This window comes from Larimichthys crocea, chromosome XI (genome assembly GCF_000972845.2).
Source record: "Larimichthys crocea isolate SSNF chromosome XI, L_crocea_2.0, whole genome shotgun sequence".
NCBI classification, from domain to species: Eukaryota; Metazoa; Chordata; class Actinopteri; family Sciaenidae; genus Larimichthys; species Larimichthys crocea.
The window spans coordinates 402851-468249 of NC_040021.1; the positions used below are offsets into that span (position 1 = coordinate 402851).

The window sequence follows — 65399 nt, forward strand, 5'->3', positions numbered from 1 at the left end:
TGATATTTATCTCTCAGACGATCACTGACTGCATCAAAGCAATGCATGGATCCGTTAATATACAACAGGACTGCAGACTGCAGCGTGACGCATGCAAACAGGCTGCTGAATGCAGACTGATGACTTATACGACCATGCAATAAATCATGCAACACTCCATCCTTTACCATGAATATTTATTTATTTAACAGCATTTAACAATCTTCTCTCTGCCTCTAACTGATATCACTAATTAGTTAGATTGGCTGTTGTAAACTCCACATGTTTTCTGTCTCGCATACGGCTAATAGTGAGTTTTATGTTTCCGACAGCAGCACTTGGATTAAACAGCCTCTGCAGATGCTGCAGACTCAGCCGTTTGGGGGAACTCTGTTCGGCTTGGATCGCCTGAGGTTGCCCTGACAGAGAGAGAGAGAGAGACGTCGTCTTTTCTTCTTGTATGAACAGAGGATCAAAGATTAAACTTCACTGTGTCGAAAGATCCATTCTAGTCTTGCTTGTGATGTGAAGACTTCTTCAGTGGCCCCAGATTTAACCTAATTCTTGAAGAGAGATGACCTGGACATCGGAGAACCTTCGCGTCTGGACTGAGCACTAACAGATCTCTGTGCTATGGATGATAAACACCCTTAATCAGACTCTACATTCCTAATTTTTAGGACCATATACTGTACAATTGAACAGGACTGAATGGAGGAAAAGGAGTGCCACCTCCAGAAATTTAAACTTCACAAGCAGATCTCTTGGTAAAAAGTGGCCCAGATCCCAGAGAGCGTTTGTCAAACTCAAAGTGAAAGAAATAACAGTGACAGCTAAAATGCTTTCCAAAAACTGTTTACTCAGAAATGGAACAGCCCCGTCATGAAGAGCTTTTAGATGAAAATTGATTTTTTTTGTACCTGGCAGTGATTTCTGATTCAGCATGCAGAGGATGGCTGAGAGTGAGAAGACTCTCGCTTTGCTGTGCTATCAGTCAGACTGTGGCCTTTGCTATCAGGACAGCTGGAGCACTGCAAACACAATCTGTGTAACTGTCACTTCCCTGATAAACTGAACACACACCACGCAAACACACACACACACACACACACACACATCAATATGACTCTAGATCCACACTGAGCGTGTGCAATGCAGCGTTCAATGTGTGCCGAGTCTACTGAGCTGAATTTGTTTCAGTTTATTTGTTCAATAGGTTTGAATGTGTTGTGATATAGCAGCGTCTGATTTGAATTCATACTGATTGTCAGTTTGTCAATACTGTTGCCATGGCGGCGCATGGGTGGCAGCCAGTTACAGTAGCTCTGAACACGTCTGTGTTTTTGGCACTTTTTTTTTGTGTGATTTTTCAACACCAACCTCCGTCAGCTGTGTGCAAACATGGACTTGGAACTATGGAGATCACATTCGGTGACCCATTTACATGAAGCCACAGATAACGGCACTAACCAGGCTAACAGAGGGAGTATGGAGAGCGTAACGTCACAGAGAGGTGGCTGAATGAACTTACTGGACTCTGGACGACTTTAAACTTGTGAGAGCGGACAGCTGAAGACAGACAGAAAAGCAGGGAGAGAGGGAACCACATACAGCAAAGGAAACGTCCGTGGACCACAGGTCAGAGTCAGAACCGGGTCGCTGCAGGAGGGACTCGGCCTTCATATTTAGACTATTTTCTTATGTGTGTCACTGTAACAAGTGAATCAAATAAAAGGTGGATTATGGGTACGTTTCTGTGGACATTTTAAAACCCATCATCAGGATCTGTGTGTTGTTGAATTTACAACACGTGTGTGTGTGTGTGTGTCAGTGAGCTCTTCTGGCATACACTGATTCTGAGTCAGTCAAGTGTGTATGTGGCAACCAAGAGCTGGGTCAATGACACAGAGTTAACGCTGAAAGCGCTAAAGCCAGACTCAAGTGTCTGGAGTGAAAGCTAATCAGCTCGCTTCGTGTGTGTGTGTACTTTATGTTTACAGCTGCAGCTGAACGAGCTGTGAAATGTTAATTTACAGGATTCAACTAAAATATTAGGACTGTGGATGAAGTGTGTGAACATGTGAAACATTTATATTGTCACACTGACACTGAACATCCTTTACGAGGCTTAACATCTATGAATCTTTCGAAAGATTACAGATTTTTCTGGATTCAAACACTTTGCCGAGCACCAACACCGGGATGAGATGACGCCGCTCACCGCACAGCTGGATTCAGCTGCATCATCTATTGTTAACATCAACACAATATCTGATCGAGAGCTACATGGTCAGGTGTGAACTGGGGCTGCGCGATATTTTTCCAGACATTTCATTATTCCCACAGCGGTCTGGAGACATGAAGCGTGAAGAGCAGGTGTTATTTTAGAGAAATTTAAAAATGTGTTGCACAGAGACACTCAGAGCTGAACTGGAGGTCAGGTGCGGACAATTATGGATCTGCCGTGGCCGAGGAGAGAGACTCGGTAAGTTACAAAACAACAAAGCAGGTAGCCTGGATGGAGAGGAAGATGAGAAGCTCCACCTGCCCTGAGGGATGGAGGTCAGATAACTCTTAGCCCCTGAAAAAGCCTAAAGAGAGCAGAGAATAGGGAACTGTCAGAAGAAGAGGACTCTAAGTGGTGATGACTGACAGTCAGGAGAAGAAGATGAAGTGTCTGGGTGAACAGTAAACGTCTTTCTGCAGAGAGATTCTGGGAGATTCAGTTGTGAAAAGGGTGGCAACTCTGGAAGGATATCCAACAAAACAACCAAACATGCAGCACGATTTGATCTCATGTGGGCCAGACTAGTAAAACCCAATGTATAATAACCTATAACTAACAACACCTCGGAGTTTCTCGCTTTGATTTAATGAAGAACCTTCTGACAACTAATGAGCCATCCATTTACAAAACAAACAGATGATGAACAGCCTGAGAGTCTTAAGAGTTTTTCCACATTTAGACCGCATTCACACACAATACAGGGCTGGTTTTGCCATTCATTTGAGTGGAGGTAGTCCATTTTACAGGGTGCCTGGAAAAAATAAGGCAGTGACCTGCGGTGAGGAGTTGAGCCAGATCAAACTTTTGCAAAATAGAGACACAAAGAAGTTTAATTTGTTCTGTGTCTGATGAATAAAAAGTTATTTCCTGATTGTTTCACAGCGGTTACGTTCAGCACAAATAAACACACGGCCAGCAGCCACCGCTCACCTGCTCGCACAGTGAGTCACCGCTGTGCCTGATTTGGTCTGCATGCGGTCTTAGTCACTCTACTGCTAATACAAATTTTATAAGGTCTAGATCTGCTCTATGTGATCTTCTGTTATGATTTGGTGGCACAAAAGCAATTTAGTATTTCATGTCTTCCTGTATCGAGTGGATAAATCATCAACAGCTGTGCGCTTTATTGAAAAATTCAAATGACTGACTTTGGCAGGCCGGTTCTGGCCCGCGGGCCTCATGTTTGACACCCCTGGTCTGCAGATTGTGACAGAAATGACTGATAGACCCCACAACAGTCCATCTGTTAGATGCTACAAGCAAAGTGTACACACTGGGAATGGTATGCATCTTTTCGTCTGCGCACTCTCATTCCTCTCTTATCACTACATTTCCACGGCGGCGGGGGAGTCCACATTAACTGCACTGCTCAAAGCGATGCATTTTCTATGCAAACTAACTGAGTCTTTGGACTTGAGAGAAACAGGGCGCATAAACACGAGTGAAACGTCTTCTTCTGAACAGACAGACAAAAACAACGCGGTGATGGGTGATGAATATCCACCAGAATCAAGTGTGGAGACGATGATGAAGGAGTCGGCTGAATGCATCAATGTAAGAACAAAAAGTACTAACAGTAGTCAACATACACCTTACTTCCACACAACAGGACAGCACATTGAAAGCCTCGGGGAGACATTAAGCGCAGGAGGAGTCATGTGTTTGGAAGCATCTCCAAGATAAAGAGGGGAATGACAGGAAGCTGCCTGCTCATAAAGATCTGCCCTCTCTGTACCAGCTTGGCCCTGAGGGAGCGACTGACACAGCAGGAATCACAGACATCATGTGCTGTAAGAGCACCGACAGCAGAGGAACAAGGAGGCCTGGTGAGAACGACAACATCATGCCTTAAGGTGCTGGTACATGAGCAGTCAGGCGACCAGCAGTGATGTTAGAAACATTTCAAATTATTTTGCATTCAAAGCTGATTCTGGCTGGTGGTAATCTGCACAGCTGTACTCGAGTATTTGTTCTGATTAAAACCAGCGACTCTCTCCTTTTCTCTTCTTAGCTTCTTCCGTCAACGTCCTCTTCACTGACTTCTCCTCTGCCATAGAGGCTGCTGACCCTGGGTACACTGCCCACTTTGGCCGGCTCTGAACCTGAAAACATTCCCCTGGAGTGGGGAGCGAGCTAACAGCAGCTACAGTTCACTGTCCATCAGACCACAAATGATCAACGAGGAGCCCCTAACATTTCCAAAGGGCAGGTACGATAAAGAGAGGTCTGCAGAGAGCACGGAGGAGGAAACGTTTTCATTACTGGAGAGGGAAACTACATGTTGTTGCTGCAGCGTGCTGTACAAGTTTCACCTGCACCAACTATATTTTTTAAGAACTGTGTTTCCAAAAATGTAACAGCAGTACACTTGTGACTTACGGTGTTTTTTTGGACACACATACAGTGCAGCATTTATGAGCCTGCAGATGCTACAGCAGCACTGCTCTGCAGGCTGATTAATGATGAGCAGTCTCCGGGGAATGCCATGTGCTTCTCCGCCTGACAGACACACCAGCAGAGTTTTCATCACTTTTAACACCCCATTGACTTCTTCACTGCTCTGCAATGTTTCATGCCTCATGGTGTGTGTGTGTGTGTGTGTGTAGGGGGTGTAAATGCCTGTTTGTGTCCATAATTGCAGCACAGAACGACTACACACTTGGGTGGATTCCTCTGCAAAGGCGTTACAGGCACATTATCGGAAAGAGGCAAAGAAGTGAGGGGAGTATCGAAGGAAACGAGGAGATAGGAGTGGTATGCAGAAAGAGGAGCATTAATGATAGTGTGAGTGCTGCCCAAAATGACAGCAAGAAAACAATCGCAGCATCAGGAGGAGGTTAGATTCAGAGCTGCGAGCTGTACGGAGAGGACAAAACAATCGGTGGAGTTAAATCAACTCTGTAATTAAGGAAGCAATAAGCAAGCGCACAAATTAGAACAACTCAAGTATCAACTATGAAAACACTTGTTTGTGTTCACAGCGCTCTTGGCATTTTATTGGCACCGGCTCTGAGAAACCAAAGAAGACGCGAACAATTAAATTACTGAACCCAGAGGAAGAGGGTTATTTTCTCCAAAAACCTCCAGGCAGTGATAACCCAAAGTGTGTGTGTGTGTGTGCTTGTGTGGTTTCATCCAGAATTTCTGCACAACGGCAGCGTACTATCACCTGGCAGTGAAAGCGTCTCCCGGTGCCAAACTTATACTGTGTCAAGGCCTTTCGGATTTGAATAGAATGGAGAAGCCACGTCAGGCGAGCTGGCAGGAAGAAGTCTCTCTGGCAGAGACGCGATGAGCGCTTGCCATAACGCACACATGTTCAGCAGGAGACTGCATGTCACAGCCTGACACACACCGGTCACTTCGACTGAAAATGCTGAGCCATGCCCTGTGCTCAACAGGCTGAGTGAACGAGGCAGCGCTGGAGAGGAACAAGAGCTCAATGCAGCATGAAGGCAGCAGTGAGGAGGTTCATATGTTATCTGTCTGTGTAAAAACAATGCACCCACATTTTACTCATTAACGAGCAGTCATTTAGGGAGGTCGCTGCTGCTCTTGAAGGCTCTGTATTAACATTACTGCAAACTACGTTGCTGCCCCTACAAGAGACCGTCGACTGGAATAAGGAGCAAAGCGACTGTTTTCTCTCCATAAGGTGAATCGGCCCACAGACATCTCCTCAGCAAGTGCCACCCTCTACAACTCTGACTCTGAGACCACGCCGTGGTGGACGAGCGTTCCTCAAAGTCGTCTTTACCAAGAGGAGAGAGCACTGGACGCGGTTCTAGAGGACGGTGCTCTCTGATGTCACCCGGCACCTCTTGGCACACCAAGATATGAAGACGGTGCACAGAGCCTGTCACTCGTCATACAACCTGCTATCAAACTGCTGAGGAAGTTCTGCATCTGCTGTGTTTGATCGACAAACCCTGTGGTTTCCAGGACTGATGTTCATTCACACACTTTTGGTATTTGATGACACTTGTAACACAGTTATCTGTTCTATTTGTATTTGGAGCTCCAGCTAGCCATTTCTAGTGCCAGTGCCAAAACTGTGGGGGAATAACTTGGGCTGATGCTGCACGACACATGTCAAGTGGTGATGTGAATTCACTGGTTAAATGCAGAATATAAAGCTGTTTCTAAATCCTGATGGTGTGTGTCGGTGTGTGTGGGTGTGTGTGCCTTCAGGGCTTCTGCACAGTTCCTGATTGCTGTAAAGACTTCTTCCACAGAACTCTTCCCTGTCTTGTCATGTGGCAGTGAAGGGAGCAGTCCTGATTAGCCGTGCTCATATGTAGCCAGATACAGTTACCGTGTAATCAATAGCGCCTCTGTGTTGTTTCCAGAGTATAACTCGCAGATCCTCGCCACACGTGTCAACACGTCTGTCAGCGGCGGTGACACTCTTGGCTTTCAAACTATACTTTACCAGACAGGTCGACTAAAAACACATTCTTGCTCAGAAGCACCAGCCTCAGGCAGATAGAGCGAGCGAGGGTCACATTCATGCTTAAGTTCACATCGAGTTGCTTCACTTACTGCCGTCTTCCTTGCTGTGTATCCGAGGGTTTGAAGCTTATATTTCTATACAGCAGCAGCATGTGCATCAAAATGATGTGAAGCCAGAAAAGGTTTCATACAGGATACAATCCTTTCTGAGGGAGGTGTGATCTGCGGGGCTTGACACCAACGCTGCCAACCAGTGACAAGCAAACGTTGCAGCTTTACTCATGAACCTTCACGTAACCAACATGGCAAGTAAATATCATGCCAAGCTTCGAGCTACAAGAAGAAGACTGTACGCTGTAGCCGTCTCATAATAATCTGAGCAAGAAATGTGGAGTCGAGCTGCAAGCAGCTGCGTGCCGTGCATTCAAGAGCTGGTGAAAACCTCTGAGAATTAGATGCTTTACATAATGTGTCGACGTCTGTGAGACAAACAAGAGCAACAACAAACACGGGAAGACAAGTCAAGTAACAAATGAGCTAAATGTGCTAAAAGATAAAAAGGCTCCTCAGACGCCGGCGTGAGAGATAATGAGAAGGAGAATAAACTGCTCGCTCTGTAACGGAGTGCTTCGCAGCAGCACAAGGAGTGAGATGTTAAACAATTAAAGCAAACGGACCTTGCACTGCTCCATCACTCCAGTACGTCTAATATTTGTGTAAGCCTTAATGAAAAGGAAATGTGTTTCTGTGAGCCTGGACATCGGTTACGACTGGAAACAAACAAGATAACAGTCACAGATGTGTGTTCTGGTTTTGTCCACTCTCCTATGTCGATGATAAAACAGACTAAATACACGTGAGGACAGTGCAGCTACATAAACACAGCACAGACAATCTGAATGGCAAGTGGAGGGATCAGAATTACGTGTTACAGATGAGAAGCAACAGAAAATACTTTTCATTTTTCATCAATGATGATAAATATCAGGTTTCAAAGGGGGAGTGGTGCAACACTGTGTGAGTGGTGCTTCATTTCACTGGCAAACACAAACACTCAACTCATTAATGTTTTAATAGTTAGTCTGAATCGATTCTGGAGCCTGAAATGGGCGTGTGAGAGGAATGCTAACTAAATTTACTTTACAAACAGAAAGTATGACAGGAAACTCCCCCAATCCGAGGCTGCTCGTCTGTCACCACTTCTTCTATCTCAGGGAGAGAAAAATGTCTTTGAATTTCCATCTTCTAGAGGGGAGGAAGAAGCTTGAACCTCTCTGGGGTGAAACTATTACTAATGCTGTCGATGCTATCTCAAAAAGTAGGAGCAGCAGTCAGCTGTGTGTGAGCTTAATGATGAGCCAACAAGTGACAGTGTGTCAGGACCGAGCGGCAACTTCTGTGACTGTGATGACAAAGCCAAAGACTGCAGTTCCTCTAACGTCCACTTGAGGCTGGCTCCAGAAGTGAGTCAGTCTCCATAAGTCCCCATGTTCAAATGTCCAACTTCACAGCAGAAATAAACATGTTTACAGCCTGGTACAAAAAACAGTTTTAGTCTCTGTAGCTAATTTCCCCGTTCATGACAACTGTACTGAGGGTGAATTGATATACAACTCACCTGTTCACATTATATTAAGGCTTAAAGTTATGCAGGATTAAGAGCATGGACGCTTTGACTGACAGGTGGGTGACGTTACAGATGGCTTGTTTGAGCAACCAGGCGTCATTCAGGCAATGATCCACGTCTTTATTGATTTTTAGATTAGCCAGGAGGTTGAAGGGGCAGGACTACCAACATGGCAGCTCTTCAGAAAGCTACGATCAGAGCAGTGGTGTTACATTTCCATCATCTTCCATCTGTTGGTGATATTGCCAGATGCTCCGACCTTAAAAACACTATCTGCGTATGTCCTTCAGGAGAGGCTGCAAAGCGAAGTCAGCAGCACAGACGCTTGAACTTGTTACCTACAGATTGTTTGAACCGTCTGAGATTATTCTCATGAGGCTTTGAGCGTCAGCCAACTTTTACATTTCACACAATGTCCATTCAAAGCACCCACATCTTTACGTATGGGCAACACAAAACAAGTGTTGGGCCTTTCTTCCTGTTACTGATTGCAGAAATGAAAAGGGGCTGTTAGGTTTTCGCTTGGGAAGGCTTCAGGATTTGAGATCCATCTGAGCTCCGGGGACTGTTTTCAGTCTGCGTAGATGGAAAGTTTCCACTGCAACAATAACATACCGTACTGATGAAGTCCGAGGAAGGCAGAAAACCTGCGCCAACGCTTTCTCGCACACTTTGAGCCAGGCGTGCACACAAACATCTAGTCGAAGACAAGCAGATACCCCAAGGCAACACACACACACACACACACACACACACACAGGATGTAAGATGACAAACTTTTTACATGAAGCCGTCTACAGGCCGAACAAAATCTGAGCACTCTAATGTATCACCAAAGAAGTTTATCGTATTATCTAGATAAGAGCTAAGTTATCTACATGTATACATATTTCATCCAGTGACTAACAGAAAAGAGCCCTGCTCAGATTGCAAAACAAAGCGTCGCACCGACTGTGCGCTCTGAGCCCACCCACCCTTTGCTCTGAGCAGAGATGTACATTTTTCTCATTCCATTCTCCAACACGTTAACATCTGTCCCAGGTCTGAGCCCTGCAGGGCTGGGTTAGTCACGCCTACGGCAAGCCGCTCGGGAGTCCGTGTCTGCAGGCTACATCTTTGTTTTACAAGTGTCCGCATTGTACTGTTACAGCACAACTACCTGCAGGGCTCGAGTTTTGCATGCGTGCAGCCATCTCACATCAGATGGCTCCTGCACTTCCGTGCAGTGTGTATCATTGATTCATTAGTATGGAAATATCTTTGGGGTTGGGAGGCCATGGGAGAGGCTGCTGCACTATGTACGATTTAAAGCAGCGCTTCTCAAGCTTTTTACACCACGTACCACCTCAGAAAACACTGGGCTCTCAAAGTACCAGCACTATGACCGCGATGTCAAAATACAGTATTTTAACTGTGGACAGTTCACACAGGCAGCAGGTTTATTTCTAAGAAGACTATTTGTCAGACATATTGCACAAAGCAGTCTCTCTCTCTCATCATATCTTCTTACTGTTGGCGCCATTTGTTGCTAAAAAGTGCGGTGGAGACGCTACGTTCAGCATCATCCCCCTTCAGCTTCAACAGGGCTTCTCTCCTCTCAAACCGTCGGGTCTCAAACCTCTGTGTCACTATTTTGCAGCGTAAACTGCGAGCCAGACACAGATTTAGAAGCTGATTATAATCACAGGACAGACTGAACGGATTGTAAATGACATTTCAGAAGTATTAGAGTTATTTCCATTTAAATTTCAATCGAACTTTCACAGTATTATAGGATTTTAAATTAATTTATTTCATAGCAGTAAAGAGGGAGCTATGAGAACCACTGATTTAAACGCACAATGTTATTATTGTAGAATACGGCTCTAGGAGTGAAAGGACGAGGTCAGGGCCTTTGTCTTAGTGCCAGTAAAATACCTTCAACTGTTATTACTTTGGACAAACAAGACGTGAATATTCTGTACGTAGCAACAACAGGAGATGAAGTGGAAGTGATCTTTCTCTGCCGGCTCATATTTTCAGTGGAATAATTACACAATTAAACTTGTGTAATTTAAAGCAATCACTAACCAAACTTCTCTCATAGTTTCCAGTGAGGTCAGAGGTCAGATCAGATTCCCAACAGCATCCCTGGAGCCGGTTGGCGTTTAGCGGTTTACTCAAGGACATTTCAGGAGAGCGAGGGCGGCTTGAGCCCAGCCCTTTCAAGGTTTGAAGGGAAATCTTTTCTGCCTGCCTACTCAAGAGTCAAACCAAACAAATCCAACATTGGTGCACACGGAAAGAAGAAAAAAAAAAAAAAGGAAACATAGCAACTTAACAAGGCAGCCGGCCCCTCCCAGCATGCAGACATGCCTGCACACCAAAGAGACTGAGTGTGTAAGTGCCTGAGTAAATTATGGCCACCAGGAACGAGCTCAGCATTCCAGCACACAGACAGAGACGCACAGTTTTCATGGGGCTTAAATGACAGCACTGTGGTCCACCCCAAAAAAAAAAAAAAAACTCACCATTTCTTAGTGCACTCCACCATCAGCTCCTGATAGGAAGCCACGAACTGGAATTTGGAGGCATGCTTCCCCACACGTTGCAGTCTCTTCCAAACCGAGGCCATGTTTCTTTGGAAACGGGCAGTTTCTGTGCCCCGGACTTCCTTCTTTGGGCTTTCCCTTTGCACGAATTCACGCTTAATGTTTGGAAAAAAGGGTTTATCTGAGCATATCCAACCCGAGTAGATACATGGTTAATGTTCTTTTTTCTTAAGACAAGACTGCACAGGCACACAGTCGTGGCTTGTTTAAAAGCTGCCTGATGAATCCAAATGTAAGGACAGGGAATCTCTGCAGCAGTGGTGGTGGTGGTGGTGGAGATTTGATGTGACGGGGGAGCGCATGATGAAAGTTATTCCATAATTTCAGAAGGCTTGATGAGTAATCCACTGGGTTTGTAAGCATTATATTTCCATCTGGTGTTTGTCCTGCAACAGAGGAAGAAAAAGAGACAGTCAGCGGGGTTCCCACACCTTTTTCATGAACAAATTCAAGCACCTTCAAGCACCAGTTTTTCCATTTTTCCAGCACCTTTAAATAGGTAGCCTACTGTGTTTGCCATGATGGTCATGGGAAGCGCAGCGGTGCCACTGTATGGCATAATAATATGGGTCTAATTAGCATTATTTCATATGGTGGTAGATTGACTGTTTTGATTTTTTTAACTAATTGTGAATTGGCTTGTATTTGTCAGCTTGTGAGCGGTGTATTGTGTAACTACCATAGTAGCAATAACAGTGACAAATAGACATCACACAAATTTCAAGCATTTTCAAGCACTTCACACAAAAAAATTCAAGCATTTTCACAACCTTGAAAACACTGAATTGAAATTCAAGCATTTTCAAGGAATTCAAGCACCCGTGGGAACCCTGAGTCAGGAGTGAAAACAGCGGAGCTCCAGCAAAGCGACCCCGACACAGGGATGCTTTGTCCGGGTAACAGTCCCCCCTCGTCACGGTGATGTGTGATCCAGTTTATCGGCAACACTACGGAGAGCAGCACTCACAGCTGCCAGCACGGCGTGCCGGGGCTGGATATTTACTGGCAAGCTAACTAGAAATGTTTTGATAATAATAAAAAAAATGTGAATTTATGTGTTTTTGGGGGCAACAGCAAGAGAAGAAGCGGTGACATTACGGTAAAAAACAAGAAGGCACTAACAGAGAAAGAGAGAGAGAAAGAAAGAGGCAGAGAAAGCGGAAAGTGAGAGTGAAATAAAACATAAATATTTAGAGGAATGTGTCCGGATCCGGGGAATAGTCCGAGCCAGCCGCCGCTAACCGGAATGATTCAGCTGCTAGGCTAACGACTTTAACGTGTGAAACTGGGTTTAACTGACACTCACCGTGTCCAGCGAGGTGTCCGTCAAGAGAGATGTCCAACTAACTAACCAGCCGACTAACTAACTGTCTGACTAACTGTCTGTCTCACAAACTAACCAGCTAATTAAACCAGCCTCCTTCTTCTTCTTCTTCTGCTTCTTTTACGCGGCTAGCCGTTAGCCCCGCTAGCCATCACAACACGGCGCGAGCGGAAACCGTTGGTCCACAGGTAAAAAAAAAAAAAAAAAAAAAAGCGCGAGCGAGCTCCGGTGGACTCAGAACCGAGTCAGAACCGACATTTATTTTAAGTTCGTCGTCCCCCCTTCTTACCAAAAAAAAAAAAAAAAAAGTTGAATTAAAGTATCCAAAGCCTCGCGCACACACACACACGGCGCGTGCTGAAGCGGCGGCGGTTAGTTTGACGCTCCGGTTCGCTCGCGAGCGTGTGAAGCTAACTGACGTTTTTAAGAGTTTCCGGTTTGAGGTGTTTTAAAAAATAAAAGGCGATATAGATAGAAATGTGTTTGTTTTTAAAAACATGAATGTATTGCAAGTTTAAAAAAAGAGTCAGATTTAAAGCATAGACGTGGACGCTGCTTTAGAGATTAACTATAAATTGGTTTTATTTTGAAGGCCACTCGTCGTAGCTCCGCTTTGTGCTGGAGCTCACCTGGGCAGCTTCACGCAGCTCCGCTCGCTCTCCATCACTTCTCCTCCTGCCGCCTGCCGGCTGACTGCAGCCCGCAGAAACGCCCCCGGGCTGCGGTCATTGGTGGGATGTCTGTGCCATTCACAGGTTGTTTACAGATTCATGAGGCATTTGGAGCGATGCAGAAAATCAGACAAACTCATCTGCCTCTGTCAGAGCAACTAAATCTACCTGTCACCTTCTGCACTCTGGAACACATGCTTCATATCATATGTGATATGTGTTAATATAAACCATATTTATACAATATTCTTATCTCCTCTATTCTATTTACCTATTTGTATTCATAGTATATTATTCACAATATGTATATCTTGTATAGTCAAGTATTTATTATGCATATGTATGCACATGTCTGTCTGTCTATCTATCTATCTATCTATCTATCTATCTATCTATCTATCTATCTATTTATCACCTTTTGCACTCTGTACCCCAACACTCTGGAACATATGCTTCGTATCATATGTGATAATATAAATTTAATATAATAAAGTTAATATAAACCATGTTGATATTATATTCAATCCAATCCACTTTATTTATATAGCACGATTTTATTTTTTAGCAAACACAGGGTTTCCAAAGTGCTGCACAACAAGATAAAACACAATAAATAACACAATAGAAACAAAATAAAAACATGAAGCAGATAATAGAAAGATAAAAAACAATAAAATAAATAAAAAGCACTACCCGCACAAGATTAAAAAATATAAAATAAAATAAAAATAAATACATAAAAATATGCATTATACACATAAAATCATATATATATATATATCAAATTTATACAATATTCTTAACTCCTGCACATTCTATTTACCTATTTATATCCATAGTATATTATTTATGTTATTATGCATATGCACATGTCTATCTATCTATCTATCTATCTCTCTCTCTCATTCTCTCTCCCTATATATATATATATATATACATGCATTTCTGGGTTGTTGTTGTCAAATACAAGACCTTTAATCCTTCACTGTGACTGTAGGCTCCATAGCTTCAAGTAAATATTGGCTGTTTCTGAAGTCCTCGTGACGTTTGGTTCACCCAGGACACTACAGTATCAAAGCTCATCCCCTCAGGTCAGTGCTAATGAGGATGAGACTTCCATTTCCTGCTCCTGTCACATTAATAAGTGAGTGTTAACCTTGTAGCCCTGCATGCCAGGGGGTCTTCTTCACATGTTGAGAGGAAATAAAACACCTAGCATCCATCAGAAATCAATACCCCACCCACCCCACCTCCTCTACACACACACACACACACACACACACACACATCCCTTATTGCAGGGATTGTAAATGCATAGCAGGGGATGCAAGAGGAAGGAGGAAGGAGGAGGCCAGCTCCGCAGAGGGAAAGACAATATGAATTAATTTAATCTAAAAAAGAAAAAACAACAGGAAATTGATAACTTATCCTTTGCTGCAGTCGAAATAGTGGATTTATTGTTCTTTTCTTGACCTGATATTGTAAAAACCCCAGTAAAACTGAAATCTTAAGAGAGATCCAGCAGGATTTAAAATAACAATAGCACTTTTTTTGATAGTTAGAAACATTCACCCGAGAGCTATATCTGTTCTTTCAGTGAATACACAATTTTCAACTCGATGTAACTGCCCCTAAAATGAAAATATGGAACACTGAACAATGAAAAATCAGCCATGGGGTTTGGATTTGTTCTGAATTTGGGTCAGCCTAAAAATCAGAGGAAAGGTATCAGAACTTTACCTCTGAAAACTGGGCAATTTCACAAACTTTGGCAATATATGCACCTCAAAGTCAGCCCACAGAGTCACACACTCCTTCCCAACATGAGGCTGTATTTCAGATCAGCTTTCGGGCTTTAAGGGGTCAGAGCTGATTTGACAGCAGGGGGTCCGGCTGGTCCTGGCGCTCTGCGTCGTCGCCTGTTTACATTGTACTCTGACACTTTACAGGGAGCCTCCCTTTATGCGTCAAGGAATGCTTTGATGTGTCAAATGACCCGGTGCTAAATGATGCTTTGTCTGTCTGCCCACATGTTAGCAAAAAAAGGACTCAATTCATACATAACACAGGAGGAGGACGGGGCCTGCCGGTGTGAAAGAGTGTATTATTGAAGGACGGTGAAAAAGGTCAAGTGGATTCCTGTATGCACCACCTTCCCCGTTCCTTTCTTTCCTTCTTTGCTTGTCTGAAAACAAAGAAATGATCATTTGCACACCCCGTTGCTACATGATGAGCTTTATTTTCCATCTTAATGCCGCTTTAATGGCTTAATAACAGCAGAGGAGGCAGATAATCTCACAGCAAAAAAGCCATTTCATCCCTTAATCACTATAACATCATTAATGCTCCACCAGGGAATGATGTGAGAATACGTTCTTCACAGCCTGAAACACAAAGCAGTGAAATGCAACAAAGAAGAGCGCCACACCTCCGACTGAGATTTGACCTATTTTGTCCAAAATATATTCTGTTTCTCGATACAGCCACTTCTCCAGTCGGTGTTGTAGTGCTCGAGATTGATCTCAAGACCACTTTTTTTAAAGGCCTCGGCCTCAGACAAAGAGGACTTTAGGATTTTAGTTCAAGACCGGTCAGGACCACAACTTCGGGTAGTGCCTGTGCATTTGGTCTTGGTCTTGACTTGGTCTCAACCCTTCAAAGTCTCGGTCTTGATAGGTCATGACTTGGTCTCGGTTTAGTTGGTCTTGACTACAAGACTGTTTCCAAAAGCTAAAGCAAGATGTAGATCAGTCAAGTAGTGACTGAACACTCTGTCCCAGATCATGGTTAATGATTAAAAGCAGGTCATCTGTGCTCCTCACGCAGATCTCTGGTAAATTTTTGATTTGGATTTAGTTTTGTCTACTTCACCAGACGTCCTGTTCCATAAGATGAGAGCCTCTGCTCCTGCTCCTACACTCCTACACTCCTGCTTTTTTACTTCCACACAGTGCAGCTTTGCCTTTGCAGGCCCATTGCACAGATGGAATACATTAGCAGAAACACAGTGCTTCTTTCTTTTCGTGGGCTTTTATATCGATTGTGATATTGTCTCCAACTGACTGCGCAGGCAAGAGTGGAAGTTTCACACCTAACTTCCCTCTCTGTTTCCCCTCTGCAGAGAGCCAACAAAAACACGTCCTCCAGGATCTAAGCCAAGCTCTTCAAGCGCAGAGATTCTGGCGTTTGGTGTTAGACCACTTGAAAAGACCTGTTAACAAAGCAGAGTCCTTTAGATATAAGCCAAGTGAGTCTGTACCACTTCAGTGCAGCACAGATAGCAGAAGTATTACTGCTGACAGTGTTGTGGGACGAACAGAAAAATACTTTACTGCCTCCAATTTTCTTGGAATGTGTTGTGATCAACTCTCTCCCAAAGACTGGCTCATGCATAGTATTTATCATGCTGTTTAAAGGGTCATGCAAAGCTATTCATGACGTCTGTTAAAAGAATTTAATCAGTGTAATAATCCAAATAAAACTTCCTGCTTAGATGATAAAGACCCACGCTGACAAAAGGTTGATACTGGACTATCTCCATGGTCAAAGCCTGATAAAACTATTGAAATTATTTAATTTATTCCTGTTTGAGTTTACTAAAAAACTGTCCAAATGTTTTTTTGAAATTATTTTGAAGTGGGTTTTTCTAAAATGGAAATCATAAAACATTGAGAGATGGACTAAGTGTAGCACTAAAACTATTGGAAAGAGCTATTTCTTTTATAAGAACAAACAACAATACAGGTACATGAGCAAAAAATCATTATATGATGACATTTCTACCAAGCCACATTGTTTTAACAAAGAGAAGTAGTGTGGTAGTGGGTAACATATATGAGAAATGTCCCCAGAAAACAGCCTCCGTCTCTGGCAGCAAAAGCCGGTTAAGTCCCTCTGTTTACTGGAGGTGATGATGTGATGTGATGTGAACAAAAAACCTGAACTCAAATTAAATTTTTATTCATTTTAATAGACTACTGGAAGACAGTGATAGCTGCAAGTGATGCCAAATGGGTTTTGTTTTTTGGAATTATGATGAGTCGGAAATACTACAGAAAGTTATATTCCCATCAATCAACAAAGCAAACCCAAAAAAACAAACATGAGGGTAACTGATTGTATCTTCATCTTGGCAGCTTGAGTCATCATATCATGTTTTTCCTCCTTCCACAGATTTCCTTTTAGCGCTCGTCTCCCTGTGGAAATGTGAGTGCCATGCCTTGCAGTGTCAGATAAACATCTTCTGCTTTGAACTGCACCATCCTGACTCATGGCGGAGTGTCTGCTGGTATCTGTTGCTCGCTGCTCAGTTACCGGAAGCCTCTGAGATTCCCGGTGGGCGACTGGATTTACAGTTGGATGAAGGGCGTGGTAATTTGCTCTTGGATCGCTGCCATCGAAGCCACAACTGGGTTAAAAATGGATTTGATCTGGTTCCAAATTTCACCACTTCCTCCATTATCCGGTTGTCACGCTATATATATATTTAACAAAACATAGTAGGATGTTCAATAAAAGGTAAAAGATGGTGTTTATGTAACAAATAGAGTCAGCAGACTTACAATGTTTCAGTGGTAGACCATCAGACATTCTAAATAAGGAGCAGCTGTCAGTCTGCAACCAGTTACAATGTTCAATAGGAAGGCATAAATATCAAATACAAATCTACTATATGATAATCTTCAGTACATACACAGAGATCTGAAAGTAAAACTCTCTGTATCATGACTGAATAGTGAGCCCAAAAATCTTACATTAAGTGGGTGGTTAAACAAGAAATAAAGATACATAGCCAGATATAGAGCCTTTCATAACAAATAAGTAACAATGATCACATTTAGTTCTGCTATATTAATAGTGTATCCATTAAATTAATTAATGGTTGGCTCGTATACACGGAATTAGAAGGTTACTTTTGTGTTATTTCTGTGGTGAAACTTTATTTGGATAGTCTGCCCACATTGGTGTAATACCAGAAAACTTTTATTTTGGAAACAGCTGAATTGTTGAAATGTTACAAATACTCAACATAAACTGTCTGAGATCCAAAACAAATGATGGACTTCATTTTCGGTGTCAGTTTCTCGGAATCAAAGAGGCAAAGGGTTTCTTTCTAGGCGAGCCAGCTCACATGACAACCTCGCTGATAAATGGAGAGATCCATCAAAGACGAGGCAGAGGGAGATCAGTTTCTCCATCAACAAATCAACAGCAGGCCAGAATGCAACGCAGCCACAAGACATGTTAGATTGGAGTAAAAGGGACACAGGTGCAATCATAAAAATATTCCGATACGCCCCGCACGACAAGCTCACACCTGCTCTCCGGGCGCTGCCAAAATTCATTCCGGGAAATAAAAGTAGAGTTAGACAAGTCAGGTGAAGGGAAACGCTAAGTAACTCCTGAACCAAAGACCTCAAATTTTAAAAGCGTAAAACTGGATGAGATGGTGCAACATTGTGTAAAAATTGGTATTTGTTGTGATCTGTCTCCCCTCAGTTTCAGACTGTGATCTCCTGCAGTCAAACCACCTCCATTTGCTCCATCACTCTGAAATTAGAGTTAAATTAATCTGTCTTGCCTGTGCTGAGGAATGGCTTTTCAAGAAGAGCGAATTACCCATTTACACTCATCTGGGCGGTTATCAGATCCATGTCTGTGTGAAATTAAACCCACAATCAACCAGGGAGAGTCGGGACTGTGCAGAAACTGTGCAATGATCCCTGATTTGAAGAATCACTTCTCCTCAGGAGAAACATGGCGCTGATTATATATGGCCTGCTAGCTGCTGATAGTGAAAACCAATACATCACATTCCCATTTTATGCTGACTGTGAGAGCAGTACAGATATGCCGTGGCCAGTATTGCTTCACAATGAGTACAAAATAAATGTTTACTCAAGCTGTCATGGTTTGAAATCCCATCATCTGCTCAGTGCACTGGGTCTGAATTATTTGAATGACCCACAGTGAGGAGTTCAAGGCGCTTATTTTTCTTCAAAACTGGCAAAAAAAATCCATCAAGGGGCAACACATTTTGTGCAACGAGCCTTCAAAGAAAGTTTAAAGCATCATCCATCCATTTTCTTCCTCTTATCTGGGGTCGGGTTGCGGTAGCAGACGTCACTCTCCCCAGCAACACATTCCAGCTCCTCCTGGGGGATCCCGAGGGGTTTCCAGGCCAGATGGGCCATGTGGTTTCTCCAGTTGGTTCTGGGTCTGTCCTGGGGTCTCCTCCAAGTTGGATGTGCCTAGAACACCTCCAAAGAAAAGTGCCCAGGAGGTAACCTAATCAGATATTGAACCCTCAACTGCCGGCCTGGTGGAGGAAGCACATGGTCACTACTCAAAGCTCATCATCGACTATAGGTGAAGGTTGGAATGTAGATGGCTGGAAAATCGAGAGCTTTGCCTTCCAGCTCAGCACCCTCTTCTCCACAACAGTCTGGTTTAACGTTGCGACACCGCAACAAACCTCCGCTCCATTTTCCCATCACTCATGAACAAGAACCAGATACACTTGAACTGCTTCGCTTGGGGCAGCAACTCGTTCCCAACCCAGAGGGAGCATTCCACCATTTTCCCAGCAGAGAACAATGGCCCCATGGCCTGCATGTGCTCACAGTCATGCATTTGTTTAATTTAAATGAATCAGGATATTTAATGCGATGTTTCTGGAAGCTGTCCACATTGTCCTGTGGGAATTATGGAAGTAAAAGGAGGAAGGGTCAGAGAAATTCCTGAAATATAGACATAAATGTGTGGCTGCACGGCAGTACGATGGTGGACAAGAACATGCAATGCTCCGTTAACCTCCCCCGGTTAGAGAGACAGAAAGAGAACAGCCCAGAGAGATGTCAGTAGATCAGCACACTGCTGCGAGATCATTAGTGTACAAGCGTCAGCCAGTATCAGCTCACTGAATGAACAGTGACAGTCCAGCAGACAAGTCATTCTCCGGTTACTCTCCCCAAGAGACAGCTCTCCACTTCCATTCACACAACCTGAACAAAGGCTAAATTAGTCCCTGGATGGCTGTCTTGGGGCTTTTTTTTTTGGGAACCCAGTCAGGCGGGTTGAGTGCAGAATGACTTCCTTGTGAGCTCTACCACCACCAGCTAAGATTAGACACCTCCACTCGCCTCTTTAAATAGCTTGTTAATTAGCAGCGGGGGTGGCTGGTTGAAGTCATTAAGGGGTTCACTGTGGGAAGTAATTAATCAACGACGCAGGGCTTCTTTCAGTATTCTGAAATCAATATAGCCTTTGCTTCTCTTTTGTGTTCCTTGTTGGTTTTGCTTCTTGGAGAGCAGGAGCTGATCTGCTGCAGTGTTGGAGACGCGGTTGGACGTCACTGTGATGGTTAATGGGATCATTTTCAATGAAGAGTCTTTCAAAGAGTCTGGTCCAGGCTGAAATATCTCAACAACAACTGGATGAATTGCCATTAAATGCCACCAGGACGTTCACATTTTGTCCACTGGAAGAACTGTTTGTATGGATCTTCGTGGTCCCCAGAGGATGAATCCTAATGACTTTGTTGATCCCTGACCTACCTGCTGCTCCCATGGCACCACCATGAGGTTAATATTTGTAAATGATTTGCGGACTATTGGATGAATTGTTATTAAATTTGGTGCACACATAACCAAGAACACGAGGAGTAGGACCCAAATACAGTCTCAGTGGCTGAACTGGTGCAGATCAATGGTAAATGTACAAAAGCTTATAGACTGCCAGGCAGGCTCAGTTCAAAACCAGAAAAGGCAGTCCAAACAAGCAGACAAATCCGTGAAGGAGCAGGCAAAATCCAAAGTCCAAGAAACCAAGTAACAGTCCAAACAAAAGACAAGGCAGAAACACTCGAACACAGGACGAAGACGAACTGACGCTGACACCAACAAACGACAAGACAGGTGAAAACTGATCAGTCGGTGACTACAACAAGGGCAGGAAGTAAAGCTACAGACACGAGGAGAGAGGAAAATTACAAAATAAAACAGGAAACACTAAACAAGAAACCCAACAGCATGACAGATCCCTTGAGTTTTTAATCTACTGCCATCATCTGGTCAAAATTTCAGTTTGTCTTCAACACTTCAAATTATGCAGAACTAATAACATTTCTTTCACCCTGAGCTGTACTTGGCGTTCAGTACTGTATAGTTAATTTTTAGCATACTAACATGACTTCTGCTAAACCTCGGCATGTTGGCTTTCTCACGGAGCTGCAAGCAATCTTGTCATGCATTGATATAAAGCTTTCCTGTAAGCCTACATGGATTTCATGAAAGCTGTCGGAGCTGGTACCACGATGGGAAAAGTCTCTAACACTGAGAATGTTGATCAGAAGATTTCTGGAAACTACAATTCAAAAACAGAATAACAACAAGTTCTTTGTACTTAATATGTCACCAAAGAATGATTTCCAAAGCAAACACAAGAGATATTTAAAGAAGACAGTTTGTTTATAGTCTTCTTCCACTGTTCCGGCAGAAAATAAAACAACATTTTTGGGGCGGAAAGACTTGACACTTTGACAAATATCTTGCATTAACATCAGCTCTTATGAGGTAATCTGAAAATGCATCCAGATGTGAAGCCTTTGGTTGACACTACAAGGCTTTCAGAGCTTGTTAATGGACTTTTGAGGCCTAGCTGTCAAATGTCCCCGTATACCAGCACCTGGGGACCTTTGATAGGACTTGTTTGGAGAGGGGAGAGTGTGTTACATGTTAGTTTCTTAGGGATTGATCACTGATTTGAGCTGGCCTCTTTTCCTTTCCAATGTAAACTCTACAGCGTACAAACCATTAAAGCCTCAACACGAGTCAGCAGTATTCATGCAATTAGCCTCTTGTGTCCATTCATCACTTAGCTCTGAGTTGCAGAGTTTGCAGTAGCAGCCAACATAGAAGTCAAATACTGGAGGTGAGACAGAGTTTTTGTTAAATACCCCACGAGAGACTCAAATCAGTGCAACAGAGGTGAGAAACACAAGAAACAGATGTCGGCTGTGTTTATGTATTGCTTGGATGTCAAGCTCGGCGCAGGTGGCTGTGAGTTCACCTTTCTTCTTGTCGAATCAAGCTGACTCTTGTGTAACATTTCCTCTCTACCGGGATGGTTTGTCAGGAGATGAAGAGCAGTTGCTGTCTGTATAGTCTTAGCTGTAAAGCATAATTCCAGGAGACAGAAGGCAGATGGTGATTTATAACGTTTATCTGGGAGAGAGGGAAAACAAAATCGTGTTTGAGCTGCAAATACAAATCAAATCAGAGCAAAAAGATACGAACCGAGAGGCCTGTGAAAGTCCCCTGTTCTCTCGTTTCACAACAGTTGTGAAATATGTAGCTCGTGTTGCCGCAGCATCTTTGTAAGGTGGAAAGTTCACGATGAAAAATGTGCCTGGCAGTTTCGTTTCATACTTCACTTCGGATATATAAAACACTGTGTTCACATTTTTCCACGACACCTCTCACTGATACTGAACATGTTTTACAAATTAAGTTATCGTAGATGAGTACAATCTGAAGAACCCTCTGCCTCTACGGACGAGCTGTGATGAAACTATGCTCCTTTACTGTGGCAACTCTAATGGTGTCAAAGTTCATTAGTTTTTAGTCTTGTCTTTATTATTGTTAGATTGTTAAATTAGACGAGGCGGTCAACAGAAAATATTCCACGTTTTTAGTCACTCTACATGAAGTGGTTGTCGTTGTATAAAAGATATAATCACTGACAGATTTGAACCTGTAAGCTTGGATTGGCCCGGGTTCATAGAAATGATGACTCAGCAGTCACGGTGATGATCGCTTAGAATAAACAAACGTGGAGAAGATATTTCACAACACCTGGCTGACTTGCATCGTGCTTCGTTCTTGTTGTGCACAGTTGACGATGATGCTGATGTAATCACGATGCAATGAGGAAGAGAAACTTGATGATTTATTTAAATATTAATAACTTACAGCGTCATAAAGAGAGATCCAAACTTAAATCTCCTAAACCTGGTCCATTATCGACCTGATGCTCGGTTCACACAGTCAAGAGCTCTGACATCTCCACATCTTATAGCACCATGCACACCTTTTTATTATGTGCTCATGTGCAGCCAGAAAACTGACTCACAGCATCAACAAAGCTGAAGTGCAACCTTATCTTCATTCACTGTTCAGCACATACAGTCTGCACATGCTCTGGCTGAATCTAACAATGAGCTGAACTTTCCAAAGGAAAACAGGAAACACTTCTTCTTCTTCTTAGTGGTCTGCAGAGCCCTTTATCTGTTCTGGACTATGCACGATAAGATGTATAAGGTGACCCGCTCCATCTGTAGATATAAAGGCTCATTCTAATGTCATAAAGATGCAACAATTTGTTTTATAAGGTGATTATATATGACTGAAAACATAGTTATGCATGTTATATTCCATTTGTGCCAAAAGGACGCCCTAAAAGTTTCACACTGAACCTTTGAGTGGCGCTTACAGCGTTTCCACAAGGACTAAATACAAAGTGAAGAAAAAGAGATTCAGAAGGAGAACAAATATCAAGTCTGAGTTGACATGATTGAGGCAAAAAGCAGCAACCCTTTACTGAGAAACAGAGAATCTGCAGCACGTTCATCAAACCTCCTCTGATGAGCTTTTATCTAAAAGAAGAGTGACGAGTGAAACCAGCAGGAGGAAAAGTAGCTGCATGACAAAAAACAAGAGAGCAGGGTATAAAGACAGAAGGTGCAGCAGTGGGAAGCCTAATATGCTCCTTGGTTGATCTCCAGTGTGCAGCAGATCTCGCTGGCCCACTCATTGCTTGCAGGTGCAATAACATGGACTGATCCAGCGCCGGGGTTGGGGGGGTTCAGCGGCTCACAGAGAAGATATTTCTACATCGCTCTCCTCCCTCTCTTCTGGGAAACAAGCAGCTCAGCTGTGGTCTGCATTGAAATGTCTCATATCTCTGTTTCTCTCTGCCACTATAAAGACAGACATCAGCCGTTAGGAGCTGAGATACAGCCTCCGTTCCAGTCCTGTTTTTATTATCGCTTTTATGGCTTCTCTGCTGGATTCAATCACGTTCAGTGGACAGAGCTGCACGTACGCAATCTTCTAAACACTGAATCTAATATTAGTTAAGTGGATGGTTTCAAAATCCGCAGTTCTTGTGGCTCAAGCAGCAGATATGAGGAGATTTCAGATCTCTGGAGGGAAATTCTGTTCTCCAAAGCAGGCCAGAGGTCAGAGGTCAGATCTAGGGGTTCAGTTGTTGAGGCCAGATTTGTGAATCTGGACCTCTTATCCAACACGTAACAACAGCAAAACAGAAAATCTACTGAAGCTACAGTGATGACGAAGAGTTACAGAAGTTTTGAAAGGTCAGGAGCAGGAACAGAGTTTAGACGAGGTTTCGTCTCGTTGTGATCGGCTATGCCAAGTTAAGTTTGTTGTTATTCAATGTACATAAAACGTAAACACGATTTACTGGATAATGGTCACTACAGACGCCATAACTTATAATCTCAGTCTCCACCCTCCCTGATGGGGATTTAGCTCCACCTCTATACCGTGATCAGCGCCATGGTGGCCTGATTCAGGACTTCTTATGATCCTGCAACACTCCTAAGGCTCAGGTTCAAAGTCTTTTTCAGTGCTGTGAGCCTCTGCCTGTTTCAGACTACATTTATTGTTCCCAAGCTACATGCTACAGTGCATGCTTGATTAAAAATGATCTTACAAACAAAGAGTGAACATTAAGTTTGTAAAAGGAGCTTTGATAAAGCACATTATATTGTCCTGTGTCACCCTTGATGTAATTTGTAACGCAGAGTATCTTTCTGGGGTATTTTCCACAACACGGTGTCTTATTTTGAAAGGTTTCAGCTGCGTAAATGCTTCCTCCTTTGGATCCCAGTTTGCAGAATAACATGTCTGGTAATGAATTGTGGCTGCAGTGTTTTTTATCTGCATGTGAGGTCCTGTACTCCGTGCACCTTCTCCTGACAGTCATGACAGTATTTCTCTGCACTAACGAGACAAACATGTAGCATTTAAATACGGCGCAGTCGAAGTTACTCATGAGGAATTAAAGAAAATCAGATAAGCGAAGAATTGAGGGAAATTTAACCCAGATGGTGGCTGACTCTCGGTCACCGTGGCAGTCACCTCACATCTGGGTTCATCGGGCCAAAGAGAGACAGATGTTAGGAGTTAATATGATTCTACTATAGTGATGTTTTTTGGTAAATAAGCTCCACAATCAGCCAACGTATGTACGATAAGGCGTGCAGGTCTAAGAGTTTGTATTGTGAGGTGAGTTTTACTATCTGGCAAACGTATTTTCTTGACTGTCGATGCATAATCACAGTATAATTCACGCTCTCTACAAGATGGTTGCACGTGATGGAAGCTAAGAACAAGTTCCACAGAGTTTAAGGGACTTAAACAGATTCAGAGCCAAAAATACCAGAGAAATGATGATCGCTCTGTTATGGATCATTAGTTCAGGGTGGCTGAATCGCTCCGGGCTCCAGCTATGACTCAGTGCTCCTCTTCTTCTTCTTCCCCTATGTGTGTGTGTGTGTGTGTGGGTAGTGTTATTAACGTCTCATTGAGACACACGACCCCACCTTGTGTTTCCTTCCTGCATTCGAAGTGCCGCGTGTAACAAATCAGCACAATTATGCTCAGCAAACAGAGGCCTCCTGGGTAACTCAGTCAGAATAATTCAATTCATTACTTCTGCAAACAGACCGCTCGGCTCTTAAGTGAATTTATGCAACATAAGTAACAAACGGCTGACACAGAAGTTGGACAGAGCTGCCTCAGTGTCGCTCGTAATATTATTAATATATTATTTTCATTTTGTTTCTACCATAAACAGCTGATGCTACGCTGACTTCTTGTGCATCTGTTCTCACACAATTTGACGTTTTGGTGGAGCTGCATCATATTTACTGATTTTCTGGGTCTGGGTCAGTTCTCTGAATGACAGTAAGGAAAGTATCAATATCTTTAAGAGCTGCATTTCTCACAGATCACCTGTCAGCCAGACAAATTATGCTTTTTCTGTGAGTTTTATATCGACGAAGTTTGGGTTTCTATATGTTGTATCCTTTTGTATCCAGATTTCTACTCATATGTCTATTTTAGAAGGTCAACACTGACCAGTACTTGTGATAAGGTAAAAAGTCAGTTTAGACTCTTTATGTTCAGAATCATAAATGTAAAATCTTTGTGGACCGGATGTAGCTTGGTCTCTCTACGTTAAAACCACAATACAGAGTGGCAGTCATGTACACTTACATTTATGTACGCCCACTCAAAGCCAACCATGGTTCCCCACAAAACTCCATCCATTATCTGTAACCGCTTATCCTCCTCAGGGTCACACGGTGGGGCTGGAGCCTATCCCAGCTGACCATGAGCGAGAGGTGGGGTACACCCTGGAAAAGTCGCCAGTTTACCGCGTAGAGGCAAACAACTATTCACACCATTAGAGTCACCAATTAACCTGTTAACTGTCTTTGGACTGTGGGAGGAAGAGCTTTGAACCAGCAACTTGCTGCAAGGCGACAGTGCTAACACAATATAATTTATATAGCAGCAAATCATAACAGAAGTTATCTTTTCCTATGGAGCAGGTCTGGACTGTGCGCTTTGTAATGATATTTACAGAGACCCGACAATTCCCACCATGAGCAAACACTTTGCAACCTAACTATACAAAGTAAAGAACAATATTTTAAGAAGAAAAAAGATTATTGTGATGTAGTACGACGCACGATGGGCTACAGTAACATCTTAAACGTGTGATCACAGATAGGTACAGGTGACATAAGGTGGACTTTCCACAAGCTGTCTGCATGAAACAATTTAAGTTTTATAGAGATGGAGTCAGAGCTGGAGTTTAAGTGAGAGCAGCTGCAGCCCAGATCACTCACAGTACCAGACAGATTTACACCTGATACGGTGTATCTGATCTGAGCGAGCAGGCCAAACTCTCCACTCAGAGAGATTCATCAAACATTTCTTCTGTTAGAGGAGGAGGCGCTCGGAGGAGCAGTTTGGAAACGAAACACCACAGGTAGTGCTGAACGTGATCCTCTGAGGATCAAGATGAGCAGGGAGAGGATGGAGGGGAGGCGCAGCGGTGGAGGTTCAGGTTGAAGTCAGATTTTCCATTTGGGAAACTGTGGCACGGTTTTCCTTCAGTGACAGCGCAAAAAGCACATCTGTTTCTCACTGAGGGGGTTTAAGACGGAGCTCGCTGTACTGCGTTCGTTCGGTTTGATACGGTGAGTGATGAGAGAGCGATGGTATGACAAACAGTCCTCAGAGCCTGCAGGTCAGTGCCAAACGAAAGGCAAGGCGGCAGAAACACAGAGTGAAAATGGACGGTGAAGTAAAGAGGGAATGCTGATAGGGAGTAGAGCAGGTGTCGTGCCAGAACAGGAGCTGGGGCCTCTATGGAGATAATGGCAGAGGAGAAGAGAGCGAAGAGGAAGCTGACGGAGGAAGCTAAGAAGAAGCAGCAAAAGGAAATCAGCAAAAAACAAAATAAGCCCGTATATTGATAAAAGAATTGATCAGTGTCGATCAGCTGATCAACCACAGATTGAGCGGGAATTTGGACTTGGAGCAAAAACTCCCAACGAATTGTAAAAAAATCTCACGAGAGTCTCATCAGTCTGAGATTTTCAGCTGCCGACTGGTGAAAGATGGTGAAAGAAATGATACTGTGCTTACATAATAGTAATTTATGGGCAGAGAAGTGACAAAACATTGCTGACGTGCTCGTAAATATTGACACTGAATGCATCACCCATCCCTTGCGATACAATGTCTGCTCACAGCAGCAACACCAGGACAGATTTCTGCAGGTTTTATCTGTGAGAGTTTGGTTTGAGAAACAACCTGAGAATCAAAAATGAGCCGAACAGGAGAGGAAAACTGGACTCCACACCTCTAATGTATCCGGTAGGTAGTTCAGGAGGAATAAAAACGCCCACTCAGCTTCACCAGGGAAAACAGGAACAAAGCAGAATGTGTGAAACAATGAAACAAACTCAGATGTTTCTGTTTGACGAAGCTCTTTATTATTGGAGTCTGTTTAAAGCCACAGATGGAGCGAGGGCAGCTGCAGCCGGCCACTGCATCAGCATCAGTGTTTGAGGTCCGTTAGAGGTTACAGACGCTTTGACGTTTCACCTGTGTGAGGACATGCAGCAGTGCTCTGCAGCGTCTGAATGTAGGTGAAGCTTCTCTCCTCCCGTGTGCAGCAGCAGGGTGGAGTCAGTTTGTCAGAGCACATGCTGCAGCGACACTCTGAATTGCAATCTCTGCGTTTATCGCTCTCCAGGGTCACTCTCATTTCCCTCCTCACACTTCCTCTCCTTGCTTCCTTCCTTCCTTCCTCCATCGTTCTCATGCCACATCCCTCCCCCTTTTTTTGATTCCCTCCTCTCCCCAAAGGACGCAGAGAATTAGAGCACGGCTTCCTCCCTCTGAAGCAGCGACGGGAGGAGCTGTGAGCTACGTTCATTAAAACCAGGAGGTGGATCATCCATCACAACTCCCCTCCACCTTCAGGACACTGTTTCAACACAGCGCTGCAGTAAACTGCCCTTCTTTCCCTCCTGTGAGCCCAATGTGCCTCGCGTTGTTCAGAGCCTGGTGCCGCTTGCTGGGTTTGTGTTTAACTAGGATCATTATTTTTATCACTGTAATGAGTGGATGTTTTAGTAAATATTGAAGGAATACAACAGATTCATAATGTTTGTTGTACACCATGAATATTTCCACTGTGGATTTACACAAACTGCTGATTGCAACATTGCTGCTATCTCTTTACACGTTATGCACAAGCTTCTCTCTTCTCCTGCAAGCGTAGTATATGCAGATTTACTATTAAATATGTATTTGTATCAGTGTTGTAGCACTCAGGTCCTACACCTGCTCCGCCTCAATTCTGCTGTGAACCGCAGCTGCTGTTAGATAATGTTAGCTCAGTTTGTTCACCATGCTCGGCCTGTGAGCTCAGAGCAAACGGGCGTAATTGGACCTAATGACAAAGGAGGAAGAGGCTGAAGAGGACGCTGATGGATGAAGCCAAGAAGAGAAAAGGAGAGAGTGAGCGAGCAAGAAGCCGCCGGACAAGAGTAAATGTGGGACTGACTTTTAGTGGTTGGTGAGAGCTTGGTGAAATAAAAGGCTGAAAGACAGACGCCGAGCTGTAACAGCTCATATTCAGTGTTTGATATCTCAGTGAGGTCTTCAGAGGTGAGAACTCGCTTCGTCTCTTGGCTGAACATGGCGGCATTCAAAGAACAACAAACAGACATTTCCTGCATTTTGGTGATTTAGCTGCAAAGTGGAGATCTGGGTCAGACCGCTGACTCACTCCCTCCATGTCACGTCCTTCACCGGGGAAACCTCGGCGCTCGCTGTGACCGACTGTTTCCTCCAAACGGCCTGGTCTGGTTTTGCTGCCACGTGGCACACAGTACATGACATATGCAGGTATATGAAGACATGAGGCGTGTTTCCATGCTTTTCTTCTTCCTTTATTTCCTCTAAGTGCTGCTGGAGTCTGTCCAGAGTGCAGCAGGATGCTGAAGCATTCAGCTGCAGGATTCACTGAAAACTTTTCATCATCTTTCTGCAGCTTTAAAAACGCATGCTGTGTTTGCATGTGTGTGTGTGTGTGTGGTCGACAATAGGTGCTGCTTCTTTAGTCCAGGAGAGAGATTAGATTCATTTCGATGACAGATGGAAGTGAAGCCTCTCGGGAGCCTGAGGTTCAGATCAGCTCATCAGTGTGTGTGTGTGTGTGTGTGTGTGTGTGTGTGTGTGTGTGTGTGTGTGTGTGTGTGTGTGTGTGAGGGAGAATCACTGCCATCCATTTCCGAGAAGTTAAACTCCAGTTTATCATCTCTGCTTCCTGGCAGCGTGCTGATGTCATCAGTGAGTCAGGATGTGGTCAGCTCTTCTCCACTTAGATTCGATTGTAATCCAAAGTCAGGATTATATTTTATTTATCTCTAAGTATCAGGTATATCTAAACAAGGAAGCTTGGCGTTGTCATTCGTTATTTAAAGAGTTTAGAAGTTATTCTTCTTCTCACTCCTTTTCGAATATGTATTTCTATGTTTAAATGTTTTGTCTTATTTTTATTTTTACTTTGGTTTGCATGTTCGAAATAAACACTTCAATCAATCACCATCGTCACCTTTAGCAGTGTCTGAGTTTGAGTCGAAGATTAAATGTATTTCATATAGTATGTACGCACATATTTCTTTATTTTTTTCTTAATATCAGTCACTCTCTTCTTTATTCAGCTTCTTCCACCAGCGTCCCCTTTGTCCCCTTCTGGTAGAGGCTACGATGCATGCTCACCTAGCTCCAGTTCTGGCATGACACCGGCTCCACCTCTTCTTCTTCTTCCCGGTGGTCCAGAACACCTGTGGCACAGACGCCAACTCTCCCCGAGTGCTCTGAGCCCACAGTCCGAGTATCCCGGCTAACAAACTGAGCTGACAGCAGCTACAGTTTACTTCACTGTCCATCATAAACTCTGTAAATCACAGAGAGTTGAGGCGGAGCAGCCGGAGGACATCAGAGGGAAAACCAGAAAACATTTCCTCCATAAAATATGATCCAGTTTCACCAGAATCAGTGAAATAGTTGCTGCTGTGTGACTTAGTGCCGTAAAGCGTTACGTACTTCTCCCGACCCGGAGCCCAAAGTTACATAGTGTGAGAACAGACGTACGAATGACAGAGACACCGTTCACCTGATCACAGGTCAGTGTGGATCAGCAGGAGTTAGGATAGACAGACAGAGGAAGAGAGAACACAGAGGGAAGTGTTTCAGGGTCTTAACAAAGTCTAACTGGACTGAGCTCAACACTAAATTTGAGGCTTTTGGTAAAAAGTGCCGAATGGAACAGAACGTGGAAAAGAGCTCGGCGGGCAGAATGACTCAGCCGACGCTCCCTGATTCAGAACGCCAGTTACAAAATGGTTCCAGCGGGTGGGTGGGGTTTGTTCTGCATCCGGAAGCTTCAGGTACTATCAGAGGTGGAGGAGAAACACTCCACAACGTCTGCTGGTTTCTGGCAGAGCCTGTGTTTTCCACCCAGTTCTGGCCTTCATGTGGAACATCCTTCATATTCCTGAATGAATGGCTCTTTTTGTTCCTGACCAAACAACTGAAACTTAATGAATGTTTAACTGGAACAGCATGGGTTTAATGCAGTCACATGGCATAGACTGTATAAGAACTGGGCGCTGTATCCGTGATGTCACCTGCAGGTTTCTGGTGCCGGTCACGAGATGCACACTGGCCCTAAAAACGCTTTCCCCATCAGCTCACACTGTGAAAGAAGCGGCTGTAAAATAAGTTTTGTTGAGCGTCACAACTTCACCCCCCAAAAAAGACTTTTAACTTCAAGAGTTAGATCTGTCTGCTCCAGTAAAGTCTACAAGAGCCAGAGTTAGTAGAGGACTAAACTGGAAACAGTTCAGCCATGCTCGGTCGATGGAGGTTTCTCGTCTGCTCGCTCTATGAGCCACACAATGTGGAAAGGTCTTTGCACGTGGAGATCCAATGCCCGGGTTTCCAGACTGGGGCAGGGCTGGACGTGGCAGGTGAGCAGCAGGAAGGAGAACAAGAACAAAAATACTTCCCCTGAATGAAAGTTGGCCTTAGTGCTGTTACCACTAGAGAGACTGAACGACCTGGCAGCGTCCAGAAAGGTTGAACTGGTCTTTTATGCAGTGGAGGCTGATTGGTGGAAGAGGCACAGGTGATTAGAGCAGGTGAGAGGGAAACTGGAGGCCACACCCATCGACACACAGAGACAGAAAAGACCGAGCAGCTGCAGTAATCCACATTCATGGTTCCTTTAAGTTACTTTTACAGACATAATCTGAGGAACAACGTCTTAATTATCACCTGCTACAAACTACTTTAAATCTCACAGGTATCGTGACAGTGTCTTTGCAGCAGGACGTGACACAGGCAGGGACTGTCCAAAAGGTTTCAGAGGTGAGATTCTCCGTGTGCTGGATAAATCGCTGCCAACAGGATGCAAACGGTGGAGCTGAAAGGAAAGAGGAAGCCGTGTCCAAGGGTGGAGGCATAAAAATACACAAAAAACACCACGATGATAGCTGAGAGGACTCGGGTCATATAATTGGTTGTAGAACATGGACCGGCACGTTAAGAAGATGAAGACAGATGTTTGACGGCCCAGCATGAAATAATCAGTGAAATATGCATTTTATGATCTCTCGTTAAATAGTTCGACACAGTTAATAAGTCGACTTGGCTCAGTGTTATCCTTCAGTCAGCCCAGCTCGGCGTCTGTCTTTCAGCCTTTTATTTCACCAAGCTCTCACCAACCACTAAAAGTCAGTCCCACATTTACTCTTGTCCGGCGGCTTCTTGCTCGCTCACTCTCTCCTTTTCTCTTCTTAGCTTCCTCCGTCAGCGTCCTCTTCACTCTCTTCTCCTCTGCCATCATGTCCATAGAAGCTGCTGAGCCTGGTTACCTCCTCTTCTTCTTCCTGGTAGTCCATAACGCCTGTTGGTACAAACACTCAGTTCGTCAGCTTGGCGGTGAGCTCAGAGCGACGGGTACCCGTCGCTCTGAGCTCACCGCCAAGCTGACGAACTGAGCTAACAGCAGCTACAGCTGTCAGCAGTTTACTTCACTGTCCATCATAAACTCTGTAAATCACAGAGAGTTGAGGCGGAGCAGCCGGAGGACATCAGAGGGAAAACCAGAAAACATTTCCTCCATAAAATATGATCCAGTTTCACCAGAATCAGTGAAATAGTTGCTGCTGTGTGACTTAGTGCCGTAAAGCGTTACGTACTTCTCCCGACCCGGAGCCCAAAGTTACATAGTTGGTACACACAAATAAACCGGAGACCGATCACACCGTGCTGTTTATGAATTATTACAGATTATTCCATTTCTTCCAGCTGTGTCTTTATTTCTTTCATGTCTGCATTTTCACATGTCAATCACACTCGGGCTGTTTGTTCTCTCTGCAGGTGTGTCTGTCCTCAGGTAGTTTATACTCTGCCTCCCTCTGCTGTTCAGTTACACTCGCTGCATGAAGAAGCTTACATGTGACTTTCATTAAATCTTTTTCTTTCTCCTTTAGAATCTGACGTGAGGTCGCGAGTAGCCACATGTTGGAAATCATTTAATTCAAAGTGAAAGAAAAACAAAATAAATCCTCAAACTATTAAATATTTAATTTTATTTTTACTCAGTGATGCAAATTGACTTTATACTTACTTGACATAAGTTATTCATATTACAACAATAATAATAATAATAATAATGCATAGAACAGATATACAAAAACAGCAAAATATAACTTTATTCAAATCATCAAGTCTCGGTATTCTCTGTATTTAAAAAAAGAAAGCGATCACGTGGTTCGAAGGATAATCTTGAAAAACAACATTACATACAAACATCAGGCACACGTCTAGTAATCGTCTCTGACTAGTGCAGGTGTTTTAACGACAGGTGTGTGAAATACATGTTGACAACGTGCAGTGAAGACAAAAAGAAAAAAGGGGGATTCATGTGAAGATTATTAGAATTTAGTCTGACGGATAATTGATCGAACACACGAGACAGGACGATGAAACACTGAGCTGTCTGTGCGCTCATCACGTGATTCATTTTTACTGGATTATTTCGAGCACGCTGAGGCTGCGTATCGCACTCGTTTCACTGCACGTGGATGGAAATATGACGTCTGTATGAACCCTAAAAATAAAACAACACCACCAGCATCTACAGAAGCAACACTGACTGTCAGAACACACCGAGGCTGAAGTTGTGCGTCCGAAGGAGACCGAGTACAAAAACAAAGCGCAGTGACGGATAAAGGTTGAAGGAGAGGGAGAGGAAGGTCGGACAGTCAAACATAAAGACAAAGCTGCTGAAGAAACGAGTATAAAAACGATGCTGACTTATTATTAAAGCATGTAAACATTTCAAGTAGCCACAAACTGTGTGTGCGTGCAGCAGAGATCTGTTATCGGTGAGTGAGTGCCGGGAAACCACCACAGTGAAGACGGTGACCGAAACGATACTCTGACCTAAATATCTGTGAGGATGAAATAACTCGGCCTTTGGCTCCTCTCTTATTCTTTAGTGTTTGCTTTATCCTGCATGGAGACAAACACCTTCACCAACCTCGCCGTGATTGTCTTGTTTTTTCATGCGAGGCAAACTCCTACACCGGCGTAGGCTGAAAGTAAGCAGAGAGTTTCACGTTACAGTGACAAAAACAAGAGAAATAAGTCGCTACAAGTGAAGATGTGGAGCAGGTGAGGAGTCAGAGACGGAGAGAAGGAAATGAACGACAGTTCTGGGTCGTGTCAGAGTACTAAAGGATCCTGACCAGCAGGTGGAGCTCTAACATCACTCATCAAGTGTAACAACCAGGTTCTGGGTCAAACTCTCTTTCAGTGTTGACTTTGTGGACCGGTTCTGTGTGTGAATACTGAAAAAAAAAAAAGACCAAAGTGGATCGACCCTGAACCCGGGTACAGACATACATTCATGCGCTCTTCTGACCTTTTCTATCCTTCCCGTGTCGTCGTTTAACTCTCCCAAAGAAAAAAGGTGAAAGCTCTCCATGTGTTTCAAGTGTCTGACTTTGTCTCGCTGCACCGCTGAAATGAAACGTCGCGTAACAAACAGTAGTGAGCCGAGCTCTGAGCGGTTCTTCCGTCGTCCCCTCCGTCGTCCCCGCACGAAGAAGAAATCATCTCAAAGATATGTAACATTTTAAAACTGATCAGCGAGAACCAGTGCCGACGTCAAGTAGTGAAAGCTCAGGCGGACGCGATGTTCCACCCGTGTTTCTGAAGCATGTTCGACTCCGATTCGGTCAACGGCACAAGCGACACTTAACAGCACGCGCTCACGAGGGCGAGGCGGCGGCGTTTTCTACTCCGGCAGCTTGAAATAACAGACATCTCGTGGAAAAACACCTGAAGCAGAACTTTAGCCAGCATTTTGGATTTCTCCACGCCCAGACCCGCTGAGCTGCGACAAGTCTCAAAACTCCGTCAATGATTTTTAAAGCTTCGAGTAAAAACCGATGGAAGTTAACACTCCCGTTTCAAGTTTGAATGAACGCTCTAAACTGGCTGAGCTCGCGTTGGAACGAGTCACCAGTGAAATACTTTTTATGGAGTGTGGGTGGGAATAGCAGCACAAACTAAAGCCTCCAGCAACAATCACTAGGAAGTGCTCACCAGGAAGCACTTTTAAAGCCGGCGACGCTCGTCGTTTCACTCTTTGTTTGAAATGTTTAGACACCTGAGAGTCGAAAGCATTCTCTGTCATCAGTGTCAAAAACAACCCGAGGCGGAGAGAGTCCCCGGCGGACACGTCCCAGTTCTTTAGTCTCCTTAATTTCTAATAATACAGCATTGAGACGCTCCGTCAGAGCTGACATACAGTGTTAAAGCGTTAGAAAGGCCGTATAAATAGTCGTGATATAAATATGTGCACGCAAAAGAAAAGACGCGGTCACTTTGGGTTGAAGCTCGTTCGACAGTGAAGCGGGGTTAACTCGTCTACGGAAGTCCGACGTCAAGTCAAAATACTATGGTGGCCATTCATTCCAAGCTGAGGCTCAAAGTGACCTTTTTAATAACATCTTAACTTAAAGCTGCCTTTTTAAAGTCATTCGCCCTGTTCAAATTTAAATATTTGTCACTTTGACCTCAGTATATCGTCTTCCGCCTGCTGCGGCGTCGTCACTGGCAGTTCAAAGCAGGACTACTGAGCCAAGTCCAGATCTGGATCATCTCCTGCGGGGTCCTCGGGTGAACGAGCATTAAGCTCTTGTAGGCGCACGGGTTCGACCTGTACTTCTCCTCTATGTTGAAAGTTCTGAAGCCCTTGTGCTTCTCGGGGGCCAGCCCTAGTTTCCTAAGACACATTCCTGTGTAGACGTCGTCTATCGGGTAGAGCGCCACATGCTGGGACACGTTGTGCAGGCGGGCGGCTATGTCGCCGGAGTAAAGGTACCCGCCTCCCCCCGCGTACGGAGGGTACGTCCCGATGTACATGCTCTCCGGGATAAAGTATTTGACCTTCTTGTCCCGGTGCGGCCCCGCGTTGGTGATCACGTCACCCACAAACAGGTCCCTGGCTTTGGGCTCCGAGAGGCCCTTGAGGAAGTCCAGGATGCGGTAGGTGTTGACGAAGACGTCGTCGTCGCCTTTGAAGATGAAGCGAGCGCCGGGGCAGCGAGTCTGGATCCACTCCAGGAACAGAACCTCTTTGACGGTGAGGTTGAAGAAGGAGTCCCGGTAATCCCACTGGATGAGGTCTTTGTGGCGGATGCTCTCGTAGCGCAGCATCTCGGACAAATCCGGGTGGTGGTCCCCAGCTGTGGCGTTGCCGAGAAGGAAGATAGTCACAACTGTCTGGTTGGCTATGACGCCCGCCCGTCCCCACGACTGACGGATGGCCTGGCGGCGGTCGAAGTGCGGCGCCAGGGATTTGACAGCCAGGAGAAGGAACGGCGGCTCCTTACAGACATCCGGCTGGTCCGTCATGATCGGGTAGGAGCGACAGTGCATGTAAAGCAGGAAGTCTTTGAAGCGCTGCGGTAGGGAGTTGTAGTCTTTCACCTGAGTGGTAACTCTGATGTTGGGCTGGCAGGGGTCAGAGGTCAAACTGGTCTCGTTGAGCCAATCGGGCAGCTCGGCGGCGCTGTAGTTCGCCGCCAGGACGGGATTGTTCTGAAGATCCAGAATCTGCTGCTGGCGGTTCCAGTAGGCCAAGCTGGGAGCCAGTTTGGTCCAGAAGGATTTGGAGGGGATGCGAATCTTGCGTTGCCCAATCTTGTCTTGGCTGTTGTTTCGGGAGATGAGGATGAAGATGAAGAGGTTGACCATCATCACTGTCACCACGAGCTTCAGCCTCCTCCGCAGCAGCGCCATGACAGTGTCCTGCACCCCGTCACACCTGAGCGGACACAAAGAAACAATGTCAGGGACAGGAAAACACACCTGATGTCACTGATGACCTGGAAATAAATGCTGACTTTAATGTGGAACTTCAGGTAGTCAAAGGTTTCAAATTAAAAGCCCTCAGCAGACACAAACCATTTCCTAACAAGGCTTTTATTGTGAAACATTTGCAGGAGCATGTCAAGTGACACCTAGTGGTGAAGTCTGGGATTCCCCGTCTGGTCTGTGTGAAGCTGATTCAAGCATCAACAGGTACTCTTCACTTTAATCTCTGTAACTTTTCAGTCAGTCACGAGGATGAAAAACAATCAGATGAACGTCTGTGGAAAACGGAAACGATCGATCGTTCACACACAGGCCGAGTCTGTTCAAAAGCTCGGTCTGTCTCGAGACACGCTGATGGAAAAATCGATTGATTTTTTCAGGGTAACGATCATGTGCTTTCCATTTCAGGGAAAACAAGACAGTGTTTGCTGTTTTTATGGGTGGGACAATGACGGAAAAGGAAAGGAGGGGACGCCTTAACCACAAGACCACCGCAACACAAAGTCACATGAAGATGCCTGATGCATCTCACAGGATTCACTTGCTCTGAATAAACGGCACGTTTAGGAACTGACAGAGGTTAGAGCTGTGTAAAACAAAAAGATAATATCTGTTAGTGTGTCTAACAGGCTGCAAATCAACAACCGGCAGAGTGACGAGTCATCATAAACATTAGGCTGCATGCTCACTTAAATCAGGGTGCAGTCCAAAGCAAATACAATAAAACCATCAGACAATTATCCTCCATGAAAGAGGGTTCACCCGAGGTCATGTTGTAGTAAGATTATGCCGTGATAAGCGACACTGTGGAGCTCACTGCGATGTGCGTTTAGTTTGCTCGTGTTGTTTTATTTCAACAGATAGCCGAAGGTGTCCGGTCACCGCGGATTGGAATCAAAAAGAAAAAGAGGAATGAGGACAACACGGGAGTCTTGGGTCTGAACGGACAATGCATCCTTTCAGGGAGGCTGAGCGTGCCTCAGGTTTCTGCGCTGGCAGCCCGACACATCCTCGCTGATAACGCTCTCACTTTCTTTTCTCTCCTCGCTGTAAATGTCTCGAGTTGGACTTCTTCTCCGTCGCTTTCTGGGCCGCTCATGTTCACTCTCCTTTTTTTTTTTTCCTCTGCCTTTCATGCTGCTCGTTCAAACGCGGCTCTCAAACATCACAAACACAAAAGGAGACAGAAATGTCAACAAACAAACAGGAAGTGTGTGTCTGCGATCGAGGAGGCTGATAGCGACTTCTTTGGTACGGCCGAGTGAACGGAAATAAGCCGCGTTCGTCTGAGGACAGGAAGGCTCGGATGTTCATCTATTCAGATATTCAGTTTTTAATTTGGATGTTTTCACACCGACACACACAGACACACACACACCCTTATTTCTGTGTTTTGTGGTATCTCACAGGGACCGACATGTACAGGATGTGAACTGCTCACCCCCCCTCCCCGACGCATTTAAGACTTTTTCAACCTCAACTCCATTTTGAACATGAGATGAGCCACGTGTTGAGGAAGCTCACATCAGTGTGTGTCTCTGCTCAGAGCGCGTGCCGTTCACTGTACGGGATCTATAATAAGAAATAGAAAAAGTCACGCTGAGCACGTAAAGATCCAGACATGCAGACGTGTCTTTACTGTGTAAAAACCAATAAAATAAATAAATGAAGTGTATGGCCTCTGAAACTGAGCCAAGAGAAAGACTGCAGCCGTGCCAACACGGTGTTTAGCAGGTGTAATGTTTGCAATTTGTGCAAGGACGCTTGGACACGCAGACCGGAGGAGCCGGGGAATCGAACCGCCGATCAAACGTCCGACAGAAGCCGAGTTAGTTTTGCGGTTTTACATCCTGAAGACGACTTCGTCAGATCACAAAAAAAGTCTCAATGTCTGCAAAACGTCACCGCAAACCATCCAGCAGCTGAAATGATTTGTTCTTATCACCCGTTACAACTTCCCACATCCCAAAGCGACGTCCCTGAATTGTTTACACAGTTTAAATCCCATTTATCAACATAATTTATAAAAACAAGCAGCAAGTCTTCAGATTTAAGCGCTTATGACTGAAACTATGAATCAGCTATCCTAACAGTGGCTGATGTTTTCTCTGTCCCTGATTGTGGGTGTGAGTATCATGAAGCCCAGCATGGCGTGAGCTCGCTTGGTGAGGTGAGCAGGACTCCACCTGACGGGTTACAGTGCCTCAGTGGGCTGCTCTTCCTCTGCACCGCTGCCTGTATCCTTCCTGCCTCTGTATCATGTTGCTCTGTCGGCTTCCTAGCAACAACTCTGCACCGCCTGTCCCTGTTTGCTCTCCCCTTCCTCTCCCTCTTGTCCCTTGTTTACCCCTCTCCACCTTTTTTTTCCTCCCCCCTCCTCACTCCGTCTTGTCTTCATGTTGCTCTCTTTCCTCCTCGCTCTTGATTTTTGCTCATATTTAGGTGGAAACGGAGAGAGAGACGCCACGTCCCCCCCCTCAGGACCATGTTACATAATCCTGAAGGAATATCAGTGTTATATTACTAACAAGGACAAGCACAGACGCAGCCTTTTTCTCTTCACTCGCTCTCTTTTTCTCATGGATAATTAAGCTTTCCCGTCCTCTTCCATCTCCATACAAACAAGGAGACTGCTGGGAAATAAGTGGGTGGGGGAAGGGAGGCGGGGGCACTAAAGGAAGGAAGCTCAAACAACATGTTGACAAGACGGCAGCTTGCAGACTTGTAATTAATCTTCGTTAGTGCGCCTCCCTCCACGAGCCTGCAGGGTTTTCCCTCCGATATTCAAACATGGACTCTCCCCTCTCTGCTCTCTGCTCTGTCTGCTGCACTTCACACTTGTGGTCGGCCTTTGTGCAACAACTTTTGCAAGAACAGACGAAGAAGCAGCGCACGCAAGGCGCACTGAGAACAGAGCCGCGAGTCTAAATGTGGTCGTGGCATGCAGAAATGAAAATAAAAGAGAGGACGCAGGAGGAGGGAGAGAGCGGAGCGTCTCCTCTGGAATATCTTTGTCGTCGTGTGACACAAAGACAGAGCGTGGCGGTATCTCCCCATCAGCAGCGCTCGGTCTAACCATAACAAACATTTCCTGTATTGGTAGAACCGCATGCTTCAGTGGTGAAATTATATTAATTTCAGCTCGAGCGCTCTCTTCTTAAAATACTCTTCCGAATGCAGCAGCTCGAGTCCTGACAGAGAGCACGTATCACTCCTGCCATGGTTGCCATTAGTTTTAAACTTGACTTAAGATCCTCTTGTTGGTTTTTAAAATCACTGAATGGCACCGGCCTCGCTCTCAGACGGTTACAGCGGCGACCTCGGGCAGAGAAGTTGAGCTGGACTCGGTCAGAACTCCACGGTTAGTCTGAAATGTTTAAATTCAAAAAGTTGAATTTGGTTTGTGTCTGATAGTTTGAGCGCGCAGTGGTCGAGAAACACAGACGGCGAATGGGAGTGAGGGAGCGCCGGCCTCGATAAAACCTTCAGCACAGCGATCATTCACTCCTGCAGAAGTTTCAGTGAAGACAAATAGTCGATGTTGGACGTTTAATTCGATGAAGAATGAACATCCTCTAGGGCGGTTCATTCTTGATCGATGCTGCAACAAACGGATTCGTTTAACTTCGATTTAATCCGATTATAATCTCAGCCGCCTCCTCATGCAGACGCTGTGACACTAACCCATAAAAGGTCACTTCTGTAAAGGGAGACCTCAACTTCCTCACGTTGCTTTGATACTTCTAATACTTTGCACAACAGGTGTTTGTAAATCGACGTGTTGCAATCTTTGCAGCAACAAATAGACAGCTGGAGTGAATTCATGAAGAAGTTTCATGGTGTAAACTGAACAGTTTGTGAAGTACGTGGTTATTTTTATTATTCTACGACTGCAAGGACACATCCAGACAGAATCCCGAGGGTGTTTCCGTTTGTGCTGAATGTAAGCGCTGTGAAACAATCAGGACACAAGCGAGGGAAACGTCTTCGTGTCTCTCGTCACCTGCACAGTCTCAGTTTTTGGAGACGTTTCAGGCTGATCCAAAACACACTCATGAATGAGAAAAACCTGTTTTCGCCGCAGCGTCAGATCCTGTTTGAATGCACTGCAGCCATCGCCGGTGTCGTTTCTGTTGTGATTTAAATGAGATCTCCTGTTTGGTGCTGCTGAGTTTCTGTCAGTACTTAATAAAAAAAACAAACATTTTGTGACTTGAGGTGGAGAGAAGCAGAACAAACTTGAAAAGCAGCAAAGTCAAGTCACCGATTTCGACTGTGGACTGAAATTAACAGTGCAAAAATAAAAAGGAGTGAACCGTTTAACCTGACAGTATCTGTAGCTACCTGTGCAGCTCTCTTTCACGGCAGGACGGCGAGCCAAGGTGGACTTTGACGCCAGTTTCCAGTTGCATTGATCAGCACAGAAAGCCGCTCTGTGGCACGCTGCGATTACATCTGCCGGTAATCTACTGGACAATGCCAGGCTGTGTTTGACCACTGTGGTTTCCACCTGATAAAAGGTTCAATGAGGTGAGGAGTCTCACCTGTGTGGGGGAGGTGTGGGAGACACACAAAACAATGGCAATAGCAGCACAAAGGGGCTGTGTGACTCACGCAGGAGGAGATGAAGTGAAATTTGGACATTTTCTTCATTAATTAATTTGTTGTTTGCGTCATAAAAGTGTTGATTAAACACCCACACGTCTTCAGCTTACTGTCACCAAACCACATTAAAAACAAGCTCTTTAAAAAACATTAATCATACATGCTGCGTGTCTGACCAACAATGTCTCTGAAGATGGGAGCTTACCTGTGCAGGTACGAGGGCCTCCTCGGCTTGTGTCGTCTTGGTGTCTCCTCTCAGCTCTCTTACCCCATGCTTAGCTCCGCCCTCTGGGGGGGGAGGGACAGCAGCCAATGGCGGAAGAGGAAAAAGGACCAGGAAGGGGGAGGGACAGGTGAGAGGGGAGCGTAGAGGGGTCGAACCTGAAAAACATTAAAACGGTGTGTAAACAGCTGAGAGGAGTTTCAACGACACGAGGAGTCACATGCTGAAAGCTAACAAATGTGAACTAAAGAGAGGAACAACACTTTCAATAACTTATTTTTAAGTCACCCTATAATTAATCATGGTCAGCGATCGAGTGATCTGTGGTCTCCACCACAGCTGGGACTCGATGTGTTATGAGTTAAACAACAGAGTCGACAGGATCGGCCCCACGTACGAAGCCCGGGGTTCGAATCCGCCCTGCGGCCCTTTGCTGCGTGTCAGAAAACAGCTTAAAGTTGGCTGCTGGAAACACATTTTCCCACGATCATCTGACAAAATGATTCATCGCTTAAAAAAGAAAATAATACACAGATGAAAACAACAACAAGGTAACCATGATGCAGCCTCCTGACGACAGCGTGGCCTCAGTTTAATTCAAATGATTCAGACTCAGTCCAGTTTCTTAAAGCGTGAGACTCTGGACGAACTTGACAGCCCAAAAAAACTCAGTGTCAGTTTATCTGCAGTAGACAATATTTTATAAACGACAATGTGAGCATTAATCAAAAGGTTTCTATCTTTCATTCGTTTTTCGATTTGGTTATCCGTCCACCTCCCAAACGAGGAGCCAGAGAAGCAGAGCTGAAGCGGTTTCACATCGTCTTCTCGTGCCCAGCTTATTTCTATAAGCATGCATGTCTAAATAAACAACGTCAGCTTCCTGCAGGAGACTCAAACCAGGTAAAGATAAAACAGACGCATGACTAGCAGCCTGATTCAATCAAGTGCATGCAAATGTCCCGACAGGTGGAATAAACAGAGCAAGGCCTCGTGTTTTGCAAGAAGGTAACACTTAAAAACAGGAAACACATGGCGGGGCTACAACGCTGGTGGAAAAACACGAGGAGACTTTGCGTTTAGCAGACGTCCTTCCCACCAGAGGCTGCTTTAATAATGGTTTTCAGGGCTTTGCGTTAGTTTATAGAGATTTGTACTCGCCCATGTCATTTTCTCTCCTCGGGCTTAAGAGTTTTTTTTGTGTTTCAGCTTCTCTTACTCATGCGGGCATGCAGCTGCACGCTCATCTGCCGTGCTTCACATCCATCAGGGATCTCGAGATGCGTCCTGGCATCGGTGTTTTCCTTGACCCACGTCCAGTATGCCGCCCCACTTACCTGGAAGCGTCTGTTTGAACCTGGATCTGGGTCTGGATCGCATCCATATCGTGGCAGAACAAGTAAAGACATTTTTCTGCTGAGCTGACTTTTGTTTTTTCTGAGATGCTCACTTGTGATCACAACAAGATGCATCTTAATGCTGCGTGTAAACAGGACAGGAGCCAGATGGAAAGAAAACACCAGCAGAGTACACATTCCCATGTAAAGCATATATTTTAAGCCTGACTGCAGCCCGAGTATAAATATCCTTTTTGTATATCGTCCAGGCTTCTGCTGTAAAACAGCAGCGATTAATAACGATGACAGTGAAACGAGCAGCTCCTGAAATCAGCAGACAGGCAATAACACCGAAGAATTAAAAAATAACAAGCGTGATCCTCGGCTCTTTGTCAAAGACGCTGATGTGGAACGTTACCTTTAAAAGTTAATGATTACAGCTGCTGGTTAGATGTGAGGGTCGAGCAGGTAAATGAGGTCACCTTTCGCCGAGCGCCGTCAGTGAACAAACCTCCTGAAATTATTCGCTCTCAGATTATCCGCCGTTCAGAAAAATGTGAGCAGAAGAGTTAATCAACGCTGGAATGTCACGGACTCCAATCTAAACACGACCTGTGGACTCCAGACCTCACTGTTTGTGCTTCTTTCTCTGTTTGATTAGTGCAGAAACTTTCCACCTTTAATTTAACAATCTCAGATTGTAGCTGCAGCAGCGCTCACGCTTTCATCACTGCACACCGGGGCTGGGTCCAGGTTCCAGTTCTGAGTTAATCCAGTGTAAAATGGCATTCGTCAGCCGCTCTGACACGTTAAAGAGACGCGAAGCTGCTCTCAGTCACGTTATCTCTTTAGTGGGTGGCTGCCACAGTCAGTCGCGTCACCAGTGAAAACACTTCACCTGACAGCTGTTATGTCACTCGTACTTATCGCCTCTATTCGTTATGTCAGGGAGACAGACAGCCAGCTGGTGCAATCACAAACAGAAGTGCAGAGCGCCTTATTTTGAAGTTGCAACACTTCCTGTACCGATTTCAAATTAAAAGCCCTTCAAAGCATTTCAATGGACAGAAACCACCGACAGCATAAAGAATGAACAGTGAATGCATGACCGGCAACTGAATGAAGCCTGGTCTCAAACAAGACACCTGTAACCACACCCACCTGTCAATCAAAGCGTCCACGCTCTTAATCCTGCATAACTTTAAGCCTTAATATAATGTGAACAGGTGAGTTGTATATAAATTCACCCTCAGTACAGTTGTCATGAACGGGGAAATTAGCTACAGAGACCAAAACTGTTTTTTGTACCAGGCTGTAAACATGTTTATGACATTTGAACATGGAGACTGACTCGCCCTTCATTTCTTAATAAAGCTTTTATTGTGAAACATTTGCAGGAACATCCTGTGCCTCACAACTCTTATTCTGGGAGCAGCTGAGTCGTGTGTGATGATCACAAACAATGACAAATATTGATATCTGTCTCAAACTAAACACGACGACACATCCTGCAAACCTGTGTCGTGTCAGTGGTGTGTGCGGTTTCCTGACAGCTCAGATGATTTCTGGGTTGCCTCTATAACCGCCGTGATCAATTCTTAACTGGAAATGATATTCAGTTTGTTCTAGGTCATGTAAACAGCTTGTTACGTCAGCCAGAGTTAGTATTTCACTCCCAGGTTCATCGCCTGCACGACAGTGGAAACGCTCGAGAGGTCAGCGCGTGGCGTTTGTGGTGGGACGCGATCGCTTGTAACACACGAACAAACCTCCACCGAATTAAGTGTGGCGTCAAAAGAGGGTCACCATGACGGAGCGCGTGAGGCTGACACAGGCTGTGTGGGCGTGATTCCAGATAAGCAGACTGCGACTGAGGCGACGTGAAGATAGAGCGACGTCTGACCTGATCAGAAAACAGAATTTAAAATAGATAAAATATATCTGCAACATTTCAACCGACAAAAAAGGGTTGGGTGTCGAGATCTGGCTCCACGTTTAACTCCTCCTTAACGCCCTCGGAGAGAAATAGAAAGAGACGCACGCCATGCCATGCCACCCATGCCGAGCTGGAAATACATCCGTTTGATATACTATCAGGGTGATGGATCCCTGAGGCCGCCCACAGCGGGATCATTAACCATCTCTCATCAGGATGTTTGACTCTCCTGGTGCAGCAGCACTCCTCTCTCCTCGCCTCCCCCCGTGTTGTTGTTGTGTACTCCACCGAAGACAGATATTTTTGTGCGCCGCTTGGCCCAGGTCAGATGAATATAAGAGGATGTTGTGGCATGAGGGAATGTGGGCCTAATAGCGACGCGGTGTGAAGGGAGAGCGCCATAAATAGCCGAGAGAGGCTGGAGCCTGCCCACCAAATATCGACAGTCAACATGAGTACTCACGCTTCGGCCTTCGGTGACTCGCGGAAGGCCGAGTTCTTTGGCTGGTTCTGGTGGTTTTGTGCCCTTTAGTCAGCAAACTACAAGACACACACACACACACACACACATCAGAGATACAACACGATGGCTTGAGACACACACACACACCTAAAATAGAAAGGAATTTCTAATTATCAACAAATACTTGTCAGTCCGACTCCTGCATGCTAAAGGTCATCTCTCTCTTCAGTGCGACTCGTTCACTCACACTCAGTGTAATCTAAACTTAAAGAGGTGTGTGTGTGTGTGTGTGTGTGTGTGTGTGTGTGTGTGTGTCAGCTCTCAGTGAGTGTGTTACACAAACATGCCACGTTTAATCCAGACACATGACTCATAGTGTGACCTGATGAGCAAACACATCATTTACATATCTCGGCAGAATAATCATGAACTCTATCACAGCCACGTCAGTGTAGCAGGATGGGAATCGAGAACCGCTTCTTGTTGAGAACCGGTTCCATGTGTTCCAGTTCCATGGCAGTTTATCTAACGATTCTCTTATCGATTCCAGCAACTTTACACAAGTTTGGCACGTGCAGTGCAGTCAGTAGTAAACAATGTCACCCACTCGGTTCAAACGCTCCAAAGTTCGGCTGCATTTCACCAAAACAGACGTCAACAGGGCGACTTGCAATCATTGCAAAGTGGAGATAACAGCGTCGGGAGGGAACACGACGAACACGCAGAAACATTTGCGCACACAACACGTAATATTTTGAAATGAATGTCGTGTTTTTGACACGCTTCGGACTGGAGATGAATCCGAACCTGGCAGCAGTGGCAGCAGCCAGACTATGACCACCTCTGTGGTTACTACAGAAGGTAAATCTGGGAAGTACAGTGGTCGCTCGTTTATCACGGGGGATACGTTCTAAAAACTAACCCACAATCCGCGAAGTAATCAGCTTTATTTTTTACAATTATTATACATGTTTTAAGGCCGTAAAACCCCTAACCACACACTTTTATACGCTTTTCTCAGACAGGCATTAACATTTTCTCACATTTCTCTCTTATTTAAACTCTCAAAGTTCAAACTTTCGCAGATTTAACAAAAATAAGCACAATACTGTATTAGTAAATGAAACCGTTACAACCATTACATTTAGAAGATGACCATGACGAGAGAGAGAGTCTGGCAGCTGTACTAGTACTCGCTCCAGTTCACTACCTCCTCTAGTTGATGCTGATCAAACTGTTTGTTCTCTTTTTTTCCCCCAAATGAGAATCGATAAAGAATCGAATCGTTAAGTGGAATCGACAAAGAATCGAATCGCTAAGCAGAATCGATAAAGAATCGAATCGTTAAGCAGAATCGATAAAGAATCGAATCGTTAAGCAGAATCGATAATGGAATCGGAAAAATCGGATCAATTCCCATCCCTACCCCTGTGAGTACGCCAGTTTACGACATCGCGTCACATCCGTCCCCGGTGAAATTTAGCAGCAAGACATCCGTTGAAAAAATAACCTACCTAATGTATATATCATTAATTCTTACGAGCATTTGTTGGATAACTGATGAGCTATGATAATATTCTAATTTTACCTTTGAAACAAAGACCAAACATGTTTGGGATTCATTACTTCACTGTAGCTGACAGTTATAAAGTTACCCCGGAAATGGCGGATTAATATTTGAAGATATTTCTACACTATCTGCATATATAAGCAGATATGTGTCTCTCTTCATTCTCGCATATCAAATTGCTAATCGGATTTCCGCTGGCTGCAGCAGAAGTCAGTAGATGATGAAGTGAGAATGAAGCATCACAGTTAAATTCATTAATAGCTGAAAGATGCTGATCTACAAATCCTGGTGCTTTACTAGCGAATCTGAAGACGTCTCGCATTTCTGTCGTTGCTTCCGTCTCAACTTTATCCATTAAAGCTGACACAAAGCCTCGCAGCAGCTGGGGTGGAAGTGGTTGTCCAAACTTTCAACGGCCGTTATTACAGGGAGACAAAGACAAAAACAGAACAAACAGAACCACAAGAAAGCATCAAACGGGGAGAAGAACAAAGACACGGCGGCTTCGTCTGCGGTAATAATCCATCTAATGTTAATGGAGTGAGGAAGGCAACGGTCTCATCAAGCCGTTCAAATGACATCTCCACAGATACACAACGTTTGAATGAAGCGCTACGAGCTGCTGGAGGACGAGATAAGAGCTCAGCGGCTGTCCACCCTGCTTCAGCTTTCATGATGATAATCTGAACGCTGTTTGACGTCATAACATCGGGTGAACCACACCCGTCTGCCCCGGTGCTCTTTCCTCCTTCAAGACACAATGAGCAGCGCGCACACACACACACACACACACACACACACACACACACACACTTCAAAACAGGATACTGACACGCTGCAGCTACTGTCTATCCGTGCTTCATCTCAACTAAGATCCAAATCACATTAGGATAATTAGATTATAATTAGATTATAAATGTTCTCGTGCATCGAGTGCGTGTGTGTGTGTACACATTACATAAAAAAAAAGGACACAGCCACCATAACTCACACATAATAAAGCTGTGGATGTCCTCACAAATAAATAAAGACTATGAAGGGAAAGTTATCCGGTGAAGGAAGTCTTGCCGGTTCCTGTGCAAACATTAGAGACTTGGTGTATCTGGCATTACATCTGGATTATGAACTATAAACAGATAAGTATGTTGCACATCCTCAGGGACTCGGAGGCAGGAAGAGGGTACGGGGCAGAGAGGGAGGAAGGGCGCAGACAATGGTGCAAACAAGGTTTCAGTCTACGAGCAGAGAGCTGGCACGTCGTACTTTCTTTATTTCTATACGCGCTTAACCTCATGTCGCAATTTAACATAAAGATGACCCTTAAACCTGTCCGTTATTTTATTGCGCTTGTGAAATTGTTGGGTGACAAACTAGTTCCTCTTTGTCCCGTCTGCTCACGTGTCGCCCAACGGTCATATCCTGTTACCCATGCACCGAAGGCCTAACTTTGTCATGCCTGCCAAACAGTTAACAGACAGGAGGGAAAAGAACCACCAGCTTCCAAACAACGCCCAGTCTCACATACTCACACACACACACGCCAAATCTCGAAAAATATTTATTTTAATATCACAGAAAACCAGACTAAGAATACTACCTGGATGTGGAAGCACACACAGATCCTACGTCATTAATTGTGTTGTTACACTGGACCCCACCCTTTCAAAGAAGTCGGCTTTTGTATCATTTCCTGAATCCAATTCAAGAAAGGTGTGGAAACAAAAAGAGGAACTGTTGACAATGACTACACGTAAAGCGATTGCTTTTTCACTTCCCCACCCCTGCGGACTGTGACGACTTCTGCAGGCGACATCCCTCGTGTACTATAAAGGCAAATATTGTTGTAGCAGTCTCGGTTTTGTGCGTGTGAAAATGTTTTTTATTTGGGGCGTGCCCGTACCAGGCTGTAAACATGTTTATTTCTGCTGTGAAGTTGGACATTTGAACATGGAGACTTATGGAGACTGACTCACTTCTGGAGCCAGCCTCAAGTGGACGTTAGAGGAACTGCAGTTTTTAGCACTTCAGCACTGGGTTCATCTCACAACCACAGTTGTTGCCACTTTATATGAGGTGTCTGATATAGGACAATAAACTTTCATTGAAAATAAAAGTATCTTTATAACAATTAGACATTTATTGAGCAAATATCAACAACCACCCACAGGAACAAGTTTTAAGTTAATATACAACCCACCAACTCACATTTATGACGTTTCTTTAAGAGAATCCTACATAAATACTGTGTCATGATCCGTGATCCGTCCAAATGTTTATTTACCAGTATGTGTTTCCTTGTGTAATTTTCCATTTCCTGAGCGACACTTGTAAAGCTGCAGGAATGTTTTCCCTTCAGCGATTTTTTTTTTAATCAGCGTTGCTATCTGGTGCTTACAATGGTTGTGCTGACAGTATCAGGGTATGTGCAAAGTTTCATTCATGGGGATTATTTTCTTCCAAGACTACTAACTTCTGCAGCGATCCTCCCTCATCACATAAACTAATCTCCTCCAGGCGAGTTTCCTTTCCACTCATTCTAGCTGTGAGCTGGAAAGTGACTGAACAACAATAACGGGAGGAACTTTTCATAACAGAGAGAAGTATCACGGACACTCCACGTTTGAAAAGGGAACATCCCAGCTACATACTCATGACACCAAGTTTCCAAGAAGTCATGTGGTGCAACGCGGCTACGACCGTGACAGGAATATCGCGGCCGTGTGACACTTACAGCAAGGATGAGTTCATAACCATCACCAACTTTTTTTGACTCTTTTTTGCTGGGTCATTGTCAGTTATTTCATCGTGGAACACGTTATCATGTGCGTTTTTCAGCCTTGACTTGGTTGATTGGTCAACCGAGACTCGGTTGACTCGGTTGATTGGTCAACATCATGTAAACAACTAACAACATGCCAACAACAACAACAGCTGTTTTCTACACACAAAAAAAAGGAGAAATAATCACAGAAGACATCGGATACATCATTACGGACGACATTTCTGATAAACTGCGGGATAAGTTGGGTTAGAATAGTGATGACTTTGGTCCTTTAAAGGTTTAGCGTCTTACATTGCAACAGATTAGCGTGCCCAGTTGCTGGTAGTGTTGTAGAGGACGTCTTCTCTGAAGAGCTGGAGGTCTTCAGGAGGTTTGTGAAGGTAGAGAGGGACGCCCCTGATCTGGTAGGAACTGGTAGGACGTTCCACCAACGGCGGAACAACAGACGAGAAAAGTTTGGATCGCCCTGAGCGGACGGTGGCAAAGGTTAGTTGGTCATTGATCATGACCGATGAGGAGTCTTCTATATGTCCTCTTCCACCGAGTCCACCATGTTTCTACATTCAACTAAACACTGGCTCTACATGTGGCCTTTCACACGCTTTGCAAGTGGGTTGCAATCAGCAACTAGCCTACAAAATGGCACTAAATCCTACACACTCCTGTAAGTGCTTTAAAGGTGTTTACATTCACACTGAGTGAATAAAGAGTGCCCAAATTTTACGAGTATGCATCAGGACAATCATACAATCAAGACGACCAGTTAGTTGTTTTTTTTGCAGACTGTGGGTTGATGGATGGTGGATGTGTTTCTTCCCCCAACTGTTTGAGAGTTTTAGTCTGCTGAATACGTGCATGACACCACTTAGATAAAGGCTTGGTCATTATAGGCAACACTGGTATCAGGTTATTTTTTCCTCCCTCGTCATTAGTGCCTATAAAGCGTTTAAACCCACTGATGCATTTTGCCACAGTCAGGAGCTTCTGCTGTCGGCAAAATGAGCGCAACATTATGGACTGGTCGTCTCCATGTAGCAGTGTAAGCGGTTTTTAATGGATCTTGGAAAACAGTGGCAGGCCAAGCACTTTAACAGCAGCAGCAGCTGCTGGTGCTTAAGACTTTGGAAAACACACACTTGAGTCGAGACTCCTGACGGGCGTTTGTCTCATCGGAGACCTGATAGAGGAAGTTTGAACAGTGACTGATCTATAGGAGGAAGCACTGCTGACCACTGTGACCTCCTTTTGAAATTTCTAGCCTACCTAAAAACACGTCGGTGGATGAGTAAGAAGGGGTGACACTACGAACAAGCTTATTCACACTGTCATGACAAACAGGGGGAGCATTGCTACAGAAATGTTTGTGTGTCCTTCTGGGTTGTACCAAGAACAAAAGTCTGGCTCAAATTGGTCCCAAACGGGAGTAGCCTACACGGCCAACAATGTCAGCTGAAACTGAGTTTCATCGACAAGACAGATCGTGACAGTGTTGGTGGCAACACTGGACATGAAAACTCCTTCAACGATTAACCAGAGAGAAACAATCAATACCAGGAGAAACACGGCTGACTGCTGAGTGCTTTTCTGTAAACCGATGCTAAGTCCGTGTAATATTTCTTCGCTCGCTCGTGTTATTGCTGAACGCAACAGAAGGATCTGCAGATTGAGTTACCATGGGGATATTTTAACGTCATCTTGCCCATCTGTTCGACCGTCATCTGTGCAGACAATGGGCGTTTTGTTGTGTGTAGGTGAGCTCACTTACAGTTGGAGGTGATAAGGAGATTGGGCAAACACATTTAGACTGTGAACTAACTGACACGTTGGTAATGCACACTTCTGCGTGACGGTTTTTCCTCTAAACGGTGTCGATAATGTGGTTGTAGTACAGATCTGATGGGATGTCCCCATAATTAGCAGCACCCCCCCTGGGTATCTCCGGGTCTCTCAGTTGGGATGTGCTAAAATTACTGACCTTGATATGAGAGCAATCTGGTGAACAGACACACTTTCGTCCTTTAAAATGCCACTGAAAAAAATTACGTTTTTGAAACCTGCATCCACGGTGTGGTACAGTACATCAGCGCGTCCTCTCAGCATCCCCCAGACAAAGACGGTCTGGAATAGCAACGAGGGAAGGACGTACGTACACGAGAGCGGGTAGAGAAAACGTCCCTGTATTTAGGTCGGGTTTTGATTTAATCAACAGGTGAATGAACATCCTGTGGCGGTCAGAGCGTCCTTGAGCGGGAAACTGGAGCTCGTGCCTGCTCACTGAGCTGCTACAGATCATCAGCAAAAGTCTCTCTTTCTTTTTGGACTGGGTTTGAATGATTAAATAGCTTTGAGACGATTAAAAGAGTATAAATCATCCAATCCGGCACAGAACCACGCTCTTGTTCGGCAATCCTGCAAACAAAGTTCAGTTTTACCCTGAACTTGAGCTACAGCAAGGCCAAACTACCAAAGACATGTACCCAAAATGTGGTATTTTCTATATAAATAAACCATAATCAATCCGAAACACATTTGTTTCATAATGTCTGGTCCCATTTTTTTCTTATTCTGGCTGAAGAAGTGTGGTTTGGACTTTTCCATCTAAACATAGCAAAGCTCACACACACACACACACTGTAGAGACACATCTGTGAGGCAATCTGGAAAATGTTGCTCATGTGATTAAAAACTTTTATCTTGGAGACACACACACACACACACACACACACCTATTTGTTTGTGTTCGTGTCTCTAACACTTAAACTCACCATGCTCACCTGTTGGTGATAACTTAACACCATAAACTGGTGAATTATTTCCTTTAAAGGGTCCAAAAAGCTAAAATAAGTGTAACTCACCTTTAAATTTTAATCATTTTAATGACACACAAGCTGTAAACGGTGATACGGATCACCAGAACCCATTTTTCATCACCAAAAACGTTCAGATAACGTTTTAATAACGCTTTAGCAGGTGTTGTCTACCTCCACCATAGGGGGGCACACACACACACTCACACGCCGAGTATGGCGCACCGTGGCCGGGCAAACGTACCTCTCTCCCTCTCGGTTAGAGTTCGCTCACTTCGGTTGGGCGGTTAGATGTTCGCCTGTGATAGGGACGCACTTCACGAAGCTCCTCCTGTTGTTTTTTCTCGTTTTCCAGTCGTTCAAATGTGACAAAAAAGTTCATAAATCCATGTTTGTAGTTTTAAACGTCCGTTTTAGTCGCTTTTGTTGCTAGTTTTTATTCCGACCGACCGACCGACCGACAGACGACGAGGACGACGACGACGTCTGGAAGGTAAACGGCTGCTTTAAAGGAGCGACTGCTTCTTCTGCTTTCAACGGTCATGACGGAGCTGCTGCTCAGCAGGGCGGAGCCACACACACACACACACACACACACACACACACACACACACAAAAAGGCGGGCGCTGAACTGAAATATCATATTTAATCAATGTGCTCCGCTCACATGACCAACAGAAACCGGTTAAGGTTTCCTCGTGCCTGTCAATGTGCTCGTCAATAGCTGCATCAATCACTGAGTCTACCTCGTGTTAAACCTGTACAACAGAGAGAGAGAGAGAGAGAGAGAGAGTCAAGGTGAACCAATAAACCTGCATGGACCCACCCACGTGTTGACATTGCTTTCACTTTTGATTGATGATTTTAAACAGGGGTGTCCAAAGTGTGGCCCAGGTCCCAATCACAGCCCGCGGTCAGATTTCATGTGGTCGAAGCTTCATTTTTATGCTATATCGCGGTTCACTTTTCGCAGACTCGCTGTTTCGCATATTTTTTTAGTGTAATTTTGCTTTTTTTAAAAGCGTACTGTACAGTATGAACGCGCCTTGTGTTCTGCGTCCTAAATTGGCTAAGGGAGAACCGCACATGTGTTCTGCGTCTTGATTAACTAAGGGAGTACTGTACAAAATGCGTGTAAAAGTGTGTGGTTATGGGTTTTATGGCCTTAAAACATGTATAATAATTGTAAAACTTACTTCGCGGATTTCGTTTATTGCGGGTTATTTTTTAGAACATATCCCCCGCGATAAACGAGGCACCACTGTACAGTTGAAACTAGGGCTGCCACAAACGATTATTTTGATAGTCGACTAATCATGGATTATTTTTTTCGATTAATCGACTAATCGGATCATACGTAAACTGACTGTAAAACATACAGCTTATCGCACCAGCATGCAGCTGATCAGATCGTTAGCTTTCGGCTTGAAGTATGAGCTAACTGAAAATAAAAACAATTAAGATGATAGCTCATTAACCCTTTAATGAGAGTCCACGGCCCAGGGAAACAGCGAGGTCCGGGCGGGCGGGCGCTGTGAAGCTCGCAGCCGGAGCCTCGAGCCACCGTCGCCCCCGAGCCTTTCCAAGTCGACCCAGAGCTGGTCGTGGCACAACGCAACGGCGGTATATGTGTGTGTGACAGAAAGGCAGACACGGCAGTGGAAGCTGCAGCTGCAGTTTCAAGAGAAAAACAAAGTTAAAAAAAACACAAAAAAAACGATGCATCTACTACTAAATTAGTTGACATAATCATGACTAATCGACTAATCGTGGCAGCCCTAGTTGAAACCAGAAACCAAATAATAATAAAAAATGTCCAAAAAAGAGGTTTTCAGGGAACGTTAACAGGACACTGAGCTGGTGTCGTGCCAGAACAGGAGCTGGACAAGCCGACAATGTAACCATGCTCAGCACCAGCGTCTATGGACATAATAACAGAAGAAAAGAGACCAAAGAGGACGTTGACGGAGGAAGCTAAGAAGAGGTTTCAAGGAACAGTATGTAGGAATGAGTCTGCTGGCCCCTTGGGCTAATACTCATATGCTCATATGAATATCGAAACAGCTTTTGTCATGTTTGGACAAGACCAGGTTGCAACCAATATGAGAGTGATCTTATCCAACGGGAGGCATGAGTGGACATAATATTTCACAGAAGTGCCTGAAAACCAAATAAAACAATGTTAGACAAAGTCATAAATAAACGTACCCATCCACTCTGCATTGCGGGTGAGGTGACAATCTCACAAGTACCCCTTGAAGGAAGTGTTAGCTGTGTCACTAGGTTCCCTTTTTAAGACCCCCTTGTAATTTCTTTGAGGAGACGAGCGACAAATCTATAGTCAATTTATCCGTCTTTATCTTAGAGCTATAGTTTGACATTTAAGGAAATTTACAGTCACTTCTCCTGACTGAGGGTTAGATGAGAAGATCAATACCACTCTCGGGTCTGTGCATTGACTACGGGGCTAAGAATGCCAGGAGGCAATCAAATTTGGAAAGTAGTTTCCTTCCAGTCATCTAAGATTATTAGTTAAAACAGGGAATGGGCTGACATGTCTGTTGTCTCTGTTCCTAAGAGACACAGTGACTGTCAGAGGGCTGTAAAGACAGACCAGTTAAACCCGTTACACTTGGAGAGTAGAGAGACAGGAAAACATTAAGGTATGTTTGTTTCTGAGAAAGGATCCACAAGGCACCCAGATGGCAGCTGGAAGTTGGAGGTATGTGTACGATGGGTGTGGGGGTCTCCAAACAGCAGGGGGCCGGTCCCCAGGCTGTCCTCTCCTAATGACCCAGCCCAGGACAAAAGAGAGTCTGCTGTCTGAAGGACCAGAGGCTCTAAGTCTTTATGTGCAGCAGACACACAGCTGGTCACCTCGTGGAAACAATGGACCCCCAAGCATGTGCTCATAAATAATAATCTCCAGGTTCACATGTGATACACACTCTCAAGTCTGAATGAACGTTCGCCGTTGCGTCTTTGTGATATTGTTTCTCTCCGGGAGGCCTTTTCTTTTTTACATTCTCCGAGATCAAACCAGTACGATAAGCTGGGAGTACATTCCAGAAGAAACTGACATACGTACAGTCGCTGTGTTTTGAGACATACACTAGCTGCAGGCAAAAGTATGTTGTGGTGCAGTAAACATACTGCAGCTGTTAATTAACCCGTGCAAAGCCAAACGTGGAGCTCGTTTGCAGCCAAACAACTTATTGGAATTTTCACAAAGCCAGGTTAATTTTTACACAATATTCTTTCAACTTCTCCTGTTGGCTCAAGATTTATATAAGATTTCAAAGGAACACAGCATAACTTTTATCAAGATTTATATAAGATTTCAAAGGAACACAGCATAACTTTTATACGACACGAAGTCACACAGCACCAACTATTTCACTGATTCTGGTGAAACTGGATCATATTTTATGGGGAAAATGTTTTCTGGTTTTCCCCCTGAAGTTATATGTCATGTGATGGATTATCATGATCATCAAATGACATTTTACTTGTTATAAAATGATTCCAGTTATTGACTCTCAGTCGTCCTAAATGTAATTACTTCTGAGAGGTAATTGCCTCATTTTTCTCACTGATTACTGTCATATTTGTGCATGCATATGGTCATATGGTCCACACCCTGCTGTGGGTCAGTGTTAATTGCTTCACGAACATTAGAGCCTTCACTAATCTCTGTGTCATCAGAGCAGGAGGCCGGGTGCTCATGCCGACGACGTTAACCAGACAGGATAGGATGTCCACAGAGGAGTGGGGCGTGAAGGAGCCTGTAGACAGCCAGGACTCAGGTGTCTCTTCAGTCCACCTCCGAGAGTCTCAGGTGGTCAGTGAGGCGTTGTTTTCTGTGTACGTGATCAACCAAGCGTGTCTGCAGAGCACACACGCTGGCACTTCTGCCGCCGTTGCCACCCAGCTGCTTGCGTATCAGGTTTAATCAACACACGCTGCTGTTAATGAGGTGCAGGAGAAGAGAGTGGGAAATAAAGAGGGTCGCCACACACAAGAAGCTCCCATTAAACAGCTGATTCATACAAGAAATGTTTTGACAGATTAAACTGTTTTTATCTGAGATTTTTTTGAGGTGTATCGGGTTATCTCGCATCAGAGTAGTGACTCGGCGGAAAACTCCTTAGCTTGGCTGACACTGGATACAACATGGAACAAATGATGTAAACATGACTGATGATTAGCATAAGAAAGACTGGACTTTTATTCAGTAGCAACAATGAGGATGTTTCAGCCGCGCAGACTGACCCAGCATCACCAGATCAACATCGTTTGTTGTCATTTCTTTCATTTTGACACAGCCTATATTTGTCGCCATTCGTCTCTGTACATTCTGCGGACGGTGTGGGTGATTACAGGCTCCAGGGTAACTGAGCCAAGACTCAACACAATGCACACACACACACACACACACACACACACACACACACAGAGAGACACTCTGTACCAGCTCTGCCTGAGAACATGTGTGTGTACCTGTACTGTATCAGTGTCTAATAGAGTTATAAATCATGTGAAATAGAGAAAACACATGCACAAAAACAAACATGTGACTTCGTTACGCATTAAAATGAGTGAAAGTTCAATGGGATTATCTAACAGTGACCACATTACTGATGAAATGGTTAACAGTTCAACCCACAGACTGTAGACAAACATGGACATGGACATGCTGGCTCCTGGCTGATCTAAAAATGGGCAAAGAGGTGGAGCTGAGGTGGTTTGAATGAAGCCTGGTTGCTCAAACAAACCACCTGTAACAGCACTCACCTGTCATTTAAAGCGCCACGCTCTTCTGCATAACTTTGAGCCTTAATATAATTTGAACAGGTGAGTTCTGGTAGTAGTTTAGTACCAGGCTGTAAACATGCTCATCTGAACATAAAGTTGATGTCAGTTTTTTGAACTTCCACATTTACTTCTCTTCACACAGTTAAAGAGGTTGCTGCCTGTTCTAACCTCAGCGTGATGAAATGTTTTGTGCATGCACACAGGCGAGGAGTCATTTCCTGACTTACAGTTTTTGCCACTGAATACTGAGAATGACATTTGACATCATGAGAACAATGTTCACACTTCCTCCAGAGGAAATCAAGATGCAGTTGCTCAGAAATGAAACTTAATTAATTATTTTTTTAAAGATATTTTTAGCTGTGTGCTGAGAACATGTTAACCTCTGTACGCGGCCTCCTAACCACTAAGATCACATCGGCATCTTTCACACATTAACACATTAGAGATCTGTCTCCTTAAATGCCTCCTGATGAAGGTTTTTTGTCTTTAGAAGACATGCATGGAGCCTAAAAGTAATTATAAGGAAATAAATAGACATAAATAGCTAGAGTTGTGGCTTTTTTCTCTTGTCACATGTTATTATGTAAAAGGACACAAGATGTTACAGTGCATCACTCAGAGCGACAGTGGCCATCTAAACAACAACACGCTGGTGTGCAACTGTAGTCGGGGGGCATCAAAGAGTATGATGGGAAATTCCAGAGACGGAGACATTGTTCTGGGTCAGGCTGTTCTTCATCTATGACACCTGTGCGGTCACAGATATAGTATACACATAACACCACCCACCCACCCACCACTCACACACACACACACACACACACACACACACACATATATAAGATGCATCCTGTAGCCTTTACATATAACAAACAGAGAGAGCACTGTGAAGGTCTGAGGTGGAAAGTAGCTCAGTTGTGTGTGCAACAGGTCAGAGTCATGGGAAAATACTTTACATAATGCTGCGTGACGAATGGCACACACAGTTATTCGATCAGGGCGGCAGCCGTGCAATATTAGCTATTCTACTGCCACTGCCCCAAGGCCATGTTTATGTGATATTATTTACATGAGCAAGTTCACTTTTTATCTATTATTAACCAGAGCACAGGAGGATGATGCCTGGGGGAAATTAGCTACAGAGACCAAAACTGTTTTTTGTACCAGGCTGTAAACATGTTTATTTCTGCTGTGAAGTTGGACATTTGGACATGGGGACTTATGGAGACTGACTCACTTCTGGAGCCAGCCTCAAGTGGACGTTAGAGGAACTGCAGTTTTTTGGTTGCAGCTTGCTGTTTTGATGCTTCTGACTTACCGTACAAACACCAGTTTGCTCCGAACATCCAAGTTTTCCAAAGTAGATGCACGGAAACACTTTTAGAGCGGAAGTCGGGAACAACCAACCTGAAGTATCGGCTTCTGACATGCACTGGATGGCAGCTTAAGGTTTAAATACAATAATATATTAACACAATTATTAACTTTTATTATATTTTTGACTACATTTGACTATTTCTAAGGTAAACAGATGTTTAATCCTGGCAGTGTGGACAGTAAAACTGCATTTAAATGCTTCAGAAACAAAACATATGGACAATAAATATATGAAAAGAAAAAGAATATACCTGAAACATTTACAGACTAGGTGTCGAAATCCTACAGACTGCTCCTTTTAAGTGCAGAGTACTTGAGCAAATGTACGTTACTCTCCACCACTGGTTTCAAAGATGTTACGTGCTCTATAATATTGTTATTCATTTCTAACTGATCTGCTCTTATTCTCACCCACATATTTATTTTGCCTGATTGCCTCTTTACATTTGTCACAACAGACTTTTCTTTTTGGGTGTCTCAGTAAATTAAAACCTGTCCCATTTAATTGGGCTTCAACAGTCCTTCTATTATTTATTCACACTGGTGCTTTTTCCACGTTGCGGTCGAATGTCTTCCAACTGGAAGAACCTGTACTGTATGTGCGTGCAGAGCTTTAACAGGTATCGTGCCTAACGCGAGTTAACTGTGGTGTTTTATAGAGTACAGTCATGTTTACATTTACTTTGTCTGATCAGTGATATGTTTTATCAGTCTTCCATGGTCAGACGGCCGACTGATCTCCCCGCACCAATCGCAGCGAAAGAGGGCTCGGATTGTGTTAGAGGAACGAGCAGACGGACCCAAAGTCACAGGACCCAAGGGCATCACTGCCAGGATCTGTGCAAAGAGCAACAAAGCTGCTATTGTTAGTCCAAGAGGAACCTCGAGCAGACAAATGACAAAGAATTTCAACCAGCCCTCCCGTTACAAGCAACTAGAGTTACTGTAGAATAAAAAAGAAAACGAGGATTCACTTTTCATCATTTAAACAACCGAAGCACAAGAGGTGGAAATTCAACGTTTAAGCCTGATGTGGTGATTGAGCAGCAGTCCAAGTGGTTTTTTGTTTTTCACTGCCAGTTTAACTCACGATGTGCAGAGACATCTGTGGATTCTCTGAATCTTTTAAAGATAATCTGGATTGTATCGATTGTTGTAGATAAACTGTTGGATTGAAGTACGGCCCTTTCATACTCACTGAACCAATTTACCTGTGGCGTGATGAACAGGTGTTTCACCAACTTCCTGTGAATACATTTAAAATAACATACAAGCTTTAGTCCTGATGAAAAACTGATACACGCCCACTATATGTGACTACAACTTTGTTTCAGTGTTAAAGACTGTGTGCTAACTGTAGCCTAAATACCAAATTTATCATCTTACTCTCACATTCCTGACTTCATCAAACCAGCCCAGCAAAGCAAAGATGATTTAACTATAAATTTCGCCTGTAAACCCTGATATAGAGACAACTTAAATAGCTTTGTAGGTGTCACAAAAAAATGAGTTGATCCCTGACAATATTCCTTTAAATAATAATGACAAAATAACAGTTTCTTCACTCCTTGCTCAATCACTCAGTAATTATGTCTGCGTTAGGCTGATTCAAAGTACTAGAACAGACATGAGTTCAGTTGTATCAGCGAATGTGCTGTTACGTTGCTCAGCAGCGACTGTGCATGCATGACGGCGAGGAGATTATTACCCAAGGCCGACATGTGAAGCGAGCGTGTTCCCAGAGCTGGTTAAAGTGTTGATCATTAGCTCTGACGGTAGCTACTGAACAGGATGTTTTTCGTCGCTGGTATCGTTGTTGACGTCTCATGGTGAGGTTTTGTTTCCTCCGATCTTATTTTTTCATCGTCATGTGTTTTCGCCACAGGCCAAACAGAGAACAATGATTCCAGTTTCAGATTTAAAAAAAAAAACTCTGCTGATTGTATCTTTAACATTTGACCCACCGGGTCATGGGACACGGTCAGAGCTGCTACAAACTTCTCCTGACTTTAGTTTTGAAGTGCTTCACATGGAAGTCTGCGTGTCGATCTGGCTCAACACTGTTGCACACATCCTCTGTGTTGAAACCACAGGATCTGGTCAGGCCGGATGCAACATAGAAAAGGCAGAAGAAACGAAACTCCAAGTCAAGTTTACATCTTGATTCATACAGATTGAGAAATCACGTGAAACACATCACAACATCCATGATGTCTGTCCCAGTCAAGCAGAAACCTCTGTGGCTGTGAACACAGAAGTTCTCTAACTGCAGTTCCTCTGTCGTCACTTGAGGCTGCTGGCTCCAGAAGTGAGTCAGTCTCCATAAGTCCCCATGTTCAAATGTCCAACTTCACAGCAGAAATAAACATGTTTACAGCTGGTACAAAAACAGTTTTGGTCTCTGTAGCTATTTCCCCGTTCATGACAACTGTACTGAGGGTGAATTTATTACAACTCCCTGTTCACATTATATTAAGGCTTAAGTTATGCACGGTTAAGAGCGTGGACGCTTTGATTGACAGGTGGGTGAAGTTACAGATGCAACCAGGCTTCATCGCTCCACCTCCGCTCCACCAACCATTTTTAGATCAGCTGGAGGCGACAGAGGGAGGATGCCAGAGCCACACACTGAGCTTCACAAACCTGTGGGTGACGTCACGAAGACTACGTCCAGGTTTTATACAGTCTACGGTTACAACACATGAGCCATTGTAGGAGGGAGTGACTAAAGTGAACCAAGGAACACAGACTGTTGATCATGTTGGATAACGAAAGAGACGTTAAGTATATATGAAAGTTTTATTCCAAACTTCAAAAAAAAAGACAAAGTCATTTCACAACTTAGTAAATTATCTGTTTTCTAAATTTGAGTAATTAATATACAAGAAACAAAGGAAACAGTTAACTAAAAGAAAACAATTAACAAAATAATAAATTCAGAAATATAAATAAAGTTACAGTCAAAGTAATGTTATATACCCTTAAAATTGAAATAAATGGTGTTTTTCTTCATATTGAACTCATAGGACGAGATGCGGCTTTGTGTCGACAAAACACGAGTGTCGACGGTTAAAATAACTGAGCTTAACGCAACATAGTTCTCCCTGACTCATCTTCTTCCCATGTGTTTCAGTACTGCAGGATCTTCTCGAGAAGCTTTTATCTTTCCACGTGACCGAGATAACCAACCAACAGGAAAAAAACCTCATCTAACTTGCAGCCGTTAGTGACTCATCCTCTCAGATCCGGAGAGGAGGAGATAAAATGAGGTCCAGTTCCAGCGGGTTCATCTTACCACCGATGGACAAAGTTGGAAAGATTAGAGCGGGCAACACAATGCGTCACGGCTGATTGACCAGCAGTGACTCATCCTTTAATAGTTTGTTTTAGCTCTGCTGGGATGGAGGTAGTATACAAGAATTAGTCCTGATGAAAAAGAAGGACTAAACCTCTGATACCTAGAAATGAAACATACACTCAAGGGAGTTAAATACCGTCAAACTTATTTGCAAATTCAAACTTCTTTCTCCCTGTTGTGTCGTAGATTTGAATGGAACATGTGTTTTAGGCAGCTAACACGGTTCACTCGTTTGCATGTGTGCACTGCTTTCTGTTTTTGTGTACGAAGAAAACGGTTTTCCATGGTGATTATTTAATTGTCGAGGGGTACTGTGTCAGCGGGACAAACTGCTGTCCTGTTACTGAGCAGGTATTAGTGACACTTTAACTTAGTCATGCTGCAGCCCTTTAAGTTTGTGATTACACAGACACACAGACAACAAAAACAGTCTTCAGGTGTGCAAGAAGAGAGTCACTTATCCTGTAAACTAAACTAAAATAAAATAAATCAAACACACCAAGACAGACATGGGTTGATTACCTATCGAGCAACAGCCCCAGGGGCCCAGATCTCCAGGGGCTTTGTGCCCCAGGTTCACTCTCTGCCAACAGGCTTGTGGTAATTGATTTATTCAATTTTCTTTGGAAAAACAAAAGCACAACATCAGCTCACATGATTAGGTCCTTAAAATGACATTTCAATGGAATCAACCATTATATTTGCATCCAGTAACTGTCTTTGTCCTTCATTGCCTTCATGCGTGCGTAGAGAGGGTGCATGCATGTAATCCAGTGTAATTTCATCTTGTTGATATAAGCTTCAATTTCAGTGTCAGAGCTTTGTTTTGTTTACTGTCCGCCATGCATCGTCATGGCGGTTTACCATGTCGGAGAAGACAAGATCTGCTAAACGAATACGATGTGAGAGACCTGCAGACGTCAAGAGAGGAACAGAATCAGATTCATTTACTCAGGGTGGATCTAATCAGCTCTATGCCGAAACATTAACCTTCTAAACAGGGTCATGACCGCGGCTCATGCAGGCTTTATAATATTGTTAGAAAGTTACCTGGTTGTCAGGGTTTAGGGTTTTGTTTTTTCCTTTCCCTTTGTGTCGTGGTTGTCTTGTCTTGTCTGCCTGTGTGTGGTGCTGGGCGTGGCTTCCTCTACCTTTTCACCTGCCAATTCCGCCTACCAATCATCTCATCACACGGACCGGTATAAAGAACCAGCTCAACCACCCAGTCTCCGCCAGATCGTGGTTTGTTACTCAAGTGGTAAACTGAGGCTCTGCCTTAGTCTCGGGACTTCTTCCTGCCTCATCCACCACGTCCCTCCCCCGCATATACTCTGTGCATCTGGCAGTCGTCGTGCCAACATAAGTCTGCTGGTGCAACCACTCCTTTACATTAAAACTGTGTGATGGCTGTGCACGTGAACCAGCCAGTTTGTTAACTGAAAATGCATCCAGTAAGAGCAGAAGCGCTTACAGTTTGCATACGCGTACAATCTTGTGTTGATTCAATTGCCATGGCAACCTGGGATATATGATATATAGTATACTGCACACAGTGGCTTGCTTCTGGGCCTCCAAACAGGTTAATCCGGTCTTCCACATGAACTCCCTCCAACCACAAATAGTCTTTAAGGTGAGGGGCGTGAGCACATCTGACTGAAAACACAGAGCGTTTTTATTGATTAGACATATACGATTAAATTTACTGTTATAGCCGGGGCACCGATTACACAGAGGCGTTGAAGGATCTATATCAATAAACACCTGAGCTAATATACATATATATTACAGATTCATTTTTAAAGTTTTATAACCACGCCTTGAACTCTCATTCAACCCCTGAAGACCAAGCAACACTTATCCGTTCACTCTCCCTCTTTGACTCTGCCCACTCCAAATACAGAAACCACCGGGGCTCTGATCCCGTAAGAGCGAGATGAAGAGATCGCTCCGTCCTTCTGAGTCTCAACTCCCTGCTGGTTCCATCGCGCCTTCCCAACACCGATCCATCTCAGAACTCCTCCAACCATCCATGACCCCAATTTGTCCTCCTCATCCCTCACCCTCCATCCACGTTCATCTCCTGACCCTCGTCCCTTCTACACGTGCATCATCTCGGTTCACCTTCATCCACAACGTGCAATATCACATTTCCGGTGGTTGCCATCCATCCATTCAAACTGACATTAACACCAACGGGCAATTTAGAGTCACTAATTAACTGTTAACCTGCGTGTCTTTGGATGTGGAAGGAATGCAGACACCCGGGACATGCAAACTCCACACAGCAACGCCGACAGTGCTAACCACTGCAGCACTGTGCTGCCACCGTTTAAATATAATAATATCCATGCTGGTGCGGTCGTGTTGTTAGTGAAACACACCTCTTCAGCACTTGTATGACAAAGTATGAGTATAGATTTGACTCACCGTGCTTGTCTGATCTATAAACACAGAAAAACATCCCCACTAGTAGTTTTTCACACTTTTTCAGAGTGGGCGGACTGTTTAGAGTACACAAACCACAGAATCTGAACCTTTTGCTGCATTAAGAGTTCCTCCTCGTGCAGGAAATGCTCAGACACCACCTACTGTAACCACTGCGCCGAATGTCACTGTTTGCATCTGTGGTCTTCCCACTCTCCTGAAACTATGCAATTATCCATGATGGGCCTTCCACCATGGTTATCACATGTGTTTTTGGAATGTGATTTGGAGACGGAGAGGGAGAGAAACGGAGCAGGCGATTTTCATATCTTGAATTCTTGCAGGGCTGAAGAAATGTGAATGTTTTAAGGTGTGTGTAACAATCGACATAACATTTATACAGAGAAATCATTTCCACCAATCATTCTGCCCCATGTTGTTGTTGTTTAAAGGTAGAAAAATGATTTATCACTTTTTTTGAAGCGACAGTAATGATGCTTACGCTGATTCAAACCCAAATGTCAGGTTGTGTTGGGATGAGACCACCACACCTCCGCCAGAGACGATTTCACAGTTTTTTAAACCCATAAAATATTATTTTCAGCAACTTTTTTATCATTGTTCCACCATGAAACGTGACCAGTAGTGAGCAAAATGAACACTAAATCCAGTTAGTAAAGTAAACAAAGACTG

At 44.2% G+C, this 65399-nt stretch overlaps 2 protein-coding genes across 13 annotated transcripts in view; both read right to left on the minus strand.

The window, feature by feature from the left end:
* The window catches only part of ehbp1 (EH domain binding protein 1), a 127162-nt gene extending 114492 nt beyond the window's left edge, over positions 1–12670 (minus strand). For 5 of the 8 annotated variants that reach the window (XM_019260896.2, XM_027284356.1, XM_019260894.2 and 2 more), the window contains exons 1-2: positions 12243–12670; positions 10856–11322 (exon numbers count right to left, since the gene is read on the minus strand). In XM_019260896.2, coding sequence (XP_019116441.1) covers positions 10856–10959 — 104 coding nt within the window. In that variant the 5' untranslated portion in view covers positions 10960–11322; positions 12243–12670. The remainder of the gene's footprint in view (positions 1–10855; positions 11323–12242) is intronic. The other 3 variants (XM_027284357.1, XM_019260898.2, XM_019260897.2) reach the window with 1 other exon arrangement.
* Positions 12671–33305: 20635 nt separating this feature from the next.
* b3gnt2b (UDP-GlcNAc:betaGal beta-1,3-N-acetylglucosaminyltransferase 2b) lies at positions 33306–53420 on the minus strand. 5 transcript variants are annotated; one of them, XM_019260903.2, is made up of 5 exons: positions 52973–53420; positions 45570–45646; positions 41816–41991; positions 41350–41549; positions 33306–36955 (listed from the first exon to the last, which is right to left on the minus strand). In XM_019260903.2, exons 4-5 carry the CDS (start codon positions 41415–41417, stop codon positions 35737–35739), a joined length of 1287 nt encoding a protein of 428 aa, XP_019116448.2. In that variant the 5' UTR covers positions 41418–41549; positions 41816–41991; positions 45570–45646; positions 52973–53420; the 3' UTR covers positions 33306–35736. The 5 variants fall into 5 exon arrangements, with proteins under 5 accessions (XP_019116448.2, XP_019116447.2, XP_019116446.2 ...); XM_019260902.2 differs by lacking the exon at positions 45570–45646 and having other exon boundaries at positions 41350–41515; XM_019260901.2 differs by lacking the exon at positions 45570–45646.
* Positions 53421–65399: the final 11979 nt, after the last annotated feature.

Excerpts from the sequence above, each read along its gene's own strand:
- b3gnt2b (XM_019260902.2), bottom strand. The coding sequence starts at position 41,417 with ATGCAACTGGAAACTGGCGTCAAAGTCCACCTTGGCTCGCCGTCCTGC. Across the intron at positions 36,956-41,349 it reads CGTGAAAGAGAGCTGCACAG|GTGTGACGGGGTGCAGGACA; the intron begins GTAGCTACAGAT and ends GTGTCCGCTCAG.